General features: G+C 39.9%; 2 protein-coding genes and 1 long non-coding RNA gene across 8 annotated transcripts; 1 reads left to right on the top strand and 2 right to left on the bottom strand.

Moving 5' to 3' along the window:
- Positions 1–19,930: 19,930 nt before the first annotated feature.
- On the bottom strand, positions 19,931–57,700 carry LOC101159104. Of its 5 annotated transcripts, none has more exons than XR_002873550.1 (10): positions 49,541–49,663; positions 38,503–38,592; positions 27,860–28,000; positions 27,338–27,658; positions 26,936–27,019; positions 26,306–26,392; positions 26,191–26,219; positions 22,004–22,078; positions 21,017–21,839; positions 19,931–20,840 (listed from the first exon to the last, which is right to left on the bottom strand). XR_002873550.1 is itself a non-coding variant. In XM_020704921.2 (10 exons), exons 4-10 carry the CDS (start codon positions 27,918–27,920, stop codon positions 21,738–21,740), a joined length of 759 nt encoding a protein of 252 aa, XP_020560580.1. In that variant the 5' UTR covers positions 27,921–28,000; positions 38,503–38,592; positions 48,451–49,298; positions 49,541–49,656; the 3' UTR covers positions 19,931–21,737. The 5 variants fall into 5 exon arrangements, 4 of the variants coding, with proteins under 4 accessions (XP_020560580.1, XP_020560579.1, XP_004071104.1 ...); XM_020704921.2 differs by adding an exon at positions 48,451–49,298 and having other exon boundaries at positions 19,931–21,839; positions 49,541–49,656; XM_020704920.2 differs by adding an exon at positions 48,451–49,412 and having other exon boundaries at positions 19,931–21,839; positions 49,541–49,655.
- Positions 49,630–50,916, top strand: LOC105354456. Of its 2 annotated transcripts, XR_002290588.2 has the most exons (6): positions 49,630–49,744; positions 49,855–50,066; positions 50,328–50,386; positions 50,461–50,520; positions 50,590–50,652; positions 50,750–50,916. It is a non-coding gene; the product is annotated as an uncharacterized LOC105354456 (long non-coding RNA). The 2 variants fall into 2 exon arrangements; XR_909072.3 differs by having other exon boundaries at positions 50,461–50,652.
- Positions 57,701–61,099: 3,399 nt separating the features above from the next.
- On the bottom strand, positions 61,100–64,453 carry LOC110015394. Its single transcript, XM_020704922.2, has 5 exons — positions 63,741–64,453; positions 63,216–63,539; positions 62,789–62,938; positions 62,483–62,572; positions 61,100–62,342 (listed from the first exon to the last, which is right to left on the bottom strand). Exons 1-5 carry the CDS (start codon positions 63,799–63,801, stop codon positions 62,332–62,334), a joined length of 636 nt encoding a protein of 211 aa, XP_020560581.1. The 5' UTR covers positions 63,802–64,453; the 3' UTR covers positions 61,100–62,331.
- Positions 64,454–72,089: the final 7,636 nt, after the last annotated feature.

The raw sequence follows: 72,089 nt of genomic DNA, 5'->3' as shown, positions 1-72,089 counted from the left end.
GAAACACGTGAAAGTGAAAGTGAAAATGACAATACTGCCTCTCATAAATAACATGAAGACTTCACAAAGCAAGTCTTACAATATACAGCCTACATGAAGACCCGTTTGATCAATCAGCAGTCAAACAAACAAAAAAAATCAAATGAAAATTACATCAGAAATTCAAATGAACACATATTTGCAAAAATCAAAGTGAAATATGTTCTGCAATATTGGCAAGTTTAGCAATTCATTCTCATAAATAATTTAGTCAACAGAACAAAATAATGTACAAAACTGATATTCTCGTCAATACGTCCGTCTGGCGGAGCAGATATAAGTTCAATTAGATTGATAGACAGACAGACAGATTAATTGTCCACTGGGGAAAGTTGTTTTCATAGTAAAACATTTCTTCATAAGCTACGGAATTATGGTATTCATGCATATGCCTTTAGTTTGTTTTATTTTTGATAAAACAATGTATGTTGTATGTCTCGACCATTCAGAAAGCAACAAGAAATTACATTTGAGCTGAACACTTTCCCATTTCCACGTCGATTATTACCAACATCTGTAGCTTGTCAGATGTAATTAAATGGAGGAAAATAAAATGCCCCATCACAATGAGTAATGACGCACAATGGCTGATCTTGCGCTCTTAGAAGATGGCAATTGGAAGAATTCGAAGTGAATGCATCCGCCTGGGTCACCACTCCACTTAATAGGGATTTCCCAATAATTGCCGCCAGTCTCTCATCAAGAGGGGTCAGTTCCGGTGTCCCCGTTCCCCCAACCGTGGCAGACACACTCTGGCGATGGAGCGCTATACATTTTTTTGCCTCGACTTTGATGTCCGACCATTTCTTTTTTATTTCGGCGACGGTCCGAGGTTGTGAGGCTACAGCATTTACAGCGTCTGCCACGGTTTGCCACACAAGTGCCTTTTTGGGATTAGTATTGCCCACACTGTGCCCTCCAAACAACACTTTTCTCCTCTTTTCCACCTCGCCAACGATGACTTCTACTTCACATTGAGTGAAGTTACGTTTTTTTTTATTTCCTATCTGTGCTTGCCATAATTTCGCAATCAATGAATATTAACTTGTGGGCGTTTCACGGACTATTTATGGGCAACTATGGCCGTGTCATGAGGCCGCAAAAGCTGCGCTACATTTAGAATTGATTGTGATTTATTAAGGGAAAAATCCGTAGGATGTGCGTGCGCACGGTTTTATAAATCCAAATATTTCTGTGCGTACGCACGTCCTATGTTTCATCCGTTCGCCACTTCTAAGGCAAATCCTACGCAAAGTTTTATAAATGAGGTCCCAGGTTATTTTCAGAGCATGAGTTGCTATGGCAACTTGGCATACCCTGAGACATACCTCCTTTTTTGGATCTAAAATCTGAGCTTCCTTAGCCTCAAACTTGCCGAAGTAAATAACATAAGCTGCTTTTTGGAATACCCCCCACAGCTCCAACTCAAAACACAACTGCTCCTCAGCCTCCTGCTCTGCTCCCTCTGCATGCCTGCCCCCCTGGTTGAGGCCTCCTCTGACTTGATCAGCACCTGGCAGGTGCTGGTCAAGATTATTGGTCACACCTGCCAGGTGAACAGAATGACAGGCGATGCAGCAAAGCAGCAACAGCAAGACACAACAAGGGTGTTTGTACTATGGGGGGGCAGTTAAAATTGGCGGGTGAGAGGACATCTCCTGATTACTCACAGTCATGTTCAATCACCCTCCCCACCAAGCAGCCCTAAATGACTAAGGTGCAGTTAAAATTGGTGGGTAAGGGCGCTAAAAGGACATCTGCTGCTTGCTGCCAGTGATGTCCAAGCACCCCCCCCCCCCCCCCTTACCAAGGGCCCTACATGTCTAAGGTGCAATTAAAATTAAGGAAGGGTATTTCATACGGCAACCAAGGGAAGGGGACCACTGCCAAGTAGTTTCTCCCCCCAAGGTGCATCGCAGGCTGACCCCCCCCCACACACATACACAGACACACAATCACCCAAATAAGAGATTATATAACTTAGAGGGTAAGAAGTCAGGGACAGTTTATAGACTTTCCCCCTCTGGTCAAACAGCCCCCCCCCCCCCCAGCATAGGGCTCAGGTCCCCTCGGCCCAGAGATCCTATCCGACCCCCCCAGGCCCCACACCACCCACCCCACACAGAGAGAGAGAGGACCCACAAAGCGCCACCACCTCCCGGAGCAAGCCTAGGCACCGCCTCTGGAAGCTCTGGTCAGGCCTCGATGGGACCAAGGCAGTCGACCAGCCAGGGAGACCGCTGATTGCCTCAGTGGAGATCCCAACCGATCAAACCAGGTGCAGATTGGCAGCCCATCCAGCACCGTGGGACACCCCCCCCCCCCCCCTGGGCAGGGCCTCCCGCATTTTGGCATAATATTGTTCATTTTATTATATTTTTGAAACAAATTCTTTTTTAAAGAGTAAAACCTCCTTCTTTGAATATGCTTTTTCTAAAAGGTTGAGTGTTACAATATTGACAATAATGTTTAATATTCTTGTACCTGTGGGGTATTCCAGAGAGCCTGTTTAAACAACCCTGCCTTTAAGCCTGAACTCTGGCTGAAATCCGCCTGAACTTGCTTACTCTCGGTATGTCGGTTCCAAAAGACCAGATATGAGTTAGCGTAATTATGCTCGACTTGGTAACCCTGGGTCTATGCACGTGCACGGCAAGTACATAAATACATAAAGACATTCTCAATGGATCGCAGATTTCCAGAGTCACCATGGAAGCGTGTGGAGGAAAACAAGAGAGTTTTATACTTCAGTGGCACGGAGTCAGAGATTTTAATGACGGCGTATAAAGATTATGCATCCATCTAAAAAGTAACACAAAAGAAAGAGTTTCTGCTTGGAGTAAAGTAACGGACAAAATAAAGCATGAGTTTCTGATCTTATTTCCAATTACATTGTGACGCATTTATATATATAAATGATCCAACTTTGCCAACTTAAATGAATTACATCTATTGGTAACATGTAATTGAGTAAAATTTATTCAACCTTATTTCTTACATCGATCCAATTTAATAATTATTTTTAAAAGTGAAATTCACATATTTATCTAACTAAATGTCATATTACTCCAATTCAATTAAATGTTTTCCCATCTTAATTTATAACACTTCTTCAACTCTCTTAGTTTGATCCTGCAGATATACTCATTTTTATATCAATAAAATCAAAGAAACAATATGGATTTGTAGCATTGCATCTTTTACCATTTCTCCTCTCCCTGCCTCTCACTCATTGTGCAGAAAGAATTAAACATAACAGGACAAAATAACTAGACAATACACAGTAAAATAGCTACAACTAAACACATTTTGACAAAACCCACACTTACACTTAAATCCGTCCAGACAGGCAAAGGGAATGGTATCCCACAATCCCTTGTGGTGCCGATCTAACAGCAGCACCAAAGTTACACCTACTTAATTGAATTAATTTGAATGAAAGTAAAATAACTGTCTGATAACGTGTTATTTTTAAGTTGACTTCACTAAAAAAAAAAAAAGATTTATCTTAACTGTAGTAAATAATGAAGTTAGATCAAAGTAAAAAGGTTTATCTTTCCAACATCCATATGTGGTCTTATCACCCTCTAACGGTGGAAAAAGTATTATCTGAGCTTCTTCATCCACTAAATCATCTTCAAATGGACACGCCATGCTGTTTCACCTCTCTGAAAACAAACTAAGCTTCAACTAAACCTGCTCCAGACCAGGTTATGTTCAGAGCATGAGTTGCCGTGGGAACTTGACCTACCCTGAAACATACCTCCATTTCTGGAACTGAAACCTGAGGTTTTCCGCTTCCTTAGCCTCAAATTTACCGTGGGAGCTAGCATAACCTGCTTTCTGGAATACCCCCCTGATCTTGTGTTTTAATTTTTTGGCTTGATGTGACAATGATGTCGAGTTTAAACTCCTTGTTATTGTTATTGTTTTGGTTTTTGTTGTTATTTCAATGGTGATCTGTGTTGTTAGAGAAAGTTCTACAGTCCTGCTAAAAGCTGAAGTTACTAAAGCTGTGAACAATCAAAGCAGTGAGTCAGCACTTTATTCTTTTTTTTTCTTTAGTTTTTTATGGAGAACAGTTAGAGTTTTTAAAGCAGAACTAATTTAAAAAACTGCATTATGAATGAGAAAAAATACATTAATTTTCACAGATAAATATTTTTATGATTTTGAGGATCAAACTCACCTTCTGTAATGATTATTTTGAAGTTGTCTTTTGAAATTGGACTCCAGTCTTTTTGTAATTCACATGTGTATAAACCTGAGTCTGACTTTGTGAGTTTAGTGATCGTCACGTGTAGAACACTTGATTTAAGATATCGATATTCATATTTAATGCTGTATCTTCCTCTCTGATCTTCATCTCTATATGTGTCTATGAGAATGTTGCCTTCACATGTTTCCTTACAGAGCAGCTTCCTGCTCCCTGTGAATGTAAGATTACATCCAACAGTGATGTCTTCTCCTTCACGTTTTGTGTAGATCTTGATTTCTGCATCAACAAGAGAGTCTCTGTCGTGCACAGCTGCTGAAAAGAGGAAGAGTTACAGTTAATGTCTTCCTGTAACACTGAACAGGTGATGCATTTGAGGAAATCCACAGAAACATCTAAATTTTAGACATGTCATTAATCTTTTCGACTCAAAAAGATTAAATCACAAGATTTTAACTTACATTTCAGATGTGAAAATTATTAGAAAAGGTTTTTTAAAAACATCCTTTTAAGTCAATTTGAATAAAACGATTTAATATTTCGGGGAAATGGGCACTATAAGAAAGATCAGGAGGGTATTCCAGAAAGCATGTTTAAGCTACCCGGACTTTAACCCTGAACTCTGGCTGAAATCCACCTGAACTTGCTTACTCTGGCTATGTCGGTTCCAAAAGACGGGTTATGAGTTAGCGTAATTACGCTCGACTTGGTATACCTAATGCACGTGCACAGCAAGTACATGAAGACATTCTCAAAGGATCGCCAATGTCCAGAGTCACCATGGAAACGCGTGGTGAAAAAAAAGAGCACTATAAGTAATACTGCTGCATCATCAGCAAAAGAAAGAGTTTCTGTTTGGAGAAAATCTGATCTTATTTCCAATTACATTGTGATGTATATATATATATACACAAATGATAAAACTTAAATGAATTGATTCAATTGGTAACAAGCAATTGAGTTAAATTTATTCAACCTAATTTCTTATGTCTATCCAACTCAATTATTGTTTTTACAACTCAAATTAACATATTTACCATTTATTTATCTAACTAAATGTCATATTACTACAATTGGATTTTTTTTTTTTTTCCATTTTAATTTATTTTACTTCTTAAACTCTCATATGTCTAAGTTAGAGCCTGGAGATTTTAGGTTTTTATAAAAATAAAATAAAATGATACAGTGTGGATTTACAGTATACAACATACTTTTCATTGTCATGACTATGTCTGTAACTTCACTGCTTATACTGTACTGTTGCAGTAGTGGTGCTAAATAACCTTATAATCCTCTACCTCCCTCTTATTCATGGTACAAAAAGAATTAAACACAACAGGATAAAGTAACTCTGCAAAACGTGAAACAGCTACAACTAAACACATTTATACAAAAATCTGCACTTCCACAGGGCAAAAAAAAACAGCTAAACAACTAAACACATTTGGTCAAAAGCCCACACCTAAACCCAAATCCATCCAGACAGGCAAAGGGAATGGTATCCCACGATTCCTTGCGGTGCCATGCTAATATCACAATAGTTACACCTACTTAATTGAATGAATTTAAATCAAAGAAAAATGACTGTCTGATAACTACGTGTTATTTTTAAGTTGACTTGACTAAAAAAATTTCCAACATCCATGTGGTCTTATCACCCTCTCACGGTGGAAAATGTATTATCTGAGCTTCTTCATCCACTAAATCATCTTCAAATGGACACGCCATGCTGCTTCACCTCTCTGAAAACAAACTAAGCTTCAACTAAACCTGCTCCAGACCAGGTTATGTTCAGAGCATGAGTTGCTATGGCAACTTGACATATCCTGAAACATACCTCCATTTTTGGAACCGAAAGCTGAGGTTATCAACTTCCTTAGCCTCAACCTTACCGTAGCAGCTGGCATAACCTGCTTTTTAGAATACACCCTGTTGTTTTTAAACCCTGAACATCAAGTTGAATCCCAAAGATGAAGATCATGAAACAGAAACAACTGCAGAAAGACTGAAATAGTTCAGTTTAGTCTGTTCAATAAAGGACTAAACTGCAGCACTAAGAATGAAAATGAGTGAAAGAAATCAATGAACTCACTCAGGAAGAGACAACAGATCAGACTCCGACAGACTCTCATGCTGCCTGATGGAGAATGATGGAGCTTTCCTTCTTTTACTGCTAAAACAGGAACTTCTCTGTTTCCTTAAAGCTGAAGCTCCTCCTCCAATTACAAGACTCATCTGTCATTATTCTTGCTCTCAGTAGATTACCTCCAATTTTACTTTATGACTGACTGTTGATAATCTACACTGAACAAAAGTATAAATGCTACAATATTTTTTGCTCTGATATTTTTTCATATGTTCATATGTTCTCCTTTGCATCCATCCCACCTCACAGATGTGCTATACCAAGTTGATGATTACACAGCATGATTATTGCACAGACTGCCCTCAATATAAAGGCCACCCTAAAACCTGCTGTTTTATTTTATTGGGAGGGTCTGGGATTCAGAAAACTGGTTAGTATCTGGTGTGACCGTCATCTGCCTCATGCAGTGCAACACATCTCCTTCACATAAAGTTGATCAGGTGTGGATTGTGCCCCGCGGATGTTGGTATATTCATTTTTAATGGCTGTGCAAGTTCGCTGGATGTTGCAGGAACCGAAACACGCTGTTGTAAATGCTGAACTAGAGCGAACTAGAGAGTGCTGGCCAACCAAAGGCTGCTGTCTTGTTCAGGGTGTATCCTAGTTTGCCCAAAGGCATCTGGGTAAGCTCAAGTAACTATGACCCCAAAAGGGATTCAGTGGACATGACGTCCATGACTGTTCAAGTTACAGAAAACATGGGCGCTCCTCCTCCTTCTTTTCACATTCCACCATCCATTTTAGAAGAACATAAACACTCACCTGAGCACAGGGGTTGGCTCACCTTTGCACTAATAGTTTGCATGATTGAATGAATGAAAGATTTCACACTAGTTGGTTTAAAGGCATAGGTATGCGTTCGTGAACACTATCTGTTTTGTGTGCATGTTGACATGTGGACATTTTTGCGGCTAGCAGGTGTGTTGATAATATTTGAGTGTGTGTGAACAGGCCCCGCCCTTTTTGTACTACATTTGAACCGTACCGTAACGATAAACAACCAGTAAGCCTGTCTGCTCTATGCTGCTTCATGGTCTTACCCCCTTTCCCCTCCGATTATCACCCTCCTACCCCCCCCTCTCTCTAACGTCCCTCTCTCTTCTTCCCCTCTTTCCTTTTCCGTCCGGTCCAACACCAAAGATTTTCAAACATGATTGAAATTAATAGTTTGGCCTCAATTACAAAAGGGGTTTATTCAGACATACCTTTGGTTTGTCTGAAGATGAATAACCCCTCTTGTTAAAATAAAATATGTCCAACACAAGAGGCCCTCAGCTCTCATCTGTTTGCCTAGCTGTTGGACAGGACAAGTTATAAAAAAAAAAGAAAAAAAAAAAAAAGTTACAGAAAACATGATTCCTTATGTAATGACATTTTTTTTCTCCAAATAAAATCAAATAATGTTTTGTTTGATAAGTTATAGGTGTGTTTTTGTATTTCTAAAGACAGAGACACATAAATAGATCTTGATATTCCCTCAGCTTAGATAATATAATTCTACCAGTAAATAAAAGATCTCCCATTAGCCACAAATCATATATTTTTATAATTTGTTCAGTTATTGGCTTGAAATTAACATTATCAATAAAAATGTTACAAATTGCAGTAATTATATCAATATATGTATGTGAAGTTTTAATTTGGAATACTGTTGACTTCTGGTGAATCACAATCTCTGTGGAAACTGTACAGATTTGTTCAGGTTCATTTCGAAGCAGAGAATCAAGAGACGTTCTTAATTCCTTTGATCCAATTTGTTATTTCATGTTTATTGGCCAAAAAAGTATTTGTTTCATCTGCTAGCTGGGAAAGTTTAAATTCTCTTCCTAAAGCTGTAATACCTCAGAATTGTTGTTTCTTAATATGAAGGGCCATAACCTGAGCAACTAATAAAAAGAGCAAAGGGCTAGAAGGACATCACTGCCTTAGTCTTCTGTTAATTTTATTTTTTAATGTTTTATTTTTTACCAAATGCAATTCTTGAATAACTCGAATCACAGAACTTTAACCAACTGTGTCAAATACCTTGTAGAAGTCAACAAATAAGATAAAACTATCATCATGAGGCATGAAACCGGATTGTTCCTCATCAATAATGCTATTCAGTCCTGGTTGTAATATTTTAGAAAAAAAAGAAGCACAAATACTTTGTTATCATTGTTTAACAGACTAATTGGTCTCCAGTTTTCTATGCATGTTTTTTGTGGTTTAGTGATGAGTTTGATGAGGCCTTGTCTAAGAGTTGGGGGCAGTATTCCAATTTCTCAAGGTTCTTCAAATAAATTTGCTAGAGTCAATTTAGCAATAAAGAAAGTATAAAACGCACTAGTTAATCCATCATTCCCTGGACTTTTTTCATCTTTAAGAGATTTAACACAATGTTCAGCTTCCTCTGTTATTATTTGCGGTCATAAGTCTTTACAATAAAGGTTTCACTGACTTTTCCAATCTTTTTTTTAATAATGTTAATAAATTGTTGAATATTCACTTCTTTAAAGCAATCTTTCGTGAAAAGTTCCTCATAGAATTTTGGAACATATTGAGAAACTCTTTTTGCATGTTCACTTATTGATCGCCACTTTTAATCTGATGTAGACAGGAACTTTTCAGCATTTCTTTTTTCTATGTTGAAAAAATATTTAGTATATGTTTCGCCTCTTTCTTACGGAGCCCGTGTCCTGACATTAAGATATAAAAATATATCTTGTTCCCACAGATTATTATCTCGTTCGCACGAAATACTATTCCGTTCCCACAAGATACTATTGCGTTCCCTCAAAATACTATTCCGTTCCCTCGAAATGATTAACTCGTGCGAACGCAATAATTATGTTGTTCGAACGCAATAATTAATCCGTTCGAACGCAATAATTATTCACGTCATAAATCATTCACGCGGATATGCTCTCTGTACGCCGGCAAAAGCCGCTTTCAGCGGTAACTTCCGTGTCTCTGTGACCCACATTCGTTCAAAAAAGGAACATGAAAAACAAAAATGATCACTTTATTACTGTCTCAATGAATATAAGAAAAATATCAATAGATTTATGATAACTAGGCTGCTTTGTCATACGATAGCTCCTGCTAGGCTGCTACTACTAGCGCCTCCGCAGAGCTCTTTGATGTATGCCGGCATTTGGGCAACTGGCTGGTCGGTTGACAGACAGCTGATATTGTAGTTTAGGGTCGAATAGGAATAATAATATTCAGGACTTGTCTTTTATTAACTTTAGCAGTCAGTCGCTTTGAACGTGAATACGATGGATGCTTTTGTGCTTTTTAAAATAAATAAATCTGTTCTCTAAACATCCTCCGTGTCTTCAATGCAATGTAATGAGACACACACAGACAGAAATGTGAAGGTATCTGCTGTAAATCTATGACGTAAATTAATAACAGGATATGATCGGCTAGTCAGTTAGCATGTAGCCTAATAGCCTTCGAATGTAAAGCGACTGACTGCTAAAGTTAATAACAGACAATATTATTGTTCCTATTAAACTACAATATCAGCTGTCTGTCTGTCAACCGACCAGCCAGTTGCCCAAATGCCGGCATACATCAAAGAGCTCTGCGGCGGAGCTAGTAGTAGCCTAGCAGGAGCTATCGTATGACAAAGCAGCCTAGTTATCATAAATCTATTGATATTTTTCTTATATTCATTGAGACAGTAATAAAGTGATCATTTTTGTTTTTCATGTTCCTTTTTTGAACGAATATGGGTCACAGAGACACGGAAGTTACCGCTGAAAGCGGCTTTTGCCGGCGTACAGAGAGCATATCCGCGTGAATGACTTATGACGTGAATAATTATTGCGTTCGAACGGATTAATTATTGCGTTCGAACGACATAATTATTGCGTTCGCACGAGTTAATCATTTAGAGGGAACGGAATAGTATCTTGTGGGAACGGAATAGTATCTTGTGGGAACGGAATAGTATTTCGTGCGAACGAGAAAATAATCTGTGGGAACAAGATATTAATCTGTGGGAACAAGATATATTTTTATATCTTAATGTCAGGACACGGGCTCCGTACTTTCTAACCATTTTTTCTCAATCTAATAAATGCTCCTCGTGCTTTTTCTTCATATACTTTATTCAAAACAACAACCCCTGCCAACCTGTTGCTACCAAAAAAAAAAACATACATTTTTACCCCACTGACTTCTCCAAAACTATCTGCTTCCGAAACGTGTGTCTCTTGAATAAGATAAAAGTCAGCATTTCTATTTTGGCAATATAAAAAAACCTGTTTTCTTTTCAGTTGGTCCCTGATACGCCTGGCATTCACAGTTCAAACAGATCAGGACATGAAGAACTATAAAAAAAACAACAAAAAAGACAAAATAACTAACTGAAGAACTTCCTGGTTTTGTTCAGGAACCGCTGCACATATTCAATATGTCTTAAACTTTTTGGCTGTTTTAAACTTTTCTACTGACCTTTACAGGTTAAAGCTTAACTTGGTAATATTTCCTTGCTGTTCACAAAGGTTCCAATGAAGTCTGCTTTCTCTCCTTTCTTCCTGGCTGCCTCCACCACTGGCCATAGGTGGCTGCGATCTTCTTTATCAGCAGATGTGAGATCTTCCTGGGGACGGAGATGATGATCCAGTCGATAGACATTCTTTTTAGAACTTTTCCATCTGAGATCTCTGGCTGATCTGGACAGAAAGCTGATGATTATGGGCCGAGGAGGTTGATTGGTTCCATTCCCACTGCTTTCCAAGTCTTTGTCGATTGCTGAGTCCACCACTACAAAATCGTAACAATTTCTTGGACCCTTAAATTTTACGTCCTCTGAATATTTTCAGGGACACCAGTCAGGCATAAATTCACTCTTCTTTCTACTGTAGCGTTCTGCATCATTCATTTTGGTTTCCATTTCTCCGACCTTCTTCTCCAGCTCTTAACATTATTTTTTCAGGCTTTCATTTAATTTTTTTAAGTCAAGCGACTTTTTCAATTGTCAACTTGGACAGTATTGTAATGCATAGCTTTATCAGTTTTGTCTGGTCGTTCATTAATATATTCAGTCATTGCTGTGATAATGGTGGACTGCAGCTCAGACAAAGTCTGCTCAGTAGCGGTTTTATCAGGATTCTTTTGCTTTTCTTCTCCTCTCATCTTCTTGGGGGATGTTTCACAGGTGTATTTGGCATTGATGAGCATTCTTCATCGTCCTTCATTTGACATGCATAGGAATGGGTTTCTTTGATGTGTCGTTTCTCCTTAGAAGCATCCACTTCCATATTTTACAATGAACTGCTGCAGTGAAGTGAGCTGTGGTTTTCTTTTGATTTCTTCACTACTGTTAGTTTAGAATTAGCGTACCAGTTTGAAGAATCTTCAAGGCACAACTTGCGTCTGTTTTTTGGCAAAAGTTCGGCGAAAGAAAACATTTTGTTGTGCAGCAAATTCCAAGTTTTAAAAACACAGAAGTTTCATACATGTGGTTGCGGTTGCCATCTTGGCCCCTTAAAAGTGGGAAGCTGGGATTGGAAAAGACGGCCAAATGCTGCATGTTGGTGGGGTGGTGCGCATGCATTGAAAGTGAAGCTGTTTGATGAATCTAGAACCCTGAGAAGTGATGATCCTTCTACAAATTAAAAAGTGGCTCAAGAAAAGTGGGTTTGTGAAGTTTTTGGAACCCTTTATGTATAGCTCGCTGCACATAGGCTGAATCAGCACATTTAGCTGAGGGCAGAAGAGCAGTAATGTTACTTTGGAATGTGTCAAAGTAGTGTGAGACATATAATGATTAATATTTAAATTTTATGCTCAGTGACTTGTGTGTTACAGCACAAGTCCCCTTTTGCAAATGCAAGTCAATTCTTAAACTTTAAAATTCAAATGAATATATTATTGTCTTAAACTGTAAGTTAAACTAGTTTGAATCAAACTGTGGGGACACATTAACGGCACATGGTTACACGTTTCCATAAGAAACACTCTTCAAAGAGAGCTTTTATGTATTTCTTCCTTTATGGCTGAACAGTAATGTCCTGGATCTAACCTCCAACACAAGTCACAAACTTTGCGTCTCAAGTCTTTTATCTCTGCATGTTAGACTTATCAAGTCTGAGCTTCAAGACTGAGTCTCCATCTGTTCAACAGACTAAGCAACCAACATGTAAATGTTCAAAGCAGTGACAGCATGCAGTATTAACAGATCAAAACACCACAATTACGTTTCCTTTCTTTACTTTACTTTTTACTGACTAATGTCAGTTTCTTTGAACTTTTTAAATTAATTTCCTGCTTCGCTGTTTCTTTTTCCATAGTTATTATCTCTGTCTTTGCAGGTTAAGTGTATTAATACAAACCTGCTTTTATGAGGTCACATTTATTTTTGCTTTTAAAGACATTTTTAGACTCTTAAAATTGTCATACGTGACTTTGTCTTGAGATGTCAGCACCTGCTGCAGGATAAAAAAATGCTGTTGTCAGAGTTGCAAAAGGTGAATGTTTATATTTTGCAACATTTCCTTTGCATAACTGCAAAGATAATGATTCATCCTTTCAGCCATCAGCAGATTGATAGAAAAAAATGATGAGAACATTAAAGTAATGTTTGCCTCAAATTTAAATTAACAATAAAAAAAGACTGTCCTCATACAAAATTAATAAGTTTATTTGCAAAACGATAAATAAACAACAACAATGTAAAGGTGAAGCAAAAAGGCTTCATAGTGCGCCAATGTCAAAACAACAAACAAAACCCCACCTAACTGAAATCTGAACTCTCACCCGCAAAAGAAAATGGAAGAGAATGACAAACAGGAAAAAAAAAGCATGTCAAGATCTACTGTCCAGAGTGGAAGCTAGCCAGCAGCAACTCTGTGTTTGGACCCAACAAGGTGACGGGAATTCGGATAGTTTTGCTGCTGCTTTGGCAATTGTAAAAAACTGAAAGCCATTCACAGATGGGGAATTTGCCAAATCTTTCATGCTTGATGTTACCAATGAACTTTGTGCCAACTTTTCGGATAAAGAAAAGATAATTAAACAGATAAAAGACATGCCTCTGTCTGCAAGAACTTTTCACGATCGGACCATCATGATGTCAAATCAAATTGAGGCGACACAAGTGAAGGACATAAATGCAGCACCGTTTTTTTCTCTCGCTCTGGATGAGTCAACAGACGTGAGCAATTTATCCCAGTTCAGTGTGATAGCAAGGTATGTTGCTGGTGACACACTACTTGAGGAAAGTCTTGCTCTTTTGCCACTGACAGGGACAACAAGAGGGGAGGATTTATTTAAATCATTCAATGAGTTTGCTAAAGAAAAGAATCTACCGATGGACAAACTTGTTTTGGTGTGCACTGATGGTGCTCCATGCATGGTGGGGAAAAACAGAGGATTTGTTGCGCTTCTTCGTGATCATGAAAAGAGACGCATCCTAAGTTTTCACTGCATCCTACACCAGGAGGCGCTTTGTGCTCAGATGTGTAACGAGCAGCTTGGCGAAGGGATGTTACTGGTCGTTCGGGTGGTCAACTTCATTGTTGCCCGAGCTTTAAATGATTGCCAGTTTAAAGCTCTGCTGGATGAAGTTGGGAACAGTTATCCTGGTCTGCTTCTGTACAGCAACATGCGTTGGTTGTCAAGGGGGAAGGTGCTCAGCCTTTTTGCGGCTTGTTTGAGCGACATCCGGACTTTTCTTGAAAGGAAAAATGTCAAGCATCCTGAGTTAGCTAACACTGAGTGGCTCCTGAAGTTCTATTATCTCGTGGACATGACTGGACATTTAAACCACCTCAATGTAAAAATGCAAGGCGTTCGAAATACAATCTTACCCTGCAACAAGCAGTGTTTGCATTTGAAAACAAGCTGGAACTCTTCATCGCCGACATTGAAATGGGTCGTTTACTGCACTTGGAAAAACTGGCAGAATTTAAAGATGCAGTCATAGCATCTTGATCTTCAGCAGCTAGCAGGCTTCACATCTAATCTCCTGCAGTCATTCAAATCGCGCTTTGGAGAATTTCGCGAGTGCACTTGACATGGTGCCTCTGTCAATTACCTTCCTCCTCCCCCGTTCCTGCTCTGCCCAGGACGCGACCAGCTGGGTTCACTTACCTCATCTTCATCCCTGCCTACTTAAGGAGATCCAGGACCTGTTTTCGACGCCAGTCCGTTGTCCCTTCCTCGGTGCTTACGCCTGGCCAGCTCACGTTGTGTGCCTTGTCTAAATCCAAGCTTCGTTAACGTTTCCTCTCTTCTCCACCCTCAGGAACTGTCCGCTTCACGGGTGAACCTCAGGTCGCAGTCCACCGCTCATGCTCTCCCCCTTGGATTCTGCCTAAGTCACGCTCTCTGGACCTTCCTGCCGCAAACCTCCAGTCAGCCGCCACGCCACGTCAAGACTCCTAACTACTCACCCTCTGTGAATTAAACCATCTTAAACTTACCTCACGACTCCTAGTGTCCTTCTGGGTTCCAGCGTTTGGGTCTGTCAGAAATCCCGCGAGATCATGACAGCACTCGTCTTTTTAAGTTCATCACCCATCCACACGAGTGCGCTGTGAACAGCACAGACTTGAGTTACATCCCCGGTGTCTCTGTCAGAGATTTTGAGCTGCAAGCTGCTGACCTAAAGGGTGAATAAGTTCAAGACAATGAATGAAGATCTGAAAAGACTTGAACGACAGCAAGCAGAGCTGGCGAGCCAACACAAGTGGGAAGAAATGAAAAAACGTCAACCCGTAGACCACCTGATTCTCAAAACTTGGAACGCGCTGCCTGTCACATTCTTCACACTGCAGCGTGTGAGTGTTGCTGTATTGATGATGTTTGGCTCCACGTACGCATGTGAGCAGTCCTTTCACATCTTAAGAACATTAAGACCAACGTACGATCTCGTCTAACCGACGGAAGTCTCAACGCCTGTATGAAGCTCAATCTCACATCTTATCAGCCAGACTACAAGAGCATCAGCAAAACAATGCAGCACCAGAAGTCGCATTAATAGTAAGAAATACTCATCATTTACTAGCAACACCATAGCAATGTCATTAAAAAGAATCGACAGATTTATTGTATTTTAAAAAAATGTAAATTACATCAAATGCACACATTCACTTGTATTTTTAGTTTTGAACATATTGTAGCAGACTGAGTTTGACTATTGTTGGGTCCATTCTAAGTTCTGGAGTTCATTGAAGCTATGGGTCGAATAAGGACAATGGGAGGGCTGATGCGGCAGGCAGCAAGGGAATATAAAGTTGTGGAGAAGCGCTCTCGGGAGAGATCCAGGAGTTGCTGCTCAAGTTGTACGACGTTTGTTACGGCCTACAGTGACCAGAATAAAGAACATTAAAAGAGGTGAAGTCTCTGCGCATCGGTGTGGAAAAGGAGCGCTACATTATTGTATGGCTCTTTCGAAATTATATTTAGAAATATTTGGCGTTCTTGGCTCTCTCGGCCAAAAAGTTTCCCGACCCCTGCTCCATACCAATGACTGCACATCAGCAGCCCCCTCTGTGAAACTCCTGAAGTTTGCAGACGACACCACAGTTATTGGGCTCATCCAGGACGACAATGAGTCTGCATATACAGAAGAAGTGGAATAGGTACTCCTCTGGTGCAGCCAGAACCACCTGGAGTTGAACCCACTTAAAATGGTGGAGAAGAAAGTGGTCTTCAGATGGAACCCCCTTACCGCACCTCACTCACAATTCTCAACAGTACTGTCCACTCAAGTGACTATCTTGATCCATTCACACATCAAAACCTCCCAAGTTCTCACATTGTGACATCATAAAGTGAGGAACAGCCCCTTCCAGGAAGAGTTTGCGCTGCCAGCACCGCCCCCAGGCTAACATATACCGCTCTTTCTCTGCGGAGCTAGCAGTGCTTAGCAAAATATTTTATGCACAATATGCAAATCCATCTTTGCAAAAGTTCAGATGTTTGTTTTGGGTGAACTGCAGACACGCTGCCGAGGCTGACTCTAGGTTGACGCCAATGGGTGGTACCCAAAGGAGAGAAAGGCAGAGCCTCAATAGATCTCATTATTGATGGCTTTATTCTTTTTATTGTTTATTTTATTGTGTGTTGAATGCCAGCAGCTGACTGCTGTTTAATTTTCTTTGGGATTAATAAAGCTTTTGCTTCTTCTTCTTCATTTGATATATAAAAATTGTTTACTTGTCAATTGCTCAAAATGGCAGACTAAGGCCACATGCCATTAGGTGCTGCATAACTTGAAAATGTTCTGTTAAAACAAAAAACAATCTTACTTTTATTTATTTGTACTGGCATTTTATTTTGCTTATTTGAGTGTATTGTTGGTACGATAGGCCATTAGAGTTGACCCAAATAAAGCTGATTCCTTTTCGAAATCCATGTGCGGGATGAAACAAGATGGCGAGTCAACCCTGAACCCTGTAAAGCAGTGGTCCTCAAAGTGCTTTATTATCTATAATTAGTTGATAAATATTTTTATTTGTCAAAAGATTTCCCCTGTGAATATAAAAAAAAATAATAATAAAAATTGTGTATTTCCAAAATTATTCCATAATGAGACATTTCAAGAGAAAAATAACTGAATTGGCAATACTAGACCTGCAATTATTTGGTATTGGGGTCGATACCCAAAGACCCCGGCAGTTGCCCACCCCTACGAGCAAACAGGGCCTTCTTACTATGAGGTGAGGCCACTAACCACTACTTCACCATGCAGCCTGGCTCAAATACATTATTACAGGATTTTGTAAAAATACTTAATAGTTCAAATGTACCATTGTGTAAACAGTTGAACTTTATTTGAAAATGTCTTAGTTTCAGTGATTTATGTTACACTATTATGAGCGTAAGATTGTGCAATAAATATCCATTGTGTTCAGCCTGTTGCTAATTCTCCAGATCAGTGACATAGTTTTTAATAAAAAAGTTTTTTTTATTTTTTTTGGTGTTTTTTCACTTTGTATGTTCAACAATGTTGATAGTCCTGACTACATTTGTAAAGAATTGTGTTCTGTTCAAACCGGTGTTTAAAAATGTGTGTATGTTGAAGTTTGTTCTTTGAATATTTGGATAAGAAGAACCTTTAGAACAGGAACTATGTTTTGCAGTAAGATAGTAAATGGTTTTCCTGATGTGTCAGTGGGCGTCACCACAAGGCAAACTGCAAAGACACTCAGTCAGCATTACTCATTAAGCATCATAAATGTCAACATTAAGAATTGAAAGGACTACAAGTAGGGCAGGGATTATCTTAGTACATGTATCCTTCTACTTTTTTAACCAAGGAAATGTGAGTTTCAACTGTAAATGCAAATGCCAGATGCTATTAATGTTAATAACGACACTGCTAATGTAGACTGATTTAACAAATGTTTTTTTTTTTTTGATAAATTTTAGTGGATTTTGGGATTTGGAAAACTGGAGTCTACCTTGACTTTTACATTTCACATAAAAACTTAAACCTATTCTATTTAGAAGTGTATTTTTTAATAATGTTTTGAAAAAGTAAAATTTAAAAAAATGTATTCTTGTTTTCAGCTTTTGTTAACAGAATCTCACATGCCTCACACTAATGTTTGATATAGAGATCCCCATCTATGCAGCAGTGACGGCTCCAGAGTGGCTCCAAATATTTATGCAAAGAAGAGTGCAAAACTAATGCACTCATCAAAACTGGCTCCAGCACAGCTCAACGGGGAAGATACAGCATCAGCTATCATGGAGGAGCATTAAGGATAACCATCAACAGGCTGCAGATGTCAGACTCAGGAAGATACAGATGTGGCGTTCGATGCCCCTCCTTTTAGACTCCCATGAAGAGCTTGTTGAAATTAAAGTTGAAAAAGGTGAGAATAATAAATTCCCAAAACAAAAGACGATGCAGAACTGTTGTGAATGGAAGTGGTGGCACCAGCCATAGTCGTGTGGCAGTCAGGATTTAAATGACCTGATCGCATCACTGCACAACCGATGGACATGATTTGATAATCAGTTTTGCTGAATGGACAGTAGATGGAGCCACTTTAATAATCCAGAGTGTCTTGCTGCTCTGTGTATCCGACATACTGCCATTAGTTCACTGACTTCTTCGGTTCTTCTAGTATCATGCACGGTTGTGTTTTCTTCCACATACCTGACATGTTTCAATGGATGTCTTCTATCTTCGTCAGAGTTGTCATCAGATGGTAGTGATGTGACATGTATAAAAACAGATGATTGTGTCTGAGGCGGAGTCACCTATCAAATTTGACAGGTGACTCAGCCTCAGTCACAATCATCCATTTTTTTTCTTTGTTTTATTCATTTCATTTGTTTCATTTTGGAATACTACCGGATTCTGTTCACCACATCCATCTGTCTTGATGCGTCACATGACTTTAAGCAGCTGCTCAGACCACCGAGTTAAAATCTAAAAGGCTCAAAAGCTTCTGAAAAAAAAAACACATTTGGAAAGTTTCTTTAGGTAGAAAAGAACCAGTGAGAAAACCGAATTAAGCCTCCAACTTCAAAGAAAAATAAAAGAAGGTATTTGCAGACAAAAAAAAGGAAATATCTTTTTACTCTGAAAGATGTTAGAGGCTAGGTTGAGTTCTCAATGTTATAATGGCATAAACAAAAAAACAAAATACTTTAGTGTTAATTTTTTACAGAATTTTGACAAATCCTAGACAACTTTTTCAAATCAACAATTTTTCCTTCACCAAATCCAGATGGCTTTTTAAACTACATTTCTTGTAGTAGCATTTTGACGTGGAAAATAGGTTTTTCAGAAACGGGAAGCTAAAAAATATTAAATGGCAAGCATTAAATCGGTAAAAGGGTTGGAGACCACTGCCTTAATAAATGTTGTGGGTTTTTTTGTTTTTGTTTTGTTTTTCTCTTTGAGAGTTTGTGTAACAATCACTCTAAATAGTAAGGTTCATAATTGTTTTATATTCCAATCCCACAGCTAAGCGTGTGGAAACTGACCTAAGCAGCCAAAAACTAGAGAATGCATTTCACCTCTTTTTTCATTTCTGTATCGCCTCAGTGGACGAACACGCCACTCTCCTCTGCTTCAGCGCGTGAATGAGCAGGATGCCGTTTTGGTTCAAATTAAATCCTGGAGATGATCGAGTCACTTGAAAAGTATAAACGCCACTCAGAAGTTCATTGCAGTTAAAACTAAACCAGCCGAGTAGGAACTAGACCGCACCATTGTGGAACCGGCCTTCTATCAGTAATAATAGAAATGCTTCTTTAAGGACTGTCCAGAGTCTGGGATGATGCTTTTCACTGGTATTATAGGAGCGTCCCAGTGTGAGCCTCAGGTTATTCATGCAGGCCTGAGTCAGTGTGGTTCTGCTTTAAAACAGAATGAACGATTATGAAATGATCCACACCTTAATGACAAAAATGTCTGGGTGTGGCAGACCTGGAGAGTAACTTCTTTTATCATCTTATCAGTCTTTGGGTTTGTGTCATATCAAATTGGAGACATATTTTTGGCTAACTTTGGTGCATACAGTAGAATTTTTATCAGCATACTAGAAAACTGAATTGTTGGTAATTTGTTACATTGTGTAATAGAAAACAATTTTGGCAAGTTTCTACAGATACAGAATTCCTGGTAATTCCGTCTTTCTAGCTTGAATTAAACTTTAATAGTTAGTCTTCAATTTCTTTCTTTGTCTTCACAGCTTTGACTACATTTTCTTCAACCACCACAAAGACAGACAATTATTTTTTATTTTTTTACTTGTTAATATACTTATTATTTTAATGGATGTTTTGTTAAATAAAAATGGATTGGATTTATCTGCCCTTTTCCAGACACTCAAAGCACTTATATTGTGTCCATTACTCATTCACTCTTCATTCATACTACAATAATACTACAATACTACAACAAGAAAAATTAAAAATATTAAGCCTCATACATTTTTTGTCTGTTGAATCAGATTTTAGGGTGAAACACATAGCACCAGGATTATTGCTCAAATTACTGCACTTCCTGAATGTTTTTATCTGTTTATAATCCAAATGTCCAATAAGGTTGGTTTCTGATCTTTTGGTCAAGGCAGCTTATTCCATTCACATTTTTGGATTAAACCTTAAGAAAGGGCTAATGTATTTATTTCAATTTAATCTTCTGCTAGTTGTGATTTGCATTAAAATTCAATTTTTCGTTTATTTTATATTACAGTTTTCCTCAAATGGTAAAACACAAAAGCCAATCCTCTAAACCAAATGCAGTTGTCTAAACACATTTACTAAATCTAGCCACTTTTTTCCAATATCATGAACACATTTCACATGAAAACACATTTCACAAAACACAATCCTCCATTCTCATAAATCTTAACATGTTTTTCTTTACTAAAACACAAGTTGCAAAATAATTTTGCTCATATTCTTAAATGAAAGCTCATGTGATGCAAAATGCTTGCCACAGTCAGCAATATTTGAACACAATGAACACACCTGGCGTCATGGCTAATATAGCTAATATAGATACATATTGCATGTGTTGCCTTCATTATAAGGCTTAAATAGGGCTTTTAATATTTTGCGGCTCCAGACATATTTGTTTTTTGTTTTTTTCGTCCAATTTGGCTCTTTCAACATTTTGGGTTGCCGACCCCCCACAATAAACACACATGGCGTCATTCATTACACACATCGACTCAAAACTGAAGACACTTGTTGCTAATGCTGTGACCACATGTAGAAAAGCAAGTTTAGAATGCACAATTTGATGAAGATTCCAAACAAACACAATGGATGAAGGCAGGGGAAGAGGAATTTGAGGGTGGAGAGCTGGCAATGAGGTGCAGGCCAACGAGGAAGAGGAGTTCAAATCAAAGGAGGAAGAGGAGTTGGCCAATGAGGAAGAGTTTCCGAACAACGAGGAAAAGGGGCCGGCCAACAAGGAAGAGGAGTTCAGATCAGAGGAGCCACACAATGAGGAAGAGGAGCCGGATAACGAAGAAGGAGGAAGCACAGTCTCCTGGTTTTAGGGCTCAAAGTGACACTCCTAATGTGCATTAAAAAGGATTGCTACAGTACAGTCTATTGCTCTGAATAAAAAACTTAAAATCTTTACGTTGAGCAATGTCTCATCGGTGATGGACATGCTTTGGCCGCTGAGGGTGTGGGGTGGGTGGTTCTCGGTATTCGTGGATTCTGCAAATTTGTGGGTGTCTCTGGTCCCTCACCCCTGCAAATATAGGGGGTGTACTGTACATATAAATGTTAAAATGAACAGATGTGAAGTGAAAGTCCAGCTTCCATAAAAACATGATCTTCAAGATCTGAATGCAGGATTCTAACACAACAAAGCCTCAGGAGGAACATTTGCTGTGACTCTCATCTGTTGGTTTAATGGAGGCTGATGGGATCAGTGTGGACGTGAGCAGAAGAAGAGGACACTTTGACAGTGCTGTAGGTCACTGCATCTCCTTCATCGTCTTTGTCCACAACCTGGGAGACAAACAATAGAGAACCAACTGTAGACCTTATCCACAAGCATCTACAGCCACAGTAATGTCCCGTCTTTAGTTGATGTGCAGCAACAACACTTCGGACAGACTGATGTTTCAGTTATAAGATCCTCACTAAATCCTCATTGCAGTCTCACAGCTTACCTGCCGCCTGTTGTTGGTGTTCCTGGAGAATCTGATGGAGGCGTAGGAACCAACATCTTGTGGAGGAGTCTGCAGCTGAAGACAGTCGGAGGAGGAACATGAACTTTCTGCTCTGACTTTCTCACAGCTGGATGATCATATTTCTACACATGATGATTTGTATGAGTTTCCAAGAAGCAGACAACACTTTCCTGTGTGTCTCACTGTGCTGGAGAACTCTAACAAAGCTGTTCTTCATCCTACCAAGTTTTATTCTGGGATGGTGAACAATGGAGCAGGAAGATTGAGGAGCAGCAGAGGAGGTTTGTCTGTCCCTTTCATCCTGATGTCTGTAGTCAGAACTCACAACAATGCTTTTCAGGTTTTGACCACGTGATGAAAGCTGATGGTCACATGTCTGCTGTGTCAGGAATCACAGAGAAGCTCTGGATCAGATTAAAAGTGACACCCAGACTGGATGAAAATAACCAGAGGGTGTAATGTGAGGTGTTCAATCCAACTGTTCCAGGAGAACACTTGTGTCTCCTCAAAATTATGGAGGGGCTTTCCACATAACGATGAATTTGGTTTTACCAAAACATGCAAAGTACTCTCTGTAAATCTGGGAAATAGGTCCATGTCTGCTGTTTCTTTAGGGAATTTTGGAGGATCCTTCAAGACCGAGAGAGTTATGCATTCTTGAGCTGACAGAGAACGTCTGTTTCTTGTTAGTTTAATGAGAATGCCATCAATGTTTAAAAAAAGAAGTTTATAGATTCATAGGTTAATTGGCAACTCTAAATTGACCATAGGTGTGAGTGCAGGAGTGAATGGGTGTGTGTGTGAGTGAGGACATTCTACCCTGCAACAAACTGGCGACTTGTTCAGGGTGTCCCCCCTGCCTTCGCCCACAAGTGGCCGGGATAGGCTCCGGCAGCCCCGTGACCCCGAAAGGGATAAAGCGGTTAAGAAAATGAATGAATGAGTTTATATGATTATTTCCTGGGTGAAGAGGTTTTTGTTTTTTTCTCTGAGGTCACATGAAGAACACAAGATGATAAATGTTAGTTTGCACTGTTTGATGGAGAGGAGGACAGAGCTTATTTCACATCACAAAACACTAATATACCTCCACACTGCACCTTCATGACACTCAGAACTGTGCTTTCATTAAGAGAAACAACACAGATGTAACAGAAACAGAATCACTTTTTTAAAAAGACTTTAGTCCCAGTAAAATGCAGTTGATATAAGAGGAATCTTTTGAAGAAACCCATCTTTTATCTGACTTTTAAGTTAGTAGTGAGAAAAATAGTCGGGACAAAACAAACAAAACTTGTTTTCAACTCTATATATTTTTTTTTTTTTTTGTCCAGCAAATGAACACACAGGTTGCAGCTGACTGCCTCTTGTGATGGACATGTTTTGTTTTTACAATCAGGGTTGTTTGTTAGTCTTCAAGTGTCTTAAAATAAACCCATTTTGTTACAGATGTGTACTTATTGAGTTTTAGCCAGTCGGACAGGATGGGGGGGGGGGGGGGGGGGGTGATAATACAAGGTCATGGGATGGGTGTCATATCAAACTTACAATAGATGCATTGATGCTCATACACACACGTATACACACCATCACACGGCAGACAGACAGATGCCCAGGAGCAACCACCCACAAGCGTAGTAGACCCCCACCATGGGAACGGAGCGGGAGGTCACACCACTACAGTCCCCAAGCCGAGGGCCAAAGGGAATAGAGAGCGCGCAAGGGCAGGGGCCCCAGCCATGCAGGGACCTGCCTCTTCCCCTAGGTCAGGGGTCAGCAACCGGCGGCTCCGGAGCCGCATGCAGCTCTTTCATCATTGTGCTGCGGCTCTCTGTGTTTTTGTAAAATAACTATCATATTCTCAGATTGTCGTGGTGCCTTTAACACCGTCAGGTAGTGCGAGCGGGCAGGAAGAAGAGAGCAGCGTGAACGCGCGGAGGGGGCGTGTCTGCAGCTGTGAACGCTGACCAGAGTCTGTTATGGGATGGAATGTTTTTCTGGAAAGACAGTCAATGGCGATCTCGTAAGGGAAACATGAACGCCCCCAAAAAAGCATTTTTTCCCCCTGGACTAAAACCAAATAATTAAATTTGCGTTAGGATGCTCCTACTATCCTGTCACCTTGCTGCTACGATGACCGTATGTTGCGTTGTCTGTGTAGAACATGCTGGAGCCCCCCCTCCAGCGTGCACGCGGGGGAAAACAACAAACAGGTAGAGAGGCGGGGGCGGGGCTTAGACACACCACTTATGATTCCAGACCCGCAAAAAACTAACAGCTGCTTCCTTACAAAAAACAATTGTCATCCTTAAAATTAATATAATTCATTGGGTTTACTGGATTTAAAGAAAAAAAATAGAAAATAAGTCTGCATCAAAGTGAATTTGTTCCCATCATTTTACTCATCTTAACTCTGGGTCTATTCAAGGTTGTGGCAAAATGGACAAACGATCAAAGGAAACATCACGCTCATAAATAATAAAAAAAATCAATTTAATTTAATAATTAAATAAATATCCTGACAGTATTTTGAATCAATACAAGTACTAAATGCACTATCGCGATATATCGGCAAAAACATTTTTTCTAACACATCTAGTGTTGCGGCTCCCTGTGCTTTCATCTCAGTGGGATCCAAATGGCTCTTTGAGAGGTACAGATTGTTGACCCCTGAACTAGGTGTCCCAGGCCCAGATCGACCACAAGAGACATACACGGGTGCCTGGATGAGAAGCCCCAACCCCAAAAGCAAGCAAGAGCTATCTTTGACCAGCCCACACTGTACCCCCGTCAGCCCCAAGACCAACAGGGGGAAGAGGCCAGGGGGGGGGGGGGATGGACACCAACAACTAGGACGGTGAACAAGAGGACAGCGCTCAGTTGCATTAAGCACGATGGCACATTTTTGGGGGTAGCCCAGTATAGTGATCTAGGGCCCCCCAGCTTATATGTTATAAACTCCCCCAGCCCACAGAAAGTGAGTCGCCAGATCTGGAGTAACCAATCTCCCCATCCCCCCCCCGTACACACCCCATTCGCATCTACACCAGCCGCCGGCCCATCCAACCCAAGTCATGGCGGGAGACAGGCTCCAATGTGACCACCATCCTCCTGGTGTGTGCGTGTGTGTTCATAAACTAACTCTTTTTAACTCTGTCATTGTTTTCTTTCTTGTTTTTTATTATTTGATCTAATCGTATTTTTTGCAAGTCGGCTAAAACAAATTGAAGTACTTTGAAGAATAATGTGTCTTACAAGTAATAAAGCATGAATGTAGTTGTTAGCCTGAATATTTTGTCTATGTATAACAGTTATAGCTTCAGTCAAAGCCTAGACCTCTGTTGGAAATACTTAGATTTCTGATCTGATGGCTTTGACTATTGCTGTGTCCAGCAAAGCAGAGGTCAAGGAGATAATTGAGAATTTGTTTCAATAAAACCGGCTTAACGTAGTAGACATGTTGGTTATTATGTTTATGATTACCTGATTGACTTTTGTTGTCAATTTAGTGAATCAAATATTACTCAAGTACACAGATTTTCTAAGTGAGGAGGATGCTGAAGGTATAGCTAGAGAAAGCTGGAGGAGTTTTTGTGAAAACCCATCCATTAATTCGGCTGAATCCCTTTTGGAATCAGAGTCGCTGGAGCCAATCCAACTTGTTGGGCAAAGGCACATCTTGAACAGGTTGCCAGTATTGTGCAGGGCCTTACACTCACATGCTCACCTAGGGGCATTTTAGACACCAATTCACCTGTGAAACATGTTTTTGGACAGTGGGGGGAAAATGGAGTGTCCACAAAAGATCAGGCACTTGGAGAACATGCAAACTTCACACAAAACGGTCCCAGGCGGGGTTAGATCCCGGGCTTTGTCAGTGCAAGGTTGGCGTGCTAAGCTCAGTACTACAGTACAGGCAGCAAGAACCTCTGGAAAACCATTCCTATTATTAGCTGCCTTACCACCCTCTTGTGGCCTAACCGGTTGATGATGTAAACTTTTGAGGATGTCCTCCACATTAAATATTTACTCTAATACTTACACAAATAACAGAAAAGGTCAAACTCTCTGTGTGGTGCAGCAGAATCATGAAATACAGTTTGGAACAATGGCCGCTGAAAAATCACTAGGAGTCCAAGATGTCAGTATTTAGGTCAAAAACTCACCATATTATCCTCAATCTGTGTTTTTCGTTCTGCAGAAAGAAAAGTCAGATTTAAATTCAGAATCAGAAATTCTTCTAAAATAATCTTCTGTTTTCAGCAGCAGGAATGTTCTCACCTTTAATCCTCCTCCATCCCAACAACATGACAACAACTATTAAGCATGCTGCAACAATTACAGCTGCAGTGATCACTGCTGTCATGTCTGGAGCATCAACAGAGAAAACATTCAAGGAAAAGTTAGAAAAAGTTACAGCTCTTTTCTCCACAGCATTTCATTGGATTGTTAAGTCTGTTCAAGTTAAAGCAGTTGTGTCGTTTGTAACCACCATAAGCTGCAGCCATAAGTTTATTCATAAAACACTTTTTGAAAAATGTTGTTGACAAAAGGACTGTACAGGTAAACACAAAACCAACAACAAAACATAAAAACCATTGGGAAAAACCAAAGCAAAAACAGAGGAGTGACACGCAAAATAAATGCAGTCACATTATGACACATCAAACTTTGGAAACAAGTCATTTATACGGATGAGTTTTAAGAATATTTAAAGCAGCAGCCTCAGAAGCTCCAGATCTGAACAATTTTGAATCAATAAAATCACGCAAGTTAAGAAAATCCAGACCTTACATGTTTCAAACACTAAAAATAAACAAGCAAAGAAAGCATCCTGCCTTGAAGGTTTCTCTGGTTTTTTAATATAGTCACTATAAATTTCTCTTCTTTTTGCTCCCTTTGTATTCATACCTGATATACCAGTTTCAGAGAGATGATCTGTTGCAGTTGATGGTTTTATAGTTTGCAGAACTGATTCTGTTGTTGTGGATTCAGCTGCAAATATAAAAGCAGAAGATGGTGTGAATCTTAGTTTAGGTCTTTTTTGGCAGACCGTACATAATCTACGAGAAAGCAGAAGTTTGATGAAATAAGTGTCCTCTGATGTAATGGAGAAACTATAAAAAACTCTGAAAACTGTTTCACACACTGTTCACGTTTCTTAAACTGAGTTTGAATAATTTCACATTTAGATGTTTAAACTAGAAAAGATCAAACAATAGAAGTCCTCATATTTGTCAGCATATAAATTGATGTATATTTCCATCTTATATTCACAAACTTAAAACTTCAAATATTAAAATCAAAACTTACTCTTTATAACGTTCAGTTCAACCTGAAAATCTGTTTCAAGTTGTCCTGATATGCTGAACTGTCTGCAGTTGTAAATTCCAGCATCTTCATCTGTGATCTTCTTTATCACCAGAGAACATTTCTTTGCAAGATTCAGTCTGTCTGATCTAGATCCAGCATCTTTGTGAATCTTCCCGAGTTCAAACAGGGAAAATGTTTGTCCTGAATTACTGTACAACCAGGTGATCCTGGAACATCCATCACTGAAATCATTTGCATTTTCACATTTCAAAGTGACTTCATCTCCAACTCTGACAGTCTTCTGTGAAAATGTTTGAGCGTCTACAGTTTAGAGAAAGAGAGAAACACAAACATGTTCTGTTGATCCTTTTGATGAACATCTTAGACATTTAACATGCATGTGTAAAGAATACACTGAAGTCAATGTGGTTAGCAGCCTGCTGTCATTAGCATTAAGAACACAACAAGTCATGTTCCATGCTTTCAGAAAGGTCATGTTTGAATCTCTGTCATGTTTCTTACCTGTAAATGTGAGCATCCATGTCAGAAACAGAGGGAAGTGAAGTGATGTGAAGTCAAACATTGTTCTCTCCTCTGCTCTTCTCTGTCTCTTCTTCTCTCAGTGTTTTCTGTCAGAGGCTGAAGTCAACAACAACCCACACTCTGGACAGAAATACATCCGTTTCCTGTGGTTAGTGTTTCTTCCTTCAAGTCACTTCAGAGTTTTATTACTTCTTTTTTTTTTCTTTTTTTTCACAGCTTCAAACAAAACCTTTTAAAACTACATTTTTGTCCAAACTAACTATAACTGACTTGAAGTCAGTTTCGTAATTTGCTGTGGAGGAGGCAGAACATCAACATCACATCAGGGAGGTGGTTTGATCAAACTCCCAGACAAAAAAAGAGATTATAGCCTCAATATATAATATCTTATCAGAAAGATAAGATCATGGCTAAAATGGACACAAGGTAACTCTGATAAAAAAACCCAACAGTTAAGTAACGTGCCACCTGAAAGTCTCTTAGAAAATGAAAATGAAGCATCACTAAAGCTATGAACTGCTACATACTTTAACTTCAATAATTATAAAGATGCTCGTTCATGAGAGCAAAGGGGAGAAAACCAAACCCAGCATGGAAGCCGGCTCTATCGTGGTGTTCCCTGTGTGTTGTACTTCTTCAATCTCTAGTTATGATGGCAGTTGCTGATTGATGATGCTGGAAGATTGAGGTACTGGTTGCTTTGTAAAAAGCCTGGATTATGGGCTTCGAAGCTTCCATTCACTCCACATCTCTGAGCAGATTTTTCCTGAGTGGGAACTTTCCAACAGAACCTTGATTTTTACATCTAGTCCATTTCCGTCTTTTTCCAGTAGATCACTTTCCATTAGAGTGCTCTGTTTCCCAAGCAGCTGACGCAGACATTGTTTGGCTGGGCAACAACTGACATGACATGTTTCATTATTTCACAAGGTCTAAGAGGTAGGCATAAACGTGAAGGGTCTTGGCCAAGGACCCACAGCAGGAAGAGACAAATAATCAACTATATATGTATATTCAACATATCCTTAAATGAAAAAAGATTTTGGAAGTGAAAGGTTTCTTAAGGAAAATTGGATTTTAACCATTAAATATGAAGTCTTGAGCAGTTTCGAGTTCCTCTGGGTGAACAGACAAGGAAGTCATTCCAAAAATAATTTTGGGTGTTCTAAAAGGTTTAAAAAAATATGAAACCAGAGTTCTGAAAAAAAAGATTAGTCAAGTGTTTAAAGGAGGAAATAAAGCTTTAGGAGAAATAAGACGTGGGAGGTAAGACAAAGGAGGAACTAATTCTCCTTTTGTCACCCAAACAACAAAATAAAAGTCTGATCTGCTTCTCTATTTTAGTAAGTATAGTTTCTTTTTTTTCATTAAACTTTTCCCTCAATGTGATTTAAAAATTGTTTTAAATTGTTAAAATGAGAAAGTTTTCCGCTTTTTGGTTGTTATGGGTTTTTATGTTAATGTTTTTATGTTAATTCCTGTGTGTGTGTTTTTTCTTTTACTGTGGGAGTTTTTAGTCTGACCTGCACTGTGGTGTAGTCGTTAGCACTCTTGCGTCACAGCAAGAACTCTTGCTCAATCCCAGCAGGGACTTTCCTGCACAGAGTCTGCATGTTCTCCAAATGCAATTGTGGGTTTAGTCAAAAAATATGGTTTGTAGGTTAAATGATGACTCTAAAAAGTGCTAGAAAAAGTGTCAGAGTAGTATATCTCTGTGGCCCTGCAATCGACTGGGAAAACATCCATGATGTACCCCATCTTGAATTAACACTGGGTGGAATGGGCTCCAGCAAGCCTGTGACCCCAAAAAGGATTTTTCTCAAATGCAAAAACACAAAAGCCAGTTCCCTAAACCAAATGACCAGTTGTCTAAACACATTTACTAAATCTAGCCACCTTTTTCAAATATCATAAACGCCTTTCACATGAAAACACGTTTCACTAAACACAATCTTCCTGTCTCATAAATCTTAACATGTTTTTCTTTGCTGAAACACAAGTTGCAAAAGAACTCTGCTCGTGTGATGCAGAATGCTTGCCACAGTCAGCAATATTTGAACACAATGAACAAACCTGGCGCCATTCATTACACACAAGGACTCAAAATTGAGGACGCAGTTGCTAATGCTGTGACCACATGTAGAAAAGCAAGTTCAGAGTGCACAGTTTGATGAAGATTCCAAACAAACACAATGGTTGAAGGCAGAGTCAGGGGAAGAGGAATTTGAAGGAGAAGAGCTGGCCATGTAGGAAGAGGAGCAGGCCAACGAGGAAGAGGAGTTCAAATCAGAGGAGGAAGAGGAGAAGGCAAACAACGGAGAGGAGCAGGCAAACGAGGAAGAGGAGTACCAATCGGAAGAGGGAAAGGAGGAGGCCAACAAGGAAGAGGCGTTCAACAAGAGAGAGGAGGAGGTTCAGGAGGGAGAGCAAGACAACCTCGCACCATCATTACGGATGAGATGAGTAAGTCATTAGCTGTGTTTACATGGACAAAAGTAATCAGAAAGAACGCCTGATTGGAAGAAAAATGCGTCTACTAAAATACTCTGCCCCGATCAGACTCGTTCGGATTGAAATTTCTTTCTGATCGAGATAGGTGGTGTAGGAAAAAATCTGTTCATCTTGCAGTTTTTCCTAAACGTGTTCATGCATCGAGGAGGAATGACAGGGATTCAGGAGAGTAAAGATTAACTAATTTTTATTTCCCTGACAGAGTTTCTAAAACAAAGTTAAACAGATATATCTGGGTCCTCAAACTTCGAAGTCTGCAATGCACATGAATTACGTATGTCTGACTTGTAGACAGAGAAAAACGAAGAGAGAGAGAACAAAGGCGCTTCTGAACAGAAAGTTTTTATCGTGCTGCTGCTGGATCCCTCACCCCAGGAGCATAGAGCCGTCGACAGCTGGACTGCCCACTTCCTTCGGTCCATATTTGGAGAGGCCTTGGAGTCACTTCCTTCGCTCAGGCAGATGGTTCTTATCTTGTTCATGACAAGATTTGCTTTTCTCAGCACAACCTCCCTAACAGATACTGCAGACAAAGAACCGATGTCTTCACACCCCTGGGAAAGGAGGTCTGGCTGTGCACCCACGGATTTATCTCAAGGAATGTCAAAAGGAGTGAACTTTTACAAGTTAATGAAAAGATGGTTTCAGCACACACTGAAACAGACATGGTAAGCATGGACACACACTTTTCCAAGGTAAAAAAAGCAATAGTCCTTGGTTTCATAATGAACTTGTATCACTAGTACGGCAAAAAAATAAAAAAGCTGCTTGACATAAGGCTAAAAGATCAAAAATGTATGCAACTGGCAGGCTTTCAGACAAATAAGGTAAAAACCGACACAAGCCATTAGAAATACTAAATCTTGGTCTTTTAAAAACAAGTTTACCCTGAATGGAACTAACCCTAAACATTTTTTGGAAAACAGTGAGACAACTCCAAATCTTTCACGACGGGGGGTTGAGGGAGCATCCAGGCGCAGAGAGGAGGAGGCAGGAGGTTCCAGGGGAACAAGATCTTTAATTACAAAAACAAACCAAAAACCACTGCTTAATCGGGAAAGCCAAAGTAGAAAAACTTGAAATACACAGGAACTGGGGAAACATCAGACCATGGACCAGCACAGGAGGCAGGGAAAGATGGGACTTAAATACATAAACACAAACAAGAACAGGTGGAAATTGCAGGACAGATGCGGACCAAAAGCAAAACTTGAAAGAACAATACAGGAAACCTTTCAAAATAAAACAGGAAACTGAAACTCAAAACATGACAGAATAAAAGGAGAAACAAAAACAAATGCAAAGAAATCAAACCGTGACAAAAACAACTTAAAGATTTTTCTTCATCAAAATAACACAATCACTGCAACGCAGTCTGGCTTTCAACCAGGTCAGGGCTGTATCACAGCTGTGTTGAAAGTCTTCAATTACATAACTCTCGACTTAGATTAAAAGAAATGTCCTGTGCAGCAGTATTTATAAATCTGGCCAACACATTTGATACGGAAGTTAATGCTGTTCTATAAATTAAACTGACAGGAATTGGTGTGAATAATAACTCATTTGACTGGTTTAATAAAAATCTTTCAGACAGATCATAGTATCTACTAAAATCAGACCTTGTATGTCACAATCTCTCCCTGTTACCCATGGAGTACCACATGGATCTATCCTAGGGCCTTCCTTGTTCTCACTCTACAAAAATCTATTCTATGCAGTAACAAGTGGGTTATCCATTCATCTTCATGCAGACGACACAATTTTTTATGTCAGGCCCATCCCCAGAGGCAGTAGCACCACCACTTCAAGAGAGTTTTAACTCAATTCAGGAATCTTTGTCTTCCTTAATGTTTGTGTAGAATACAAACAAAACTAAAGCCACGTGGTTTGACGGAAAAAGCAAATTTTCAATCTTGTACATTTCCAAACATCACCACCTCAAGTGGGACTATTCTTGAACAGGTTCCTGAATACAAATATCTGAGCACCTAGTTGGGATGGTCGTCTTTCATTTTCACATCACATAATAATGTAATAAAAATCAAGTCTAAACTTGGCTTTCTTTATCGCATATGGACATCCATCACTTTTTCTGCAAGAAAAATCTTGGTCCCACTGACAATCCCACCAATGCTTGACTATGGTGAAATCATACACAAATCAGCTCCTAAATCTTCACTTCAGAAGCAACAACCCTCTTTGACTCCCTATAGCACATGCTCAGCCCTATGTGATTCTGTAGCAAAATTAAAAATAAAAATAAAAACCAGAAATGCATTTTCATTTTTACAATGAAACTGCATCAAATGACTCCAAATTAAAATGAAAAAGCAATCTGCCAAAATGCTTTGTCCTTTTCTACTTAAAAACCGCTTATTCTATGTCATAATTAAAAGGAAAATGCAAAGAGGGGATTGCATTTTCATTTTAACATCCACCCTGCGAACAGTGTCGCACAATTCAATTCCAATTCAATTCCTTAGCATTTCCAGAGGAAAGATGGGGCGATGACGTCAGTGCTATCTCCGTGTGTCCGGCTGCTAAGAGACACATGATAGGAGCAGTGTAGCTTTGTGTTGGCGGCAGAGAAGAGGGCTTTGTGATGGTCGTGAACTTCTGATGATTTTACACAGCTTCTCAGGACTACGTAGCAGCATTTCTCCAAATGGCGGAAGTGCTGCTACGCAGATCTGAGAAACTCTAAACCATTATATGAATTTGTGTTTCCAGTGGGGTCCAGAACAAAATAAAAGATGATGTAATTACCAAATATTTACATCCAAGATGCTCATTGCCTGTTCGGAGTTTTAAGTACCTTCACGGCTAATGTTTTTAGCACATATTATCCGTCTTTCGGGTCCTTGCAGCGAAGAAAAAAGCACTGACCGCACAGATTTTTAAAAAATATGAGCGAGCAGGAGTTCGGTAAAGTTAGAAAGATATTGATAGATTCGGATTTCCAGCCTCAATGACTCTTCTGATAAACGTTCAAATGTGACAGCAAGTATCTCAATCCTTTTGTATTAACACAGAGAGTGAACTACAAATGCATTTATAAAGAATCTTTTTTCTTGCCTTTTGATCAAAAATGTTCTCTTTGAGGTGTAAATGCAAACATGCAGTGAGCCGGCTGCCAAGGGACCGTCAACAAAGTGCAACCTCTGTGAAACTATTCTATAAAAATCAATCATCTTTTACAAAGCAAAAAAATGTCTACATTTATGTGAACTGGTAATGAAAACATGTCAGCATATTCATGCTATAATAAATATTTTGTGAGAAAGTCCATCTCTTACATTTTATTGCATATATTTTTCACATTTTTATAGAGATAGGAATCAAAATTAAAGTGGTCAAAAGTGCTGCAGATACTGAAACAACAGTCACCAAACTTTCTGTACTGACTAATCATGACCTTATTGTCCGACTACAACAAAAAGTTGGTCAGAAATCCACTTTGTTTATTTTTAGGAATTTTTCATAATGAAAAAGAGACATTTTTAAATGAATTTTGCTACACGTTTACCAGATAACTTTTTGAAAATATAATGTGAAATACCATTTTCTTTATCATATTAATTAAGTGACAGAAAAAGCTGTGTTGAAGTAGAAAAAGAAAAAGCATTTTGGTGGATTGCTTTTTCATTTTAATTTTGAAACCATTTCTGGTTTGGCTTTTGATTTTTATTATATTACAAAATCGCTTCCATACAGGCCAGCTTATAATGCTTAATGTTCCTCAAAAAAAAATCAAAATATGGAGAGTTATCTTTCCAAAATGCAGCTGCGAAAGACTGGAATGATCTTCAGATAGTACCAAAACTAAGCACATTTGTATCTATCTCAGCTTTTTAAAATCTTTTAATTAATGTACAGACTGATTCCTGCACGTTTTAGCTAAAATATTATTTACCCAATGTATATTTTCCAGGATTATCTTTGACATAATCGTGTCCTTGATACAAATTTTTGTATTCATTGTGATGTGCTTTTATCTACCTTTTCTATTTCTCCCCTTCCCTGGTCTTTTTTGTAAATACAAACATGTTCTTAATTGCTTACCTGATTAAACAATGGTTGAATGAAAATGTTTTTATCCATGTGTAGAGGGTTCCATCCCTGGCAGAATGTCCATGGCAGTCACAGGGGAGGTGACATCCATGGACATTCTGCCAGGGACACATTTATGGTGTCAAATTAACGCCTAAAGTATTGCGCATCAAAACAGTAAAACCGTGCATCAAAACCCCAAATCTGTCAATCAAAATGCATAGAGAACCAAAACCAAAACCCACAATTTGCAACCAAAAGCTATAACCCAAAGCATAATCCTATTTCTCAGCTGGCGATTTGTTGCCTCGCCTTTCTGAAATCCTGTTTTTGAGTTGTAGTTTTATTTTGAAATTGTCTTTTTGAGTTGCGCTTTTATTTTTTGCGTTGCGCTTTCATTTTTTGCGGTTTTGATTCTAAAACCTGTCGACACGTAAAACAGCGACATGTCAGTCAACGGGAAGGGAGGCGGGACATCCCTGATATCCAGAAGCTCATTGGCTGCCGAATAACACCGAGTCTTACGTCAACAGACCAGTTTAGAATGTGCCGGGAAGTTTTTCATGTTTTTCAAATCTTTTACTATATTAAACGATCAAACTTGTACTTTATTTAACCAGAGGACGCCAACGCAGTCAGTCAGATGAGGAGCTCTACCAGTAGCTTCTAGTGAAAAAAGATGTTAGAAAGTTAGATGTTGCATGACAAACTATCACCATTGTTCTCCCGTGTTAGCATGCTAGCTAGCTCAATGCTAGCGGGGTTTCCAGCTCTTTTCATGACTTTTATGGATTAAACAAAGTCGATTTTTTACCACTGAAAAATCGAAACTGAAATTTTTTTTACCGTATGAGTCTGGAGTGGGGGCTGTTTTGTCACAGAGAACGTCTGATAACAAAGTCCATCCCTGTGCATAAAGTGTATCTCCCGCAAGCTCACTCCTGCAGAGAAAAACTACGACAAGGAAAAAGAGAGCTGCTGGGAGTCAGATAAGTCCTGGAGGAGTGGCGTCACTGGTTGGAAGGGGCTCAACAACCGTTCCTGGTGTGAACGGATCATAAGAACTCACAAAGAACTAAGAATTTCCCCCTTTCAAAATGTCTGGCCCCCAAGACGGTCAAGCCAGACCCTCTGTCACGCCAGTCCCAGCAAGAGGAGGAAGTTGAGGAGGCTTGGTCTCCTGCCGAATGCTTGTTAGTTCCCTCTCAACTTTGTCATACAGTCCTTAAGTGGGATCCCTCTTCTAACCTGGCTTATCATCCTGGAGTAACAAGGACCACGTGGTGGTCGTTTCACCGTTGCACCGTTGCACCAACGGTTTTGGTGGCCGACCATGTCCTTGGACATAAAGGCTTTTATCTCCTGTCCCGTGTGTGCCAGTGTTAATGTACCTAGGATGCTGCCTGTTGGATTACTGTGACATCAACCTTTGGCCTCCAGACCTTGATCCCATCTTGCCATGGAATTAACTTAAAAAGGCAACACAGTTACCATGACCATAATAGACAGATTACACAATTAGTTAATGCAGTGCCCTTTTGGAAGCTGCCATCAGCCAAGGAGATGACTGTATTTATTACCAACCATATGTTTTGTTTATATTCCCTTCTATGAATAATCGCTTTGGATTGAGCACCACAGTTTGTTGCCACATTCTGGAGAGGGTTCTACAAAATCCTTTGGATCAAAGTCAGCCTGAGTTCTGGTTTCCAACCCCAAGTCAACAGCAAGGTAAAGTGTTTAAACCAAGGATTTCGAGACAACGTTACGAGCCATGTGTGCCAATAACCCGTGTGCTTGGTGTTCTTAGCTGCCCTGGGAGGAGTATTCCCACAACTAACTTATAAACTCAACCAGATATTTCCCTTTTTCAAGGAACCCGCAGTTACCAGCACCTCCTCTTTCCCACCAGTAATAGTCAGCTTCCCTCTTAGACACTGCACCACATGTGAGGTGCTGCCGACATTTCTGGACTAGGTGTTGACATCTGCTGTTGGAGAATCAGGAAAGGTTCACCACTGTGGCTAACAATTGTAGGACAGCTGATCCTGAATACATGGTGGGAGACAGATTCTGCCTCCCTTTTCCACTGATGTGCTAGGGAAAGGTGATACAGAGAAGTTGCATTCTCTCTGTCGACAGAGTCTCATTGACAAATACAGAAACCGTTTAATTTCAGTGATTGCCTCAAAAGGTTGTGCAACAAAATATTAAGTTATGGGTACTTCACTTTTGTCCAGCCCTATTTCATTAGTTGTTTTTTTAATACTTATGTTAATCAACAACTCAAAAGTAATTTTTGTTTGGATTATATATTTTTCAAAAAATTTTAATTTATTGTTACTTTTGAATGTTTCAAGTCATGTCAGTCAGCATTGTGGACTTTCTTTCTATAACTGAGGGGTACCAACAATTTTGTCCACCACTGAATATTGGTCTGTTTCCCATCATCAACAATATCAATCCCATTGCTGTCAAACTGGACCTTCCCAGCAATCAGCAGATCCACTCTGACTTTTACATGTGTAAGCTGAATCCCATGAAAGCCCTCTTCATCCAGCTCCAGCATCTCCTCCAGAACACCATTTCTTGGGATGGGGGTCCGGCCTATATTTAGTCAGTCATCTCCTTCCCTCCAGGAGGGTTGATTGGGGCATCTGTTACCTTGTTGACTCGTTGGTCGTGTGGATACTCAGTGGGACCCAAAGTGTTTCATCCTAGACCAGAATCTTATAAATATTGCTTCCATCGGGACCAACCTCCTAGTCTGTCTGGGAGCCAGTCTTTGTGAGAGGGGGGATGTAATGGTTTGCCTCCTGTGGTTTAATTTCTGGGATTTTTAATTGTTTTCTTTCAGCTGTGACTTCTCCTGGACCAGCCCATTGTCTTCTGGAGATGGTCACAGCTGCCTTGAGTTGTTTCATTTGCTCTAATTAATTAAGGAGGTGTCCTTTTTCAGTTCTGTGTCGGAGCATCCTGTGTATTTAGATCTTTGTTGGTTTTCCAGTTAAATATTTTTTTTAACTGGATTTGTTTGAGTTTTCCTGCTCCTGGGTTTGACTTTACTAGCCTCCATGTAATAAAACAAAAACTAACAAAAAAACACAACAAACATATTTTAAAATTGAGAAACAAATTATTCTTACATTTATTTCAAATACATAACAAGTGTGTGCAAGCATGTTTTTTCTATTCTTTAGTTTTTTATATTATTGTTTTATTAAAGGAATGTAACAATTTGCCTCTGATTTTATTTCTGTTATGATCTAAAATTCTCATTTTCAGAAGCAGAATTTGGAAGAAGTTGACTTAGCAGCTTTTGTTGAACTTTGCAGTAGAGAAATCTTTGTTTGTGGTCATCAATGGATTTAAAGAGAAGCAGGCAGGTCTTCAAAGACTTCTTCATCATTCTGCTCCTGTGAGAAACAGAACTGATCACTCTGTCTCCATGTTCTACTTTATAAATAACTTCTTGGAACATCAGCAACTTAAATCTATAATTACTAAAAAGTTTAAATACAAAGACAATGACCTAGAACTACCAGAACAAGTTAATTTTCAGTGACTACAACTCTCTCCAAAACATACAATCTCTTATGTAACCTAGATAATAACTGTCCCCTACTCCATCCCTGGTAGGGGGTACCAGGCCCTCGGCAGTTGCGGCCATGTTCCTCGGGTGCTGGCTCTCCACGCAGGGATTACAAAATGGGTTTATTAAGACATACCTCTGCTGTGTCAGAAGACACATAACCCCATGTTGTTACAGTAAAATATGTTCAACACAAGAGGCCTTCAGCTCTCATCTGTTTGCTCAGCTGTTGGACAGGACAAGTTGACAAAAAGCATGAGCTCATCAATGGAGTTAAAGAGAAGCAGGAAGGTCTTCAAAAACTTCTTCATCATTCTGCTCCTGAGAAAAACACAGAACTGATCACTCTGACTCTTTGATCTGCTTTATAAGGACAGAATATGAAGTCAGCTCAGTTCATGTTTCATGGAACAAGTCAGAATCAGTCATAGTCTGTGTCTGTAACAGTTTGATGTGTTTGTGTTGTCACCTTGTGTTCTGGTCCATATGCAGACTGATGCAGTGATGACTGAGAGTGCTGCTAAACCCACAGGAACATAGATGATCCTCCACCAAACACCTTCAAGGAAGTCAAACCATTAAGAACATTTTCTCAATAAAATGGAACACAAACATCATCACTCTGTGATCTAACTTTGAAAAAGAGGTTTAAATACACAGAAACTTTTATGATTCCCTGGGCCTGCAGTTTTTATTTTTCTGTAAGAAGTTTTTTCTTAGAAAACTGTTGGATTCTCTCCACCACATTCAACTCTCGATACGTGTCAAGTTGCTCCTTCACATGTCGAAAATTCATCCACTACCTTCTTAAAACAGCTATATAATAAATGGTAAATGGTGTATACTTATAACGCTTTCAACCTTCTTACGAAGGCCCAAAGCGCTTTACAGTCACAGTCCCATTCACCCATGAATGGGACAACACACACTGATGGCGGCTCCGCTGCCAAACACTGGCGCCAACCTCCCACCAGAGGCAAGGTGGGGTTCAGTGTCTCGCCCAAGGACACTTTGACACATGGGCGTGCAAGGCGGGAATCGAACCTGCAATCTTACGATCATGGGTCGACCGCCCTACCACTGCACCACTGCCGACTAAAACCAGGAGTCTTTACTCCAAATATGCATTTATTGCGTCAGTTGTTCACACACACCATTATAATAAAGCAGAACATTTAAAAACCAGCTGTCTAATGTTACAGAGGTGCTGCCAATAAACTTGCTCTGATTCATGAATACATGTTTAATTATTTTATTAAAGAAAAAAACAAGTTTTAATGACCATTCTTTTCTTTCTTTTGTATTTATGTGTCTGAGGCTGAAGTTGGCATGTGATTGCTTACCTGTAACTGTCAAAGGGGAAAGTAAGAAAATCTAATTTACGTTTTGATGGTTTTTACAAAAAATCTAGTGTACAAATAAAGTTTAAAGCAGCTGCAGGTAAATTACAGAGGATAAAAATAAACGTTACCCCTCAAAAGTTAATGGAAGCTGGAAGATAAAAGAAAAAAAATCAGGCACCCACTGAAGTCACATACAGCCCCATCCGTACATTGTTTTTCAGATTACAAACAGGTTTGTGACCTCAATAAGGTAGGAAACCACTGATACAGATCCATAACTAGTCCTTTTTTAAGATGTGATTGTAGTTGTGGAAGTTTTGTTACATAATATGGCTACAAACTGGCTAGTTCCAATTACTCTGGCAGAGGGGAAATTCAGATCTCACAAATTTTGCTTTGCTGTTCTGCAGGGTTCAGATCTTGGCTTTCACCCTGTCTCTGTCAACACTTAGTCTATGAGCATCATCATTTGCTCCCATGGTTTCTTCTACCCCTTCTTTACAGATGAAATTAAACAATTCTTGTATTTTTCTCCAGAGGACTTGACTGTGTCACTCGTGTTTCTTTCTGTCAGACATCAACATTTGGATACAGAAATACTTCTTTAGCTGAGTCTTCCAGCATATCTATCAGAAGTAAGAGCTCTGTCTCCCCCTCTGGTCACCGGCGGGAGCCGTCTCCAGAGTTCTAGCCGCACTACAGCTCCCACCGGGGGGTGACCAAGATGGCGCTCTGAACAGTCGTGTTTGGCTGAGCTCTGCAAACCTAACTGTTTTTTGTAATAATACACGGTGAGCAAAGACCCTTTCTTGATTTTTTTTTTACCTCTTTACAATTTCTTTATACTTTTTGCATAGTTCTCAAAGCAATATGAGCAAAGCCGAGAAGAGAAAGACGGAACTCAAGAAATCGCTAGCGAGTGTTGGCTCTGTTAGCAAACCTGCTAACGTTAGCCAACCTGCAAAGCCGTCTGCGTCGAGTAAGACTACTGATGCTAAAGTCAAATTAATTGACTCAATGCATGACTACATGGAGGCAGTTTCGGAACCATTCCTAATGGAAGAAGAAGACTTCCCTGCTCTTCCCTGCACACCCACTGCTTCCCCAGCTGGTAAGCTGAGAAAAGTCACAGAAACGGAGACAGAGGCTGTTCTTTCTCAACTCTCGTCACTTACACAATTGATAAACTCGAGGTCAGACACTCTGGAAAAGTTAATTAGCGGCAACTCCAGAGAGATCTCTGAGATGAAAAAAGCTGTGCAGGAGAACTCCATGCAAATCTCAGCTGTAAAAGACTCCGTTGATGTTGTTTGCACTGAGATCAGTGACATGAAGAACAGAGTGGTCCACGCTGAGGCACAACTGGAGAAATATAAAACAATCGTGGAAACACAGGAAAAAAGGATCTCCCAGCTGGAAAGCTACTCCCGCCGCTGGAATCTGAAACTTCGCGGTTTGGCTGAGAAAGAAAATCAGAACGTGCGGCAAGAAGTGATCCAGATCTGCCAGTCTGTTCTACCGGAGGCGAAAGACAAACTCCCCGATGTTGTGGATACGGTACACAGACTCGGCCCGAAGAGACCGAACAACAACCAACCGAGAGGGATCATCATCCAGTTCACTGCGAGGATTCACCGCGATGCTGTCTGGCGCGCTGCAAAGAAATCTGCCTTCCTGAAAGAACACAACCTGAGGATGGCGGAGGATCTGTCTGCTGAGGACCGCGAACGGAGAAACCAACTGTGGCCGGCCGTGGAGAAAGCCAGGAGGGAGAACAAGCTGGCGTTCTTTGTTGGAGGACGTGCCTTTGTGAATGGTAAAGAAATCCTGCCGCCTTAACGAAGGCTGCAGATGTCAAAGCTGGATCTGAACGTTTTTTGCTATTTTCCACATTTATCAAAAATGATACTGTTGCTTAAAATTTGATTTTATTTGAGCTCATAAGCTATTGCATTCAAGCTGCTACTTTTTATTTTAATTTTTATCTTGCTTTAATTTTGTTTTTGATATAACATTATAATGTTATTTTAAGTATTACACTATACTTAAATGTGAATTAAGTAGCAGCATTGTGGGTTTTATTTTTATTTATTTTTTTCTTAAAATATTTACTCTTATGAGTAAGATGGGACTAATAACGCCCATCGCTTTGGTGTTATTTCATAAGCAAATAATTATTGTTAGGGTCTTAGTTCACAGCGCTTTAGTATTGGTTTGCAGGTTCTTATCCTCTTTCTGTTCCTAAGCGACCAAAAATCCTTAACTCAACTTCTTTTTTCTTCTTCTTTGGTCTAAATATCTTTTGTTTTTGTTCTTTTTTTCTATTTCAACTTTATGTCTTTATCCATTATTTCTTTAAATGCGAGAGGTTTAAGAAACAATGTTAAACGTAAAGCCATTTTTTTGTTTTGTAAGCAGTTTAATTCAGATTTTTGTTTTATCCAAGAGTCCCACTCAACTGAACAAGACAAATCCTTCTGGAGGTCACAGTGGGGAAATGATGTGTGGATGTCACATGGTACAGAGCGAGCTGCTGGTGTCTGCATTCTCAAAAACAGATTCAATGGAAAAGTTTTGCTATCTGACAGCGATAAAGATGGTCATTACATTTTTATGATACTTGAAGTAGCCCATTCCTTCTTTATTCTAGTCAACGTGTACGGGTTCAACTCCCGAACAGAAAATAATCTTCTCTTCAATAGACTAGAAACACGTTTATTGCACTGGCTGTCTAAATACCCAAAGTCTTTTATAATATTTGGAGGGGATTTTAACACAGTTTTTGATAATTCTATGGATAGATGGCCTCCCAGGAGTCCAGACTCTAACTCTCCTATAAAGTTGTTTGCACAAAATTTAGATTTAATTGATTCTTGGAGAGACTCGCATCCAAACCAAAGAGCTTATACATGGTGTAACAAATCACAGACCAGACACTCACGCATTGATTTCTGGCTTACTTCTAAAGACTTAAAAAATGTTAAAACAGATATTCATGCCACACCGCTTTCAGACCACAAAACAATTCATCTAACCGTCCCTTTGTCGAGCTCCTCTGGCACCAAAGCTTCATACTGGAAGTTAAACGGCACCATTCTTGAGCATCTGGAGGTGATTTCTGAAACTCATCGCTTAATAAAACTTTATTGGAACAAAGCACTAGCTGAACACTCATTCTGTAATAATTGGGAACTTCTGAAATACGAACTTGGTAAATTTTTTAGAAAATATAGCTCTGACTTAACAAAAAAAAGAAGAGCTGTTGAGACAGATGTAATACAGAAGATTGCTCTTCTTACATCTAAGCCAACAGATGTCCTAGATGAAACGGATAAAACAGCTTTAATAGACTTACAACACAAGTTAGATGACATTTATAAGCGCAAAGCAGAAGGAGCGTTTATCCGATCTAGGAGAAGGTGGATTGAAGAAGGAGAGCAGAACTCTGCCTATTTTTTCAGGCTAGAGAAATACCAGTCCAATAGCAATTCTGTTTCACAATTAAATATTAATGGGGTCATTTCTGATGATAGAAGTACCATAGCAAAATATTGTTCTGATTTTTATAGTAAACTCTATTCTTCCAACTATTGTTCAACATCTGCCCTTACCTTTCTTAACACTGTCAATAATATTACTCCAGTGAGTGAAGCGGACAGAGTCTGCTGTGATGATGTCATCTCTTTGAATGAGGTTACAGATGCTATAAAATATCTGAAAATAAATAAATCTCCTGGAAAAGACGGCCTTACTGCCGAGTTCTATAAACAGTTTTCTGACAATTTAGCCCCATTTTTATTAAAAGTTTTTGAAGAAAGCATTAACAAGGGTGCACTCCCTCCCACGTTATCTCAGGGACTGATTACCTTGATCCCTAAACCGAGAAAGGATCCTCTTTCCTTAGATAACTGGCGACCAATCACCTTATTGAATTGTGATTATAAGATATTGGCTTTGATTCTTGCAAATAGAATAAAGCCAGTCTTAGATACAATTATTGATGAAAATCAGTCTGGGTTTATGCAGAATCGTCATATCTCAAACAATATTAGATTAATTTTAGACATACTAGATTACTCAGAACTCGTGCAGGATGACAGTCTCATTCTTTTTCTAGACTTTTATAAAGCCTTTGATTCTTTAGAACACAATTTTATTATTGCTGCTTTAAATAAATTTGGTTTTGGTCAATTCTTCTGCAATGCTGTTCAAACTTTATATGTCAATAGTAATAGTTCTATAAAACTCGCCAGCGGAACTTCTCCTAGATTCTTCTTGAAACGTGGGGTAAGGCAGGGATGCCCCTTGTCAGTCTATCTGTTTCTTCTTTCTGTTCAACTCCTTAACCTACATATCAAACTCAGCCCATTAAAAGGTTTAATTGTGGCTGAGAGGGAAATATTCATAAGTCAACTAGCAGATGACACTGCTCTCTTTCTCCGAGACGCTTCACAAGTAGCTGTGGCGATTAATATCATCCAGTCCTTTTCTAAAGCTTCAGGACTCACCCTTAATTTAAATAAATGTGAAATTCTGCCTGTTAAAAACTGTTTACTTACATCTATCCAAGGTATTCCTGTAAAAACATCTGTTACGTACCTTGGTATTCAAATCACTAAAGATATGCAATCCAGATGTTCTACAAATTTCTCTCCAATAATAGATAAAACCAAAAAAACCCTAAACCAATGGCTGCAAAGAGATTTGTCTTTGAAAGGCAGAGTTCTGCTTACAAAAGCAGAAGGAATCTCTCGTTTGACGTATGCAGCTCAATCTCTACAGGTTAATAACACAGTCTGCAATACAATTAATAGAATATTATATAACTTTCTATGGAGAAATAAAACTCACTATATCAGAAAATCTGTTATTTTAAATACCTCTGATAAAGGCGGTTTAAATTGCATTGATTTTACTGCCCTTAACAATACACTCAAGGTAATCTGGATTAAGAAATATCTTAATAATCCCACATCTATCTGGAACTTTATTCCACATTTTGTATTTTCAAAGGTAGGAGGCCTGAACTTCCTGCTGTGCTGTAACTATAGTATTCCAAAAATCCCTTTGAAACTGTCAAATTTTCATCAACAGGTTCTCTTAGCCTGGACTCTGATCTACAAACACAACTTTTCTCCACAGAGTTGTATTATCTGGAATAACTGTAATATTGTCTATAAAAGGAAAACTCTGTTTTTAAGTAACTGGTTCAATAATGGTATAATTTTCCTCAATCAATTATTCAAAGAACCTGGATTATTATATAACTACTCAGAGTTCACTATGCAGTATAAAATACCAATAACTCCCAAAGAATTTGTAGTAGTGTTTGATGCCGTCCCGTCTGGGCTTTGCATGTTATTCAGGGGTTTCTACAGCGCTCATCCTCTGACTCTTCATCCTCCTGATGTGCTCAAATCTCCTCTGGGGAGTTTCTGCTTCACTTCCGCTAAACAGTTGAACTCAAAAATCAGAGCTTTGTTTCAAGATAATTTAGTTTCTGTTCCATCAGCTATCTTTTATTGGGCTAATTTCACTTCTAACATTGATTGGAAAAAAGTCTGGTCTTTACCACAAAAATACTTCTTAACAAATAAAGTCAAAGAAATCTCTTTTAAACTCCTACACAGATTTTATCCAGCAAAGCATTACTTAACTAAATTTAAGGCTGACATAAACACCAGTTGTACTTTCTGCCAGAAACAACCTGAAACCTGCTCTCATTTATTCTGGTCTTGTGAATTTACATACAGATTTTGGAAAAACATTCACAAATTTATCACCGATTCTATTTTTGCTGACATACAACTTTATTATAAAAACATACTTTTTGGTTTTCATAGCTTTGATGTCAAAGACCGTGATGCTTTCTTTTGTGTAAACATGGTATTATTTATCGCTAAATTTCATATACACAAAAGAAAATTTTCCAATAAAAAACCGGATTTCTTTGTGTTCAAACTGGAACTGCAGCGTTATTTAAACTTAATTTCTGCTTCAAAAAATACAAAAGCTCAAAAAACAATTAGCATCTGTAAATCTTTTGGACTGCTGACATAGATTTACTCTCGCATTTTCTCTTTTCTCTTTTCTCTTTTTTTTTTTTTGTTTCTTTTTATTTCTTATTCCCTTTTGTGTTTATTATTAATAATTAGTATTTTTTAAAGAATGCAACATGTTTGTTCTGTATTCAGAATTCTATTGTACATTATATGTGCATAATTGTTGTATTTTCTTGTTTTGTATGTTGCAATTGTTCAATAAAAAAAAAAAAAAAAAAAAAAAAAAAAAAAAAAAATCAAAGGGCGGCGACAGAAGCGAAAAAAAAAAAAAAAAAAAAAGCTCCCACCAACCCCAGCACACACTTGCCGCACACCTGACTCTCTTTCATTCAATCAACCACAGCAAACATAAGCACTGCACTGAGTGAAGCTAAGTGTGAAGCACCTTCACGTTGGTGCCTCCTGCCAATAGAACCACAAGAAGAGTTTTTGAGTTTTAAGATGTCAGTTTAATCAAGGATCACAGACAACAACAAAAAACTAGGGATGGGAATAAAAGCCCCATGAAGCCTCATTGGGGTTCATGTAATTGTGCCGGAAAAATGAACCACCCATTCAGGGCTTCGAAACCACACAGAACAGCTGCATCTGGTGGCGGACTGGACGTATATCGACATATGTTTCAACAAAGCTCCTTGTAACACTTAAATGTGTAAATGATAATGAAAAAAGTAAAACCTTTGAAAGATTGGAGAATGGTGGATCGGGAACATCTTAGTGAGGCTAGGATTGCTTAATAACATCCTAAACATCACAACTGTTGCCTCTACAATGTCCGAAATGTTGGAACAAAGTCGGCAGCCGCCATCCACAGGGGCTTTTTCCAATGAGGCAGTTGAGCAAGAAATGCGGCGGATTTTCAGAGCAGGTGCATCAGGGAGCGCCAGCTGCATGTCCTCCGAAGCTAGACTCCGCGTCAACCATGTGACGTCACCACGGTATCAGACACTGCAGAATTTCGGGAGATGGACCTCAAAATCAAAATAAAATAAAACAAATAAAAAAATAAAATAAAATAAAACTATGAAATAAAACTTTCATAGGAATTTATTATGGAAGAAAAACATTCAAGCAGCTCATCCAGAACACCTAAACTTGGATTGTTACCCCCTTCAAGTTGCTGACTAATTGAGAGAAATATAGAAATTGTCTGTGCATATCCAGTGAGCTTGAAGAATAATCTGTTCATTAGAATGCTGTTATGTCCAACATTGTCAGTTTTCTCTCATAATTTCCTGAACACATCTTAGTACACGAGTAAAAAATATAGTAATGTCAGCTTCATTACCATTTACTTGCCCCCAAAAAACCCTGCCCGTGAAGAAGAAGAAAAAGACGTAAGTATGCCATAGTTGTTTATCACTGGTGGGGGCAGACCATTTTTTATGGATTGAGGTTTTTTGGAAGATTTCTGCTGTTGGTGTTGCACAAATTTAGGGAAATGCCAAATATTTTTGGAGTAATCCCACTGATGAGTTCTATGATTTAGTTTTTAATGTTTTATAAGATCTAAAAATAGTATTCACAATAAGTTTTTTTTTAAATCTAATCCCTCTGATAGGTTTCACAAAGACACACACAGGACGTCACACACAAAGAAATTATTGCTAAACATGAAGCAGGAGTCCAGCTCTAAAAATAATGCTATTATAAAAGAGCAAAGAAAACGGAATTATTTGATTTGGTATGTCTTATTATTATTATTATTTCCAGGCTTTCTTTGTTTTGTTCTGCAGCATGTTCATATTTGTATAATTTTGACAAAATATATTTCTATGGAGAGCAAAATATTATAAGTTATTTAAAGTTTAACTTTAGTTACTCTGGATTAATGTTCCTGTTTTTATTCACATTTATGTTCAAAAAGTTCAGTTTAAAAGGTTTAAAAGTTTAGCTTTAGTGTGTTCAGTTAATGTTTATCTCCTTCTGCCCAAAACCTTAAGCGTGTTTTTAATTTAGGCCCCCTGTGTGACTGAGTTTGACCCCCATGTAATACGAGTCTAGAAAAAAAAAATGAAAGATAGCCAGGATATTGTCAAATTTTGTATGTGGGGGGGGGGGGGGGGGGTTACTCGCCCAGGGAGTAAGTTAGTGTAGAACCGCCACTGATGGTACTGACATGCCATTGTAGATTCATTCCAGGGTTTTTTTTTTTTCAATATACGGTTCTTAATAACGTTCTTAGTGTATTGTTTAATAGGAAAAACCGAGTTGAAATTATCCTGAGCCACAGAACGTTTTTTACTAGGAGTCATGGTGAAGTGCAAAGAACTGACGCTGATTCCAATACAAGCGAAACAATAGAACTGGTCGGGAAACATTCAGGATTCATTTCGCATTTCTAGAAAAAAGCGCACCCAACTGTTCAAAGCACAAGTGACATCTGAAGCGTGGTTCGACCAAACAAAGCATTTGGCGCGTCATAGGTCATCAACCACGTGATCTGCGCTAGTTGACACACTCCCCCAAAAATTGTGCTGAAACACTCTGTTCCTTGAAGGTGAACCGCGCGCCTAAGCGCCGTGTCAAACGGGCCATACCTAAAAAACAACAATTACTCAGATAAAGAAGGAGCATAACAAAGTTCACCATTTGACACACGATATAGAACATTGTCAAAGCACCAGATTTTTTTAAAGCAGGACAAATGCTTCGACAGTCTAAAAAAAGAGAATTCTAATTTCAGCCTGGAACGGACATTGCAGCGCCAGATACGAACTGCATCAGCTGGAGGCTCGCCACCGCTTTCTGCTTATGTGAATCACAAGTTTTGCTTCACCAACAATAAAATGAAGCAGTTGCCACTTTTCTTTGTCTTTCTGCTTGTACCCGGACCCATAGATAAAACAACAAATGGAAAAGATCACATTAAAGAGAGCAAACACAGACCTTAAAAGCTCTCACACTCACTAAAAACATGAAAAATCTTTTCTCTCTTAACACAAAATGGGCAGCAATCAGAAACAGTGGGGTTAAGAACAGAGATAAAAAAAGAGTTCGAAGCAACAGCACCATGTAAGATCCGCCACTGGAGGTCTCCAGTTCTCTTTCGTATGGGAGCCTTGTAAAGAACTCTCCAATGTGGTCCGTCCTCACCACCACTCACTTTGTCAGTCCACGCACTGGGAAAAGTGGTTCTGTAACTTAGCCTTGTTCAAAACCTTCACACAGTTTATATACAATGTCCTTCTTTCCCCACAGTGAAGAGTCAGACTGTTGGGATTGCAGGGACGAAGCAGCTGTCAGTATTTCCACCCAGATCAGAGCTCAGCAACACCTCCGGATAAAGTTTATCGCGGACGAGAGCAGTGGTTCCTGCCACAGAATTCATCCAGTTGTCCCCCTCTCCCTCGCACCCAGCCTGTCCCTCCAGCGGTCCAGGAGACGACGTGCCATCCTGGCGGACCGGAGACCCAGCGAGGAACACAAAGAGGAGACGTCCGATAGATCAGGTCCCGCTGCAATCACCAGCTGCTCCAGGGTCAGAACTCTAGACCTTCGAAGGGTTAACTGAAGTCCAGGGGCGGTGTCATTGCATATGTGCAACCGTGCCCCAAAGATCAAAGGCTCTTTTAAGAGCCAAAACAGAGGGAGAGTTCTTTCTTTTCACATTATTAAAAAGGTGCCAAGACTTAAAAACACCCTGATAAAATGGAGGCATCCCAGGTACATATAAAAATTTAGTGTCTAATAAAAACAAAGCATCATCCAGCCCCAAACCACTCACACGCCCTAAGATGCAGCCAGCCAGCTCCCTCCACATTAAACCCTTTGGCCCAGTCAAAAACCGTTGCAGGAACTGGATCCTGAAGGTGGCAGTTCTGCTGGCCAGGTGCACCAGGCTCTGTCCTTCTTCCTTCCTGGGAAGAAATAACACTCTCTGTGGCACCCAGTGTAGACTGTCCCAGAAGAAATTGACAAGCTTGGACTGAATCTGAGACAGTAACCCGGAAGGGGGGTCCAAACACATCAGCCTGTGCCAAAGCAGGGAAGCAACAAGGTTATTGACAGTTAAATATCTGTCATGGTGCCTATCAGACTCCTCCCCCTCCAGCTCTGCCAGCCATGCTCCTCCTAATCACCACCAGCTGACTTCACTCACCTCATCTGCCATGCTGTTTAAAAGGAGACCTCATCCTTCAGTTCAATGCCAGTTTGTTACCCCTTATGGTGACTAAGCCTGGTCTTCAGCTCTCATGCTCTTGCCTTGCTCTCAGCCTTGTATTAATCCTTGCTCTCTGCTACAGGATATTCATTATCTCACGAGTGACGTCAGTGCGCCCTGTCATTCTGCTGCGGGGTGCGGGTGTGTGTTCGTTCTTATCTCATCTCCCCATAAGCTGTTTGCATCGCTATTGCCAAGCAGCCATTTGCTGTGTGTGACTAATATGTAATTTGTGGTTCCTCTGTTTTCAGCTGTAACACCTCCAAAACGAGGAGGACCTTGACCCAACTCAAGATGAAACACAAAAACATTCTCCAACAAAGTAAAATATTTATATCAATATACCAACGCATAGAATTGGCTGAGGAGCTGGTACTATCCCTCAAAGGGTGACCTGTATTAAATGGGATTCCAGGGGGCACCTCATCAGACTCGGTCACAAACACAAGTGGCTTAGTCAAATGTAGGTATATCACATTATTAGTCATGACGAATTGATGATTTTACTGTGCATCAGTGTTAAGAACATCAAATATACACTCACCATTTAACAAACACATTTAGAAAGCATATTCCAGTCATTACTTCTATGTGTTATGCATTTTTATTGTATTTTTTTATTCAATATTACTGCATATGATGTATAATGTATACCTATTCTCTTTTATTAGGTGTTTGCTTGAGAATATGCATAGAGTATCAGACTGGTTTTATTGTATTGCAGATACCGGTGGTCAAGACATATTGATGGAGCCTCCTGTATCACCACAGTCTGTCGTAATTGTAAGTGATTCATGTCGTTAGATCCTTAGTTGTCTGTTTGGTAGATCAAGCACCTTTACATAATTACACTGCAGGATGAAGATGAAGAGACCGCATCTGCAGTGACAGATATTGACAGACCTAGACCCATCGAGGTATATGATGTCCCGCCACTCTTTTAATTTATGTCTTAAACAAGATGCATATTGTCATTGCAATTTCAGAGTATTGCTGGGAATGTTAATGAAGATTAGAGTCAATGCAGCTCCACCATGAATCTTGGCAGTGTAAGAACATTTCAAGAGATACAATATCTCATGTTAATATTTGCTTTGTATTGCAAATGTCAAATACCAATCATGTGGAATTACTTTGTTTTTGTAGTTGCCTGCCAAAGAGCTGTACAAGGTCTATCGCCAGCATAAAATTAGGAAATGTGACCTTGAAATAGAATTGCTGGAGCATCAGCTGAAGGTGAGACACATTTGTGAATATTTAATCTGTTATTTGTTGAACTGACTATTAAGCAATAAAGTCACTTTATTTCATTACAGCAAATAAAGAAATAAAACTATCAGCCTATAAGTCAGGTTTGTTTTGTTTTTGTTTTTTTATTGGATGTAATGTAGCTGCACGGTGGCGCAGTGGTTAGCGCTCTTACCTCACAGCAAGAAGGCCCCCGGTTCAAGTCCCGGCTGGGGGACATGAAAAAACACAACATCAATGGGGGACCTTTCTGTGTGGAGTTTGCATGTTCTCCCCATGCATGCGTGGGTTTTCTCCGGGATCTCCGGCTTCCTCCCACCAAAAACATGCTTCATAGGTTGATTGGCAACTCTAAATTGACCATAGGTATGACTGTGAGAGTGAAAGGATGTGTGATTGTGGATATTCTACCCTGCGACAGACTGGTGACCAGTCCAGGGCATCCCTTGCCTACGCCCAAGTGGCCGGGATAGGCTCCGGCAACCCCGTGACCCCGAAAGGGAATAAAACGGTTAAGAAGATGGATGAAAAAAGGATGTAATGTAGGCTGATCATGTCCCGTACCACCCTGCCATCTCTTTGGTCAGCAGGGTCCAATGAGGCATCCTCTGGGCCGTCTTCTTCAAGAGGTGGGGGGGGGGGCCCTCTCATGGTGGCGATGTTGTGCTGTACGGCACATGCAGCTATGATGTCACGTGCCCTCTCTGGTGTGACCCTGAGACCACGTAGGTACTGAAATTGAGCTTTCAGGATGCCTTGGTCATCTCCACCCTGGCCCGTGTTCTGCTGTGTGCCATGTTAAATTGTGCCTGTTGTCCAGGCAAAGGTTCAGGGCAGGGGGTCATCAGGAATGGCAGGCAAGGATACCCCCTGTCCCCCAGTAAGTAGCCATTGAAATGTCTTATAATGGCAGTTATATTGTATAATCTACATCACATTAAATGTATGACATTGGATAAGGAATGTAAAGCAATTTATACCCTGGTGGAATTTGGGACACAATTATGACTTTCTAAATATCCTAGCATCATGAACAGAACCGGGGCATTTGGCTTCTATGTTTGTGATAAGGTGGGTGGCATCACATATTACCTAGATCGTGGGGAACAGTAATCAGTATGATTTAAAGTATGATAGGAAATATTATACAACTGCCATATATTTTAACCTGCACATTGATGCTATGCATGGACTTCCTAACATCTCCTTCATTGAAGGAGATTTAATAGGAATGTGAGTTTCATCCATGCACCCAATCACATTTGGGAACCCTGAAATAGGAGGATATATAATTAGTAACATTGGAATGATTGTGACTAAAGACAGTATGGATATATTGATGAAGCAGTGTGTAACTGTGTCAAATAAAATTAGTGGACAAACCTGATATCCTCTGGAATTCCTCTTTAATGACCCTCAGTGGTTTATGGCCAGGGAACTGCACGAAATATCCCAGGAGGTGTTTGAGTGGCAGACATACTGTCTGAACAGCCCAACACACAGTTGCCTTTCCCACATGTTCTGCATCACCCACGCTGTATAAAAAACCCAGTCGCAAAAAAACGAAGGGCGATGCCTAAAAATTTTTCCAGTGCTCAGCACTGCTCCCCGATGTATTACATTCGATATGAACGGCTTCAAAAGATTTGTTAAATAAATTAAGGAGTCTCTTGAAAAACGATGACGCTCCAGTAAATCCTTTGGAAACGAAAAAACATGGATAAGTGGTCTTAACACCCTGTCACGGCGGAAAAGAGAGAATTATATTCGCTTCTTTGTCCACTATATGCTCTTCAAATGGACACGCCATGCTCCTTCCCCTCTCTGAAAACAAACTAACCTTCAACTAAACCTGCTCCAGACCAAGTTATGTTCAGAGCATCAGGGAGCTAAGCATACCCTGAAACATACCTCTGTTTTTGGAACTGAAAGCGGTGGTTGAACACTTATTTAGCCTCAAACTTACTGTGGTAACTGCCGTAAGCTGTTCTCTGGAATACCCCAATGATCTTCTGTTTCCTGACCCGGTGTCTGACTCTGTTTGCCTGCTGCCTGCCCCGACTCTGGCCTGGATCCTGACTACCCCCGTCTCTTCTCTAATGCTCTCATGCCCATTATTAACCGTTGCCTGCCTGACCCTGATTTAGCTTTTGTAGACTTTTAGCTAATAAACTCTCATGTCTAAGATATTTGTTCTCCAGCATGTGTGATGCTCACCTGTTTTTATTTTACTTGTTTTTCTTCCTTATTTGTTTGTTCCTTTGAGAATAAGCATCTCTTAAATAACTAAATCAAAATTTTAGTGTTTGCGCAGCTAATTAATTTTAAATAGAAGTGGGTGAAGTCTTGCTCACCTCCACTGGGAATGTTGTTGGGTGAAAGGAGTTCTTCTAACATGATTATGAACCTGAGAAGGAAGGGCAGGCATTTCGTGGAAAGTTACTGGTACAATTCTGCACCTTCAAAGCCAGTCTGTGTTTGAGCATCACTTTCACCCCATTCTCCCAGATGGTTTTATATGTGTTGTAGTGTGCAGACAAGAAAAAATAGGTGACAGTTGGCTAGTGTTAATTCACAATTTACTGAAAACCTTGGGAGTGAAGTACTGTAAAAAAGGCTAAGACAAGGCTGAGTAGGTTTGTAGGTCAAAAGGTAGGCAGAGCAGGGGGGTAGGTAGTCTGGCAATGAGTGGGAGAATGCGCTGGGTTTTATACTTTTGGACTACTGAGTCTTACGGTGGCCCAGAAGGGTCACAACACATTAACTTTACACACAACACATTAACTTAACACACAACACATTAACTCACAACACAACACATTAACTCACAACACAACACATTAACGCATGGCCCAGAAGGGTCACAACACAACACATTAACTTACCTCACAACACTTTAACTCACAACGGAAGTAAAGCTGCAATTGAAGTGCTTTTATTCTGAAATGTCCACCGGGCTGAGCGGCTAACTACCTAACAGAAGTTAATATCAAGGTGTTCTGTGGAGGGAGCATGTTATTGCTACAAGAGAAGCTAGCAGCAGTGTTGCCAGAAACTTTCTCTTTATTATGATTCTGCTTCCTCTGAACACACACAATATGAACGCACACTCCTCCCTCCCACCCCTCTCTGTCGCTGCACGCGCGCTTCTCTCCTTTCTTCCGCTCCCTCCCCTCACACATGCACATGCGGTCCCCAACACACACACACACGGGCGCGCGCGCGCACGCACGCACACACACACAATGAATGAAAGAAGGCCGGTCCGCTGAAGAAATATTCAATACTGTCCTCCTTTTATTAGATCAGGAGAAAGAAGTATACACAGCTTTTGTTGAGTTTTTCCCCCTACTGGACTGATTTAGCACCCGATCCGATGATTTTTCAAAATAAAAGATAGTTCAGACTAATATTAAAGGATTGATAAACACAGACACTGCTCCATGTAGCGATCAGACCATAACTTTAGCTGGTGGGTCATCCCACACGCAGCAGCAGTGTCAGGCTTTAAAGAACACAATTTTTAAGAGGCGGGGCGTTGCACCCCCCCATCAACAGGTTAGATGACAGAGCCCGTTAAGCGTCTCTGCCTGGTGCATTTACTGAGCTTCAGTACATAGAAGTTCACGGCCTAACGTAGTCCGCTATTATATATTCATGAGGGTGGAAAAAACGCAGAACCGACCCTAAAACCGCCCAAATTATGAAAACCTGGCCAAAGCCATTTTTACCCGCAAATTTAGAACCAAAACCGCCCAATCTGGCAACACTGCTGCTAGGTTCTCTTGTAGAAAAATCATGCTCCCTCCACAGATCACCTTGACATTACTTTCTGTTAGGTAGTTAGCCGCTCAGCCCAGTGGAAATTTCAGAATAAAAGCACTTCAATTGCTGCTTTACTTCCGTTGTGAGTTAATGTGTTGTGAGGTAAGTTAATGTGTTGTGTTGTGACCCTTCTGGGCTATGAGTTAATGTGTTGTGTTGTGAGTTAATGTGTTGTGTTGTGAGTTAATGTGTTGTGTTGTGAGTTAATGTGTTGTGTTGTGACTTATTGTGTTGTGTTGTGAGTTAATGTGTTGTGTTGTGAGTTAATGTGTTGTGTTGTGAGTTAATGTGTTGTGTTGTGAGTTAATGTGTTGTGTTGTGAGTTAATGTGTTGTGTTGTGAGTTATTGTGTTGTGAGTTAATGTGTTGTGTTGTGAGTTAATGTGTTGTGTTGTGAGTTATTGTGTTGTGTTGTGAGTTAATGTGTTGTGTGTTAAGTTAATGTGTTGTGTGTAGAGTTAATGTGTTGTGTGTAAAGTTAATGTGTTGTGTGTTAAGTTAATGTGTTGTGTGTAAAGTTAATGTGTTGTGTTGTGACCCTTCTGGGCCACCGTAGAGTCTTGGTGAGAAAACTTGTGTCAGGTGAGTAGGAGGAAGGACTAGTGGAGGAGATAAACCAGGAGGTAAGAAACAACATCCATCTCATGCATAAACACAGGGTGTGTAGGAAACCTGACACAGACTCCCCATATATGGAAGCAATTGTGTAGCATAAATAAAAAGAAAAGTCAAAACCAGAAAAGCTTTTTCTTTTTCAAAATGAAGCTGCATTTTTTGACTCAAAAATAAAATGAAAAAGCAATCCACCAAAATGCTTTTTCATTTCCTTCCCCAACACTGCTTATTCTGTCATTTAATTAAAATTAAAATTAAAATGGTATTTGACATTTCATTTTCAAAATGTTCTCTGCTAAATGTGTAGCAAAATTCATTTAGAAATGTCTAATTTGATAATTAAAATGGATTAAGAGAAATGCTTTTTAATTTTCAAAATGAAGCTGCTTTAAATTACTCAAAACTAAAATTAAAAAGCAATCCTTCAAAATGCTTTTTCCTTTTCAACTTCAACACAGATTTTTCTGTCACTTAATTTAAATGATAATGAAAATGTTATTTGACATTTCATTTTTAAGACGTTCTCTGGTAAATGTGTAGCATAATTCATTTAGAAATGTCTAATTTGACAATTAAAATGGATTAATAGAAATGCTTTTTAATTTTCAAAATGTAACTTCATCAAATGCCTCAAAATTAAAATGAAAAAGCAATACTTCAAAATGCTTTTTCATTTCTACTTTAAAACCGCTTATTCTGTGTCATAATTAAAACGAAAATGCAAAGAGGAGATTGCATTTGCATTTTCACATCCACCCTGCAAAATCTGTAGCAAAAGTCATTAACAGTGAGCATTAGCAGAGGGGAGGCGGGGCGATGACGTCACTGCTTTCTCCGTGTGTCCACCTGCTAAGAGACATAGACACACCAGGAGCAGACTGTGTTAGCGGCAGAGAAGACGGCTTTGAGTTGGTTGTGAACTTCTGATGAGTTTACACAGCTTCTCAGGACTACATAGCAGCATGTCCGCCTTTTGCGGTCCTCATTCAGACGCACCGCAGAGCGGAGCGTGAAGCTCCCGATCAGGATCGCTGAAGGCGGAAATGCTACTGCGATCTGAGAAACCAGCATATGAATTTGTGTTTCCAGTGGTGTCCAGAACAAAAATAAAGACTGATGTCATTCCAACATATTTACAAGTTTATTTGCAGCTTCGCGCTGAATTTGCTGTTTTATGACAGCTGGAGCCACATCAACAGATAACAGATTTCTCCATACTAAGCGCTTGCTGGTTGGACCACAACTCACTCAGCGCGAAGCTGCGGGAGACTATCTTCATAATGGCTTTTATCACACAGTTAAAATTATATTTAAGGGCCAGCTTGATCATATGTTTTTAAATCGGTGCGGTCAGACGACGCTGAAGTTGGGTTGCGATTCACAGCTTCTGATTCGCGAGGGAGCTAAACCTAAAGGAATATTCCGCTGCATTTTTCACATTAAGATCCAGGAATCCAGGTTTGAGTAGTCCAGCTCCAGCGGTTTGTGAACAGGATCCGGTTTTAGGTGATCTTAATGCTGTGAATCGCAAGCCAACTTCAGCGGCCGGACACACAGAGAAAGCAGTGACGTCATCGCCCCGCCTCCTCGCTGGAAATGCTTTTTCTAAATGAATATTGAGACCATGTTCCCAGGGTGGATTTGAAAATGCAAATGCAATCCCCTCTTTGCATTTTCGTTTTAATTATGACACAGAATGAGCGGTTTTAAGTATAAAATGAAAAAGCATTTTGAAATATTGCTATATTTTAGTTTTGGGTCATTTGATGCAGCTACATTTTGAAAATTAAAAGGCATTTCTGTTAATCCATTTTAATTGTCAAATTAGACATTTCTAAATGAAGTATGCTACACATTTACCAGATAACTTTTTGAAAATGAAATGTCAAATACCATTTTGATTATCATTTTAATTAAGTGACAGAATAAACAGTGTTGGGGAAGGAAATGAAAAAGCATTTTGGTGGATTGCTTTTTCATTTTATTTTTGAGTCAAAAAATGCAGCTTCATTTTGAAAATGAAAAAGCATTTCTGGTTTTGACTTTGCTTTCTATTTATGCTACAGAATCGCTTCCATACCCATAAAGTAACTAGTGATGGCTTGTAAAACAGGTAACTGGATCATAATTTCCATGTAAAGAGTCATTTTATGTTTGAGCAAAAACAGAGACTTAGTCTTTTGATTGACAGGTCAGAGTTGAACCCTCAGCTCTAAAACATTGTCACTGGGTTATTTCTGACAACCTTCATGTTCGTTTAGTGACTTCATCTTCAGACGAGACGATGACATCGACCACATACCTGTTTTAGAGAGATGATCTGTTGCAGCTGATGGTTTGGATGTAGACAGAACTGATTCTGTGGTTGTTGTGGATTCAGCTGCAGATGTTGTTGCAGAAGATGGTTTGGATGTTGGTTTAAGTGTTTTTCTAGTTGATCTGACATCATTTTCTGGAAGACGAGAAAGCAGAAGTTTGATGAAACAAATGTCATCTGATGTATGTGAGAAAATCTATAAAAATGTGTCATTTTCTATTGAAGACATTTTTAGCAAATTTTCTCACACAGCATCTGTTTATATTTGTCAATATGAATAATTTCATATTTAGATGTATAAACTAAAAAAGATCAAACAATAGAAGTCTTCATCATATCTGCATATCATTTGATGAGTTTTAGTCTCATATTCACAAACTTAAAGTTTCAAATATTAAAATTAAAACTTACTTTTTTAACATTCGGTCCAACCTGAAAATCTGTTTCCTGTTCTCCTGATGTGTTGAACTGTCTGCAGTTGTAAATTCCAGCATCTTCATCTGTGATCTTCTTTATCACCAGAGAACATTTCTCTGTAAGATTCAGTCTGTTTTCTGTCAGAGGTTGAAGCCAACAACAACCCACACTCTGGACAGAAATACATCAGTTTCCTGAGGTTAGTATTTCCTCCTTCAAGTCACTTAAGTTTTTTTTCTTTCTTCCTTGAATTTGTTCACAGGTTTGAACAACAAGCTTCTAAATCTATATTTTCAACAAACTATAAATGAGACTGAAGTGATTTCTGGATCTAAGTACATATGTACATGAATGTCTCTTAAAAAGTAGAAATGTGCTTTTGTGTAAATGAGGTTTTAGCAGCATCACATGATCGTGTGATCTAGACTTTGACTGTTTTTATCTCCCAGCGTTTACAGCTTAACAGTTTGAGATCCGGTCTCAAGGTCTTTTTGTCCAACGTACTTTTGGAGTTAAGGCTGTTGGTCCAGTGCACATTTATCTTTGTGTAAACACTTTAGTTTGAGGTATTTTCAACTGAAATTTCTTTAACTGACTGACATCGTTCCTCTTCTTTTCATCACTTACCTCCTACCCTTTGGCAATGTTTTCCACAAATTTCATATCGATTTTCACTGGATGTTACTCATCTCTATTTTTCTAGTAAACCTGACTCGTCTGTTCCCCTCATTTCTCTCTCCTCCTGACTGTCTGAAAGCAAAAACTGGTTCAACTTAAACTTTTTAAGGTCAATAGTGATGAAACTGAACTACTTCTTGTAGGTTATAAATCCACTCTCTCCATAGTTACTCTTTTCATTGACTCATCTTTCATCTCCCCCTCCCCACTCAACACCTAAGAGTTTAGGTGTCATCCTCAACAATTCATTGGTGTTTCATTCTGATATCAATAACATTTTCAGTCCTCCTATTTTCACTTAAGTAATATTAATGATCTTTGTCCCTCCCTCACTGTCCATTCTGCTTCTATTCTAGTTAACAGTCTGGTCACTTCACGTCTCGATAACTGTAATGCACTCCTCTGTAGTCTCCCTCAAAAAACTCTCATTAAACTCCAACTGGTCCAGAACTCAGCTGCCTGCATCATTTCCAGAACCTCGTCCTGCAGTCATATCAACATGTCAGATAAATGCATCAAGAGATTAAAGAAAAACACAATAAGAAACAAGTGTCTTATGCGCAAGGGAGGAAAGCAAGTGTGACGGAAGCTGTCCACCACCCTTCTCTTCTCAAAAAGTCTGCTTCTTCCCGTGCTCCTTTTATTAAGAATTCAAGTAGGAGGTTACAATTTCCAAACAAAGAGAAAAGTTCATTGGGGGGTGTCGTATAATGAACCATTTGGGAGGATTCTAAGTTCAAAGTATTCCTTATCCCTCATCCTAGATGGGGATGAAAAACAGATGAACAAACACACAAAGTTGTTTCTAAAACGGTAAAAAGGTCAATCTGAGTTAACATTTAAACATACATTTAACTAAATACATTTAAACAATGATAATAATAAAAACAATTTTCTTCACACAACACCATTCTCCAGCAGCTGCACTGACTTCCATTAGCCTCCAGAATCAAAATTAAATTCCTCCTTTACATCTTCGAGGGTTTCCATTACCTGGCTCCTCCTCATCTTTCCAACCTTCTCCACATGAATACTCCCTCTTATTCTCTCCAGTGATCTTCTTCTGTTTTGCTGTCTATCCCGCCAGCTGGTCTAGTTACCACAGAGAGCTGAGCCTTCAGGCGCTTGGCTCCCAAACTCTGGAATTCTCTCCCTCTTTGATTGATTTATTTTATTTTAAGCATCAAAGCAATAAAGAATGTACACAGATTTATCAAATTCATTACGGAAATTATTAAATGCATAGATTAAAAAAACAGAAAATAAAAAAAGCAAAAAAGACACTTAGATCACGTTTAAACTGCCACCGCAACGGCTCAGGTGGTAGAGCGGGTCGTCCAATGATCGAAGGGTTGACGGTTCGATCCCAGCTCCCCCAGCCAGCTGGCATTGTGTACTTGGGCAAGATACCTCACCCTCCCTGCCTCTGGCACAGCTCCACCGGTGTGTGAATGTGCAGGACTGTCCCGGTGATGGTCAGAGGCTCCTTAGGCGCAAACCACGCCTCTGTCTGTCTGCCACAGGGCGGCTGATGCCACATCAGCAGCTTACCATCATCAATTATGAATAAGGAGTGAATGAATAATGGTGCTTTGAGCACCAAGAAAAAGTGCAGATTATTATTACTTGCTTAGTTACATTTTGTGATCATTAACTAAAGTCAAGTCTCCCTCATGAACTCCTTAACTTTGTTTCTCTCTCATCTTTCAAATCCAAACTCATAACTAATCTGTTATATTCTACCTTTTCACTCCCAGTTCACTGTTTATTCTTCTGTCAGCTGGTTTTATTGACTTTTTCATGCTTTTGGTGATTTTATTGGCTGTTGCTTTTATGTACAATATCCTTGAGGTGCCGGTACCGGGCCGCGGGACACTTGGCAGCGGGCCGCGGGAAATTTTGGCACCGGGACGCACAGAAAGAAAAAATAATTTCCATTTTATTATTTTTTTCGAAAAAAACGTTTTATTTTGAAAAGTGACCGGATTCTCTCTGTTACATCCGTCACACTTAACGCACGTCAAAGTCGCAACACTAAACATCACGTGATACACACCTTGCGTTGCACCTCAAACCCCCCCCCGGTCCGCGGTAAACGTGCCATGCGTTGTACTGGTCCGCGGGGACAAAAAGGTTGGGGACCACTGCTTTAAAGGATCAATAAGCACAAAAGTTGAAAATAAAATCATACTGATCGAAAAATTAAATAAAAAAATCCACATTCTTCACTGTTTGAAATATTGTAACTCTCTCTGTACAGATTGAGATGATAATTTCTCTTTTTAATGTGAGTCAGAGATTTCTGACTAAAGACTTATTTCATGTTGAGTAAAAAACTTTAAACTTTATTAAATTAACATTAAAATATTCACAAAGAAAAGATGTTCCCATTTATTTTGAACAAATTCTCAATATATTGACTTAAGTGTCTTTAGAAAAGAAATGTTGAACATTTTTACCTCTGATGACATGTTACTCTTTTCAAATAATCCACATTCTGTAAATGAAACAGCAACAAATTATGAATAAATTCTCCTCCATATCAGACTAGTCAATTATTTGGAATAAATTTGTTTTATTATCACTGAACAGTATTGCAGAGCGAAGACTCTCACTACCAGTCAAATCAGCATTATCAAATATCTAGGTATTTATTTTTCCCCCAAATTATCAGAACTGGTGCAGCTAAACTACCCCATTACTGAAAAGCATACAGGACTATCTAGCCCACGGGTCAACCTGCCTCTGCCCCTCATGGGCAAGGTAACCACGGTTGAAATGAAAATTTTGCTAAAGTTAATGATCTGTTCTTGATGATCCCCACACAACCGCCATTAAAGTGGTTCAAAACATTAGACTCATCCATATCAAGCTTCTTATGGAACAATTAACCTGCTAAAATTAGTCTAAAAACTTTAAAATCTGCAAAAAGCTGTGGTGACTTAGTTTTATAAGACTGCTTCCAAAGTATTAATATAAACGCCACTTTAAAAGCCTGGTGAGAATTTCAAGTATCAAAATCCTCACTTTTACCATGCAAAATGACGCCCATCTGGAACAACCCAGACATCCATAAACAAAAAAATGTTACACTTCCCATCTTGGCAAGCAGGGGGTGTAGCATTACTAGAGCACTTAATTATTGATAGAAGATTCATAACACTCCACGAACTTCAAGAAAAACACGGAATAAATAACTTTTTGGAACATAAGCAACTTAAATCTATAATTACTAAAAAGTTTAAATACAAAGACAACGACCTAGAACTACCAGAACTAGTTAATTTTCAGTGATTACAACTCTCTCCAAAACATACAATCTCTTATGTAACCTAGATAATAACTGTCCCCTACTCCATCCCTGGTAGGGGGTGCCAGGCCCTCGGCAGTTACGAGTTCCTCGGGTGCTGGCTCTCCACGCAGGGATTACAAAATGGGTTTATTAAGACATACCTCTGCTGTGTCAGAAGACACATAACCCCATGTTGTTACAGTAAAATATGTTCAACACAAGAGGCCTTCAGCTCTCATCTGTTTGCTCAGCTGTTGGACAGGACAAGTTGACAAAAAAGCATGAGGTCATCAATGGAGTTAAAGAGAAGCAGGAAGGTCTTCAAAAACTTCTTCATCATTCTGCTCCTGAGAAAAACACAGAACTGATCACTCTGACGCTTTGTTCTACTTTAGAAGAACAGAATATGAACTCAGCTCATGTTTCATGGAAAAAGTCAGAATCAGTCATAGTCTGTGTCTGTAACAGTATGTGTTTCTGTTGTCACCTTGTGTTCTGGTCCATATGCAGACTGATGCAGTGATGACTGAGAGTGCTGCTAAACCCACAGGAACATAGATGATCCTCCACCAAACACCTTCAAGGAGAATCAAACCATTCAACACATTTTCTCAGTAAAATGGAACACAAACATCATCACCACTTTGATGCTGATGACACTTGACTTTTCTTTTTTTATCCTCCAGAGAACACGACTGTGTCAGCTCATGTTTCTGTCTATCCGACATCCGACAACCTTTTTATTTTTTTTGTGACTTCATCTTCAGACGATGCGATGACATCAACCACATACCTGCTTTAGAGAGATGATCTGTTGCAGCTGATGGTTTGGATGTAGACAGAACTGATTCTATGGTTGTTGTGGATTCAGCTGCAGATGTTGATGCAGAAGATGGTTTGGATGTTGGTTTAAGTGTTTTACTCTGTGATCTGACATCATTTTCTGAAAGACGAGAAAGCAGAAGTTTTATGAAACAAGTGTCATCTGATGTATGTGAGAAAATCTATAAAAATTTGTGATTTTCTATTGAAGAAATATTTAGCAAATTTTTGCTCACACAGCCTCTGATTAGATTTGTCAATATGAAAATACCATCATTTTTAGATATATAAACTAGAAAAGATCAAACAATAGAAGTCTTCATATTTATCTGCATTTCAGTTGATGTATGTTTCAGTCTCACAAACTTAAAGCTTCAAATATTAAAATCAAAACTTACTCTTTATAACATTCAGTGCAACCTGAAAACCTGTAACCTGTTTTCCTGATGTGCTGAACTGTCTGCAGGTGTATCTTCCAGCATCTTCATCTGTGATCTTCTTTATCACCAGAGAACATTTCTCTGTAAGACTCAGTCTGTCTGATTTAGATCCAACATCTTTGTGAATCTTCCTGTATTCAAACAGGGTAAATGTTCGTTTGGTTGAATTACTGTACAGCCAGGTGATCCAGTAACATCCATCATTGAAATCATTTCCATTTTCACATTTCAAAGTGACTTCATCTCCAACTCCAACAGTCTTCTGTCTGAATGTTTGAGCGTCTACAGTTTAGAGAAAGAGAGAAACACAAACATGTTGTGTTGATCCTTTTCATGAACATCTTAGACATTTAACATGCATGTTTAAAGAATACACGGAAGTCAATGTGGTTAGCAGCCTGCTGTCATTAGCATTAAGAACACAACAAGTCATGTTCCATGCTTTCAGAAAGGTCATGTTTGAATCTCTGTCATGTTTCTTACCTGTAAATGTGAGCATCCATGTCAGAAACAGAGGGAAGTGAAGTGATGTGAAGTCAAACATTGTTCTCTCCTCTGCTCTTCTCTGTCTCCTCTTCTCTCAGTCTTTTCTGTCAGAGGCTGAAGTCAACAACAACCCACAGTCTGGAGAGAAATACATCCATTTCCTGTGGTTAGTTTTTCTTCCACTATGTCACTTCAGAAGTTGTTTTATCAAGTACGCCCATCAAATATTTTTTTTTATTATTCTCCTAATTATAGCGTCATCAGTCTTCCTCTCCTCTTGTCTGCTATTGCATCCTCTTTCACAGTCATCACTTACATTTGTTCAGCTGTCTGTTTTTTTCCATTGATCTCTAGTTTTCAGACAGAAAGTTGTTTCTCTACAGATCTCCAGCCTTTTGTTTCTAATCCTGTTCTTGTTTCCTAATCCTGTTTGGACCCTGATCTGTCCAGGAGTCTTTCCTCTCTGTCTTCTCTCTGCATCACTGCTGGTCTTGTGAGAAAAACCCTGGTTCTGGATTGTGAGAACTGTTGGTGGATGAGGTCTTGGAACTTCATGATAGCTTCTGAATAAAATACCAAGTCAGCTGACTTGGGATTGTGACTTCAACCAAATGCAACAACAATCAGAGGACACAATACATGACGAGTTAGCTCTTTTTTTAATCCTCTCACCATGTTCTAGAAAATCTAATTTATTGATTGTTATTTGACCGTACACACTGCAAAAACTGACACTTAAGAAATAAAAAGACTTGTTTTGAGAAAATTGTCTTATTTTTTGTCTTGCAAGAAAAATAATCTTATCAAGAAAGTTTGTTAGCTGCAGAATATTCTTAGTTTAAGAAAGCATGTCTTAGACTGCAGTTCTTTTAGAAAATTTTAATTTTTGGTAAGATCATTTTTCGTTCCTCATTGGTAGTAGATTTGGTTTTCAAGAATCAAGAATTTCAAGATTTGGTTTTTGTTGCTTATTTAAAGAACATTTTTGATTAAATTCTAGAGCACTCACATTCTAACCAAAATAGGTTCTGCAGGCCAAATTTGGCCCGCCAAGTCTGCGGTGAAGTGTGAAGCAAGTGAAGTGTTTATGCAAAACTCCTTAACTTCCCATACATTGTCGATGGCAGGGGTGGACACATATTTGGGTAGAAGGGCCAGACCAGGAGCAGATACATGGAGTGAGAAAAAAATCACATTGAATCTGGTTGAAAACATTTGGATTGAAAATAATATTTTAAAACAGAGTATTTTGGAGTTTTTAGGTCAAAATTTGTTATCATTTTAGAGCCAATTCCACCAAAGGCTTGATGTACCTCATGTAAAACTTGGAGAAATGCTGCATTCATGTGGGATTTGACTGATAGAAGAATGAAAAACAACAAATCTTCAAATACAACCCAGTCTTGTTCTAAAATGTGTGGTAGCTACGTTTATCCACATGGAAGAACTCATGAGTTGTACAAAAACGACCCCTAAATTGTGAGGTGGAGACGTTTCATTTTCCTTTTCATTTTCAATGAGCCTTCTCAGGATCACATGACTTTCGAAGTTTTGCCTGCTCTGAAAAAAAATATTTGTGGAGGCTTGTTCATTTTTCGGTGGAACATCCCACAAAACAAGATATTTTGAGGACTAATTTTTATTTTGACAACATGTCTTGCGAGAAATATTCATAAAATTCATAAAATATCCATTTTGGACATACATTTTTTAGTTTAATTGTTTCATTCAAATTTTTCTCCAAAAGGCTCTGATATCGTAGAATTACGTTTCTTTTCATTCATATCTGCAGATGTGCATGTGGGTCATGTGACTTATATGTTTCTGGGTTTTTTTGTTGCAGAAAATGCCATAAACTATGATAGATTACAGATTAATTCTTATTTTTGATAACATTTCTAGCAGCATATATACCCTTTATTTTCACAATATCCATTCATTGCAGACATGCAATTCATAGTTTGTTTGATCGTTACGTTCAACTTTTCCTCAAAAGGATCTGAAAGCGTTTGATCTTTTTCATTTATATCTTCGGGCCTACGTGAGGTGACGTGACATGACTTTCTCTTTTTCCCTGTGGAGAATCTCGTAAAAAGGTACGTTGCGATTTATTAATTACTTTTATTTACATTTCTAGGGACCCGTGTATAGGTTTTCTTGTTCCGTGTTGCTGTTGCAGCGATCACTAGTGTAACAGGCTTTGATAGACATTTGACAACAAACTGTTGAGTTCAGGAACAGACCAAAGAGTTCTTTAAATTGATTTTGGGATTTATTTACTTAATATTCTTTTGCATTTTATTGTATTCACACTACGAGTTTAAAGGCGTGTCCAACATGTGTGATAATAAACTATAAATATTAAGATAAATTAGACAAACTTGCTTAAAATTATTTTAATGGAGTTTGTCACAATATTTGACAAATATATAAATACATATTTAATATATTGTGGCGACCTGGGGGATAGCCCAGCCTTCAGCCCCTAAGACTCATGGGAAGTGGGGAATCTTGGGTATAAAACCATGATTGTGGGGACTGTTAGCAGAAGTGACCTCCATGCTGTTTGGCTGTCTGTGGGCTGTTTGGCTGTTTGTGAGTGTGCCTCCCCCCTGAACCACCACCTTAACGTGTTGGGGGAGTTTGAGAGCTCTGGTGATCACACGAGCTAAGCTGTCTGGGGCTTAAGCCCCTGGTAGGGCCTCCCATTGCAAACAGGTCCTGGGTGACGAGCCAGACAAAGAGCAGTTCAGAAGCCTCTGATGAAAAGAAAGACCAAGAACCCGATTACGTCGCCCAGATTGGCGTCACCGGGGCCCCACTCTGGAACCAGGCCTGGGGTTGGGGCTCACAGGTGAGCGCCTGGTGACCGGGGCTGTTCCCACGTGCCCCGGTTGGGCTCAGCCCGAAGGAGCGTTGTGGGACCACTCTCCCATGGGCCCACCACCCAAAGGAGACATGGCTTTTAGGACATGGAACGTCACCTTTCTCGGAGGGAAGGAGCCTGAGCTGGTGTGAGAGGTTGAGAGATACCGTCTAGATATAGCAGCAGTTTGGAGCACCCGGCCTTCTTGGTGTCTCTCGAAGGGGGGTACTGGAAAGTGCCCCAGTGGGGGACTCCATTGTCCTCCTCGGGGACTTCAATGCACATGTGGGCAACGACAGTGGCACCTGGAGGTGCATGATTGGTAGTATTGGCCCCCTTGATTTGAACCCGAGTGGTGTTTTGTTATTGGACTTCTGTGCTCGTCATACCTTGTCCATGACGAAAAACATGTTGGAGCACAAGGGTGTCCATCAATACACCTGGCATCAGGACACCCTAGGCAGGAGGTCAATGATTGACTTTATGGTTGTTTCAGGTGATCTTCGGCCCTGTGTATTGGACACTCGGGTAAAGAGAGGGGCGAAGCTGTCCACCGATCACTACCTGGTGGTGTGTTGGATTCTCTGGCGGGGATGGAGGCCGGAAAGACTTGGAAGATCCAAACGCACTGTAAAGGTCTGGTCGGAACCTCTGGCTGAGCCCTCCGTTAGGGAAGTCTTTAACTCCCACATCCAGGAGGACTTTAAAAAGGTACAGAGGGATGTTGGGGACATTGAGTGGACCATGTTCTCCACTTCGTGATCCCTCATTCATGTGGGCACCCCTGAGGTTTCTTCGTTTTTTCTGGAATCCGTTTTTTTGGGGAGTTTTTCCTTACAACGAAGGGGGGTCTAGCCAGTATAGCCAGTATAGCTTAGTCAGTTTGTTAGTTCATTTTGGTATTTTCCTATTGAACTCTTTGTATTCGTGATCCTTTTGAGTTCATGTTTTACTTCGAAGCCCATCAAACGACTGTTGTTGTGATTTTGGGCTATACAAATAAAATTGAATTGAATTGAATTGAATTCCATTGTCTTTGCTGTTGCTCGGAGCAGTGGCCGCAAGGTCTCTGGTGCCTGTCGTGGCGGTAACCCTCGAACCCGGTGGTGGACACCGGACAATAGGGATGCCGTCAAGCTGAAGAAAGAGTCCTACCAGGTCTGGCTGGCTTGTGGGACTTCAGAAGCAGCTGATAGGTAATCTAAGCAGGCAGTTTAAGCAGGCTACGGCACTGACTGTTGCAGAGGCAAAAACTCGGTCCTGGGAGGAGTTCGGTGAGGCCATGGAGAAGGACTATCAGTTGGCCTCGAAAGACATCCTGGCAAACCATCCGGCGCCTCAGGAGGGGAGCAGTTCTCTACAGGCACCGTTTTCAGTGCAGGTGGGGAGCTGTTGACTTCGACAGTGCGGTTTCTGTCCTGGTCGCGGAACAGTGAACCAGCTCTACACCCTCTTTAGTGTGCTAGATGGATTGTGGTAGTTCGCTTATCCAGTCCATATGTGTTTTGTGGATTTGGTGAAGGCGTTCGACCGTGTCCCCCGTGGTATCCTGTGGAGGATGCTCTGGGAGTATGGGTCCAGGGAGCCTTATAGAGGGCTGTCCGGTCTCTGTATGACCAGAGTACGAGCTTGGTTCGCAGCCGGCAGTAAGTCAGACCTGTTCCCGGTCCATGTTGGACTCTGGCAGGGCTGTCCTTTATCACCGGTTCTGTTCATAGTTTTTATGGGCAAAATTTCTCTGCGCAGCCAGGGGCTGGAGGGGCTCTGGTTTGGGGACCACAGGATTTCCTCTCTGCTTTTGGCAGATGATGTTGTCCTGTTGGCTTAATCGAGCCAGGAGCTCCAGCATGCATTGGGGAGTGTGAAGCGGCTGGGATGAGGGTCAGCACCGCTAAAACTGAGGCCACGGTTCTCAACCGGAGAAAGGTAGTTTGCCATCTCTCGGTGGGTGGAGTGTCCCTGCCCCAGGTGAAGGAGTTTAAATACCCTGGGGTCTTGTTCATGAGTGAGGGAAGACCGGAGCGTGAGATTGACAGGCAGATCTGAGCGGCATCCGTAGTTATGCGGTCGCTGTATCGGTCCGTTGTGGTAAGGAGAGCTGAGCCAAAAAAACAAAGCTCTCAATTTACCGGTCGATCTTCCAATACTCACCTATGGTCATGAGCTATGGGTCATGACTGAAAGAACAAGGTCCTGTTTACAAGCGGGGGGGCTGTGCGCTCCTTTAGAGATAAGGTGAGAAGCACGGTCACCCGCGAAGAGCTCGGAGTAGAAATGCTTCTTCTCCACATCGAAAGGAGCCAGTTGAGGTGGCTCGGGCATCTATTCCTGATGCCTCCTAGACACCTCCCTGGAGAGGTGTTCCGGGCATGTCCCACTGGGCGGAGGCCCCAGAGAAGACCCAGGACACGCTGGAAAGACTACATCTCTCGGCTGGCCTGGGAACGCCTCTGGGTCCCCCCACAGGAGCTGGAGCAAGTGGCTGGGCATCTCTGCTCAGACTGCTGCCCCAAAGATCCGGTCCCGGAAAAGCGGAGGAAGATGGATGGATGGATGGATGGATGGATGGATGGATGGATGGATGGATGGATGGATGGATGGATGGACAGACGGACGGATGGGTGTGCGTTAAATAAATTGTCATTGATGCCGGAAAGGAGATAATTCTTCTCTGCTTACTTCTTCCTCTCCGAGACTGTCCGGAGTCGTGCGATGTATGGGGCACAGACAGCTCTCCAATGTAGCCAGTTTCCCTCTCGTTTCCCCTGCTATAGTGACTTTCTAGCTGGGTTTTTATATTGGTCTCAGAAGGGGGATCCTTAGTAAATGCTGCTACGACTGTGAAGCAAGAGGTGGCAAAGATTGAGCAACAAATACACGTCCTAGAGGAAACTCGGGACAAGAGAGGAGCAAGGGCAAAAATATCTCCCTGATGGTACAAGCTTTTGCCGCCATCTGCAGCCTGTGCCTGCGAGTCGAGGTTTCCACGCCAGTGATGAACTGTCCTGAGCAGTGCACAGCCCAGTCGAACTTCCGCGATGCAATGGCTTAACACCGCTGGAACCACACCTGGCTCAGGTCAACTCAGCGGCCGGCAATGAGGGCTGGAGTCCCAAGGAGAACTGTTACACACCTAGACCTGGCTTTGGAGGGCGCTAAACTCCAGCTACTGCTGGACCTCTCCTCTGCGGAGCTGCAAGACCTGTCGGCATTGACAGCAGCATTGAAGCAACGCTTTGGAGAGCAGGTTTCGACTAGGGGTGTGTATTGACAAGAGTCTGGCGATACAATACGTATCCCGATACACGCCCTGCGATACGATACGCATCCTGATATTTTACCGAAACATGTTTTCTTTCTGTTTTTTTAAATATGACTTTGAAAAAACTCAACCTGAATTTTAATGTCTTCCACTGTAATAAAATGGTCAAATTCAGTTTAATAATCACAATGTTAAGCACTGCAATTGTATCTCATATATAAGTTGCGTTTACCAAAGCAAATTCATAGTGCTTTTATTTTGGTAAGTTAAACTATAGAAAGGGAACAGTCAACATTGTCTGATTTAAAAAATATGCAAATTTTTTTTAGTGTAAGAAAAAAACAAAGAATGTAAGAAAAAACAAATAATGAATGAGCCTTAACCAATAAATTTCTATCGGGGATATAAAATGATACTTATTTTCAGCATTAATGTAACTTCTCCAGTGCTTTTAAACAGTTCAGGAGCCTGATTGGTACTTTAAAAATAAAAAGGGTGGGGGAGACACACTGATTCTTTACAGAAACAATAAAGTGCGATGATGAGGCAGCATGACAGAATGAAGGAAAGTTGCTTTAATGTGACAAAAAAGGGGCTTTGTTTACATATCTGCTCTGTTGCAACTTTGAACCCACGCTTCTCACACATGGAAGTAAACTGGTAATGCTGATCACTACAATGTCAGCCTTTTTCAGTGCGTTGTACACATCCCTCTGATCCATCAGGTCGCTAAACTAGAATTCAGTGCTTTAAGGTTATGCAGAATTTTAGCCCGCTTTGCTGATAGCATGTTAGCAGATGCTAAGCGAATTAGCCTATTAGCTGCTGCCGTGCTTCATTGTCAATCTTATTTATCTGAGCCGCTAAGAAGCACAGCAATCCACATTTTCATATCTTACTGGCAGCAACATGGCTCAGAGTTTCTGTTTGGTATCCATTCCAAGTAAAAACTAAATAGTTCATGTCTCATAACAACAGAACAAGCTGCCTCTGGCTGCAGTCTTCCTGTTGTCTTGTGTAGAGTAGAGCTGCTCTAAGAGGCTCCGTGTTCTCTGCTGCCAACTAGCGGTCGGAGGGTGAAGTGGACAACAAGAGTCAGACGCTAAAGGATGCTCAGAAATAATTAATTAAACATTGATCTGGCATTTTGAATCATTCATTCCTTCATTTTTTATACCGTTTTTCCCTTTCGGGGTCACAGGGCTGCCAGAGCCTATCCCGGCCACTTATGGGCGAAGGCAGGGGATGCCCTGGACAGGTTGCCAGTCTGTCGCAGGGTAGAATATCCACAATCACACATCCATTCACTCTCACAGTCATACCTACCGTCAATTTAGAGTTGCCAATCAACCTATTAAGCATGTTTTTGGATGGTGGGAGGAAGCCGGAGATCCCGGAGAGAACCCACGCATACATGGGGGGAACATGCAAACTCCACACAGAAAGGTCCCCAATTGATGTTGTTTTTCAGATCCCCCAGCCGGGACTTGAACCAGGGGCCTTCTTGCTGTGAGGCAAGAGCGCTAACCACTGTGCCACCGTGCAGCGCATTTTGAGTATTGCCAAATGACGTATTGCGATATATTGCCAAATCGATTTTTTCTTACAACCCTAGTTTCGACAGAATGGAACCGACAGCAATAATAATAATAATAATAAACTTTATTTGTATAGCACCTTTCCAGATAAAAATCACAAAGTGCTTCACAGTACAACACGATAAAACAACAGTAAAACACAGTAAAAACACATGTTAAAAAGAAATTAAGAAAAAGCCATTTTAAAAAGATATGTTTTTAGCTGCTTTTTAAAAGAAAACACTGAGTCCACAGATCTGAGGCTGAGAGGAAGAGAGTTCCAGAGGGATGGGGCCACTGCGGCAAAGGCTCTGTCTCCTTTAGTTTTTTTTTTTTTTTTTTTTTTTTAACTTGTCCTGTCCAACAGCTAGGCAGACAGATGAGAGCTGAGGGCCTCTTGGGTTGGACATATTTTACTTTAACAAGAGGGGTTATTAATCTTCAGACAAACCAAAGGTATGTCTGAATAAACCCCTTTTGTAATTGAGGCCAAACTTTATTAATTTCAAACATGTCTGAAAATCTTTGGTGTTGGACCGGACGGAAAAGGAAAGAGGGGAAGAAGAGAGAGGGACGTTAGAGAGAGGGGGGGTAGGGGGTGATAATAGGAGGGGAAGGGGGATAAGACCATGAAGCAGCAT

The sequence above is a fragment of the Oryzias latipes genome, chromosome 7 (genome assembly GCF_002234675.1).
Source record: "Oryzias latipes chromosome 7, ASM223467v1".
In the NCBI taxonomy this organism is placed as follows: Eukaryota; Metazoa; Chordata; class Actinopteri; order Beloniformes; family Adrianichthyidae; genus Oryzias; species Oryzias latipes.
Note: the sequence above shows the minus strand (reverse complement) of the source record. Positions and strands in the feature narration are given on the sequence as shown.

Coding starts and splice junctions, on each gene's coding strand:
- LOC101159104 (XM_004071056.3), bottom strand. CDS start 27,920: ATGTTTGACTTCACATCACTTCACTTCCCTCTGTTTCTGACATGGATG. Junction 26,220..26,305: donor GGGATGGAGGAGGATTAAAG/GTGAGAACATTC, acceptor TTCTTTCTGCAG/AACGAAAAACACAGATTGAG. Junction 22,079..26,190: donor CACAGATTGAGGATAATATG/GTGAGTTTTTGA, acceptor GACTGTCTTCAG/CTGCAGACTCCTCCACAAGA.
- LOC110015394 (XM_020704922.2), bottom strand. CDS start 63,801: ATGTTTGACTTCACATCACTTCACTTCCCTCTGTTTCTGACATGGATG. Junction 62,939..63,215: donor TGCACTGAATGTTATAAAGA/GTAAGTTTTGAT, acceptor CTCGTCTTTCAG/AAAATGATGTCAGATCACAG. Junction 62,573..62,788: donor AGATCATCTCTCTAAAGCAG/GTATGTGGTTGA, acceptor TTCTCCTTGAAG/GTGTTTGGTGGAGGATCATC.